The sequence below is a fragment of the Anopheles nili genome, chromosome 2 (assembly GCF_943737925.1).
Source record: "Anopheles nili chromosome 2, idAnoNiliSN_F5_01, whole genome shotgun sequence".
Classification (NCBI taxonomy): domain Eukaryota; kingdom Metazoa; phylum Arthropoda; class Insecta; order Diptera; family Culicidae; genus Anopheles; species Anopheles nili.
Window position 1 is genome coordinate 39,683,686 of NC_071291.1, and position 71,259 is coordinate 39,754,944.

General features: G+C 47.0%; 5 protein-coding genes across 5 annotated transcripts; 1 reads left to right on the forward strand and 4 right to left on the reverse strand.

Annotated features, from left to right (window-relative positions):
• Positions 1-8,425: 8,425 nt before the first annotated feature.
• LOC128720706 (uncharacterized) lies at positions 8,426-12,385 on the reverse strand. The gene is made up of 3 exons (XM_053814398.1): positions 12,270-12,385; positions 8,760-8,889; positions 8,426-8,679 (listed from the first exon to the last, which is right to left on the reverse strand). Exons 2-3 carry the CDS (start codon positions 8,886-8,888, stop codon positions 8,596-8,598), a joined length of 213 nt encoding a protein of 70 aa, XP_053670373.1. The 5' UTR covers position 8,889; positions 12,270-12,385; the 3' UTR covers positions 8,426-8,595.
• A 4,763-nt stretch (positions 12,386-17,148) lies between these two features.
• Positions 17,149-17,882, reverse strand: LOC128721261 (uncharacterized). The gene is made up of 3 exons (XM_053814996.1): positions 17,750-17,882; positions 17,420-17,666; positions 17,149-17,356 (listed from the first exon to the last, which is right to left on the reverse strand). Exons 1-3 carry the CDS (start codon positions 17,880-17,882, stop codon positions 17,149-17,151), a joined length of 588 nt encoding a protein of 195 aa, XP_053670971.1.
• A 586-nt stretch (positions 17,883-18,468) lies between these two features.
• LOC128722011 (transcription initiation factor TFIID subunit 1) lies at positions 18,469-25,824 on the forward strand. Its single transcript, XM_053815821.1, has 4 exons — positions 18,469-21,528; positions 21,603-22,512; positions 22,618-23,991; positions 25,168-25,824. The coding sequence occupies exons 1-4, from the start codon at positions 18,469-18,471 to the stop codon at positions 25,725-25,727; spliced, it is 5,904 nt and encodes a 1,967-aa protein (XP_053671796.1). The 3' UTR covers positions 25,728-25,824.
• LOC128722828 (probable peptidyl-tRNA hydrolase 2) lies at positions 25,819-26,545 on the reverse strand. Its single transcript, XM_053816513.1, has 2 exons — positions 26,384-26,545; positions 25,819-26,313 (listed from the first exon to the last, which is right to left on the reverse strand). Exons 1-2 carry the CDS (start codon positions 26,543-26,545, stop codon positions 25,942-25,944), a joined length of 534 nt encoding a protein of 177 aa, XP_053672488.1. The 3' UTR covers positions 25,819-25,941.
• A 10,813-nt stretch (positions 26,546-37,358) lies between these two features.
• On the reverse strand, positions 37,359-54,915 carry LOC128730768 (protein kinase shaggy-like). Its single transcript, XM_053823847.1, has 9 exons — positions 53,730-54,915; positions 46,745-46,935; positions 44,693-44,776; positions 43,360-43,413; positions 41,851-41,961; positions 41,455-41,692; positions 41,111-41,304; positions 38,133-38,319; positions 37,359-38,051 (listed from the first exon to the last, which is right to left on the reverse strand). The coding sequence occupies exons 1-9, from the start codon at positions 54,913-54,915 to the stop codon at positions 37,708-37,710; spliced, it is 2,589 nt and encodes an 862-aa protein (XP_053679822.1). The 3' UTR covers positions 37,359-37,707.
• Between the last annotated feature and the right edge of the window lie 16,344 nt (positions 54,916-71,259).

Consider the following 71,259-nt stretch of genomic DNA (forward strand, 5'->3'; position numbering starts at 1 on the left):
TATCAAATTGCAATTGGGAGTATGAACCTGGGGTGGCCAAAATCTGACTAATGGCCGCATTTCTGGGCGGTGTTTAATGCTCCCGGTTTATTTTGGCATTAAATTACTTCACTTTTGCTAGGTTAAACTCCATTTTTGTTAGGTATAGCATCGCTACCTTCCATGCATTATCCTCTCACGCCAAAGTCCGGCGAAAGCACAGACCCCCGTTGGCGTCGGTTTTGCCCAATGCAGTTAAAAATCGATACCGATATCGCATCTACCGGAACCGACCCCCGAATACCGGATCCCAACCCGGATGCTCACCGGATGCCGCATTCGCTTTCGCACTTCCGGCACGGCAAGCGAGCACCTGACGCGGTGCGCGCGTGGGCGAGGAATTAAAATTTAACGACTTCGCTTCACGTGTATTCGATGCAAAAATCATCGATGGGCCTGAGCTGGGGCACGTGTTTGCGACGGTGCACGCCAACTTTTTACTCCATCGGTGCGGAGTCGGATTTTTTTTGTATCGAACCGTTGTCAACCACCGAACAAATCCGCCACCGGAAGCGGACGATCGATGTTGGGCGAAAGAATCGGGAAAAATTTACATTTCACCCCTTGTAGCGAATTTCCTAGCACCCTAGGAGACCCTAGGTCCGAACGCATTCGCTCATTTCACGTGGCCCGTACACAAATCAAACTCCTCACTCGAGGTCCTCGCACGGGCACGCGGGTCAGATAGGGTCCAAAAACACGCCCGCCGGGTAATCAAGTGATAACAGGGAAATAAAATAATTGGATAAATCAATTATTGATAATTTCATGAAATCACATTTCATAAAACCCACTGTACCCCAGCCTCGGCTCTCCGGTCCCGGCCATTTCGAATCTCGTGGCCATTTTGCCGGCATCCATTAGGGAACCGCTGGCGTTTTCGCCTCGCCAGGCTCGTTATGCCGCGTCGCCGTTGCACTGATTACTACGGTGGATAATGAACGCGCTGGGACGCGTGTTGATCGTGCGACCGTGTTTGATCCTGTTCGAACACAGGCAGCGAAGCCCGCTTTTCCGCTTTTCCACCTCGGGCCTTAGCCGGAATCGCAGAACTCACGGGAATCCGATAATGAGCACCATCCGCCCGGCGATGCCAGCATTCGACGGTGCCTTTTCGGGGTGTTTTAAGCTTCTTTTGCATCACCCCAACCGGCGGTGCCAATCGTTGGTGCCTGTCCCAACGAAGACATCCACCTACCCCTACCGTCCCTTACGGTCGCTCCTTTCCTCCTTCCCCCTGGGGAACGACAAATTGATGCACTCTGTTCAAATCCCCCATCAAGCGGCGCGCAAACATTGCGTTGCATTAATGATTAATGGATCGAACGGAATCAATAATGCAACTCCACCACGCACACACACTCTCTCTCTCTCTCTCTCTTTGTCCGTCATTGATGGCCACTTTCCTGAACGGAAGTGGGTGGAAAGGGAGAAGTCACATGGCCATGGTGCAGGTGTGTGTGTGTGTGCCACATTTGGTTCTCGCACAATGCCAATGAGGGGCCACCTTTGAAATCCCAAAAGGAACGCACGGTTCGGATTCGGTGCGTCCGCAAAAACAATGCACGGCTTAATCATGTGCGCATTTGCACTTATTCTTTTTTGGTTTGGTGTATGCCACCCACCCACCACCCCATACGGCACGATGGCACGAGCCGTAAATCGATGCGGTTGCTGGAATTTAATTTCATCGATAGATGTGTAGCTTTCTACGCGAACACAGCACATGTTTACTAGGAACAATGATGCACCGTTTTTCTACTGTATTGCTATCCCTTTGAACGTGTATGGCGCGAAATGCCTATTTCTGGTAACCCGGTCAGTGTGAAAACAGGTGTTACGTTAAATTGCATCACAACCGCCGTATTGTCTGGGATGTTTGCACTTTTTGCAGCGAGATTGCTTTACGGTAAAGTTCGTGCGAGATTGAAAGTGATATTTATTGCATGTTAAACAACTTAACATACCATTTTAAAACATGTATTGCTAGCATTTGACGCCTCATCATTCGCGGTGTACACGGTTCGAATTTTCCCACCCTTTATGGTTCATTCTCAGTAAGGTTTCTCTTGGCTTTTTACCGTTTGGTGGTTGAACACGTTGAAAACGTTTATCCATTCGCTCATTCTTAGTAGTAGGATCTGTATTTTATTATTGGTTTGTTACATTAATTGTGAAGATTGCATTGATTCTGGTTCATATAATATCGCAACCTTAACACAATAGGAATGACATGTTTTGTACAATGATAAACTATTGTTGTGAAGCTTTTGTTTGATTAAAACAGGCTAATGATTCAAAAAGACTAGCAAGGAAAAGGTATGCAGCTAAAAACTAATGCTAAGATACTTCATATTTGAATTCAGGGCAACATCGAAATCGTAATAATTTGTGTTTTTCAACCACGTCCATCCAATGAGCACAGCAAACGGTGAAGAAAAATGGCTCTGATTTCGTTCACCTACACCGAAGGTCCTTGTATCGAAACAAAGCTGTTCGCTCTCTCTCTCTCTCTCTCTCTCTCTCTCTCTCTCTCTCTCTCTCTCTCTCTCTCTCTCTCTTTCTCTCTTTCTCTCTCTCTCTCTCTCTCTCTCTCTCTCTGCGATCTATTAGAAGTCCCTATCCCGACCGTTGTGTTGAGTACGACCACAAGAAAAGTGCCTGCTCACATTCGCCGCTCACAAATCCTTTCGATCCGTCCGAAATCCCACGGCTTGATCAAGTCCTGATCTTCTCACCGCGTGGGACCCAACTGACAGTGCGACATCGAATCCTAACATACGCTCGCTGGTCACATGGTACCCGGTCTTGTTGCCATTCCAGCTGGCAGCACAACCAGCTAATGCCGTCCGGCTAATGCGTATGGTTTAGCGCGTCACCCAAGACGGGCTGTGCAAATGTAGAACGATTCACAGGCGTATCATTCTCCGTCACCAGGCCAGGCACCAGGACAGCAGTGGTTCCATCGCCTTCCAGCGCATCACCAGCGAATCCTCGTCGAAGGAGCTGCCAATGCCGTGTGGCATCAGCCACATCCTGCCCGAGAGAAGCCAACGGTCCAACGGTTTGGTGGAAATTTCGTGCTCACCCAGCCGTGCCAGTGTTTGGCCGCGGCAGGCAAACTGATGTAGCATTTCAGCACCGAAAATCGCGTCATTGTATCTCATCCCCTGGATGGGCTGCACTGGCAGACCGCTAATTTCATGTGCTGCGGTGTATGTGTGGGTGTGTATGTTGGCGTTTTCCCAGCAGCCAATTAGTGACGGGCAGCCAGTGAAAGGGCGCCCAATATGGGAGACAAAAATCAACACATGTACATTGCCACGTTCCCGTGCATCACTGACACAGGCTGCCCATTCCGGGAAGCGAGTGAATAGAACCCGGAACACTGCTCGTGGCTCGACCCACACAAGCCCGTAGGCGTTGCATGTAAGGCACAAAATTATCTGACTTTTCCAACCAGTGCACCCGCGGTTTAGCGTCGTTTCGTTCAACCGTAATTTCGCGCACATTCGTGAAGACTATGTATGGAGAACCTTTTTTTTTTTGCTCTCAAGTGGAAAACCGAGATGGACAATCCCGCTTTCGGTGGTGGTATTGTGTTATTCAAACTAAAAATTATAACATTAAAATGGAGCTGAAAATCTAACAAGGTACGATTCCCAAAAACCGAGTCCAAATGTCAGTGGTTTTTTTTTTAATGTTCCACGGGTCATGAGCAATGTATTTTACTCTGCGGTAGAAACAGGGAAACTCTCTTGTGCAAAAGTAGAAGGTGCATCAAACACTGCCATATGAAGCTTTGCTATCATTTTTACATTCATCACAACTTAGTGCATGAACTACGTTCTCGTTCAACGCGGTTCAATCCAACGTATATGCAGTTCTGTCGTTGAAAGCTTGCATATTATGCACATTTATTAAATGAAGTAAGTACTGAAGGCTTGAAATTGCGTCTATTTGACTTCTTACTCCCATAACAGTTCTCGCTCTTTTAGGCCATCGAATTTGTAGTGATTAACGAAACGACTCGCTGCCCTTATAATTGAGCTTCTGCACAAGCGGCGGTAATGGGTACGCTCCGAAAAGCGGTTCCACAGAAAGTGCATTGTCTCAAACCAGGCCGGGGGTTTTGCACCGCCCTCATCAAGCCACCTTACAGGTGGAATTTAGTATACACGGAATTCTCCTTCCCCGGTAAACCTTCTACCTTTACCGAGCCCTCCCCGAGAGCCGTCGTTTTCGCACCGCCAGAGACGTAGCAACGCTCGTGAAATGTATTTAATGTAAAAGTCAAAACCCGAGCCGCTGACGGCACAGGCCACAGACCCACAGGTACCTAACGGTGAGCAGCGGATACCAAATCTCCTTAGCGTTTTTTCCCACGGGACGCGACGGAATGTCTCCCTTCCCTACGGAGCCACGTGAGAACTGTCGCAGGTTTCCGCCTCGGTTGACGTAGCCTCAAAAGCAAACCCGAACAAAAGTCCCTCCGAGCGTCGGTCTGTGAAATGATCGCGCGCTCTTTGAAGGCTCCAACCGTCCTTACCAACAATGACACAAACACCTTCCAGGGAGAGAGGTGTTTTTTTCTTTTTTTCAAAAAAAGCTCCAACCTATCTCGGAAGAAGTAGAGGGCGAAAACAAAGCCAACGCATTACAAACCTCTGTTCTGATTTTGTGCCACCGACAAAGCTCGATGCTCGCTGAGACAATGTTGTCGAATTGCGGCGTGAACTTCTGTCGGTGTCACGAACCACCGAGACGAACACGGGCGGTTTCTTTACTTGTTTGGGTAATGGCAGGTGTGTGGTTGGATTCGCAAAGCGCTACAAAGTGGTAGCTATCGAGCTGCCACTCTCAAGCGGGTTTGTTTCATTGGTAATTTTAGCATAAAAAAAAACTACAATTAATAGTTTGCTGTACAGCTTAGATCTGTGGTGAGATACAAATCCATCATGGGGTCAGGTTTTATTTGTATTTCTAAACGAGGCTTCTTTCAAAATAGCTAGCTTCGAATACAAACTTTGTTGTGGTCCGTTTAAAATGATTATATTTATTTTATTTCTAATAACTAATTGTGCGTTATCTCCGTTTCATGTGTTGGACAGTCTTACTTAAAGTAACAATTTTAAGCTAGCTTTTCTTGTAATAATATGTGATAACAAGTTAAATTGTGTAACTCAATGATCGTCTACTTGTGCTTACAACATTTGTTTGGTTACAATGGCTGAGACACTTGGGTATTAAATATTGCACCCGTTCACATGCACACCTAATGAAGTCATTTAAAATTCCAAGAAAATAGGATCAAAATCTCAGGCATGGCTCATAATCCCAATCACCTAACCGGTGAAAACCCCCCTCCACACACACACAAAAACCCTCAAAGACGATCCAACTTCAAGAGCCACCCACTGGCCCGGAAGCGATACTAACTTGCGATACGAGAGAAATTATTCGCGTGGAAAGCGCTGGGTAGAGAAAAGCAAACTAAAAATGGAAATACACGAAAGGAGAGACAAAACAAAAAAACAAGCTCATCCTTCGCGCCACCATCGAACATCAGAGCTTTGCTCTAACACAGGCAGGGGACAACTATTCAGTGAACGAAAAAAAAAAGGAGAAAAAAAAACTCGAACTCGAAAAATCGAACCGCTCGAAGGCACCCGCTTTCACCAGGGTTCAATGAAAATATGGCCGCCCGGAGCCCATACATGTATAATGTTATCAGATTCCCATTTCCTTCCAAATCCTTGACATCACGTCACCCGGAACGAGGGTGACCCCATGCCGTTCCCCACACGCGCGCACACGGAAATGCACAGCTTAACATTTTTGTATTTGATTTTACAACCTGAACGTCCGTGCCACGTTTCCATGCGGATTTTCGTTGTATTGTTTTTTAGTTTGTTTGTTTCGTTCTTCCCATTTCTCGATATGTGGTCGAAGAGAAACGAAAGAAGGCTTTGTTTTTGGCGGGACATGTGGCTGTGTGTCAGCGTGTGTGAATCCTTGTGAGTATCCCAGCATGTGGGGGCTCTTTTTTTTTTCAACGGCAGTACCAAATTACAAATCAACCATGGCGAAAGGGAATAAAAAAAAACATCCACCAACCCGCCGGCTCGAACGAGTGGTGGCATTTGGTCTGCTTCACCGGAAGTGCCAGTACATGGGTGTGCGTGTGTGTGTGTGTTTGTGTACGGAAGCAAATATTTATAAGCCCGTAAGCCCTGTGGGAGATTTTTCGGAGATATCGCGCGGCATGCACTAAAAGTGAAAACGAAACGAATTCCAACGCCATCCGATGCCAGGCGGACTGCGTGCCTGGCTGCAATCTGTTGCATTACATCGCCGGTTCGATACGATCCGGTGCTTCGTTTTTTGTTTTTTCTTTATCCCAGATGCCCGGATGCTCGACTCCGGCTGACAAGGCTAGCGGGTTTGTGCAGGGTAATGCAATTTTTATGCCCTCAGCTACATGTGACGGGTTGCCGTGTCGCTGGCGCCCGGTTCCGTGGTGCCCGTTCATTTTTATTTGCTGTCAAACATTTCCATAAGACCCCTTATCTGTGGCAGCGCCGTGAGTGAGCCAGATGGAGCCGCCCCGATACGCTCCATCGATATGCACTTTATTATGGTGGATTTCCTGGCTTTGGCTGGCTCTTTCGATGCCGGCGCCGTCGAGAACGATGGGCGATGGGGCTGAGGGAAAGTTTTAAGTAAGCCGACTCCACCGTTCGATTACCTTGCCGCACGATGGCGGTGGTGGAGTAAACTTTCGCAATAAAACTGCACTTGAACAATGCTCTTTTCGGACGGTGCGGTAACTTGGCCGGCATCGGGCAACGCTGGTTTTCCGGTGGCTAGGTGCTAGGGGAAGCAATAGACAGCAACTCAGCCGTTGCATGATACCACGCCATGTGTTGCTGCATTCGCATGGTGCAGCTCACTCGTTGCTGGATCATACCGTTCGTAAAATAACGAAAGATTTATTTCGAAATGCAAAATGCATCGGAAAAACGATAGACCATGCAATACGCCTGAATGTAGGCTATGCATTGCTTTTACAACCTCACTGCTAGAGGGCGCTACAAAGCATGTAATTTTCCACCTTATTTTACTACGCCTTTACGAATACCGGCATTATTAGTTCGTTTTAGTCTCATTTCCTAAATAGCAAGAGCTTTCTCTTTGCATTTAAAGTACGCTCGTGAAAACGTGTGAAGTAGAAAATGATACGCTCATATATGGATGAACGCAATGCGCTTCGAAACGCAAGCGTTTAATTTGATGCAGCACAACCCCTTTCCCGGGGGGTGAATTTAATATATTCATAAAATTTTCTTCCACACCCCCTCGAGCTCGACTCTTCTAGTTTCCTCCCAGTCCACCGCCCCTATGATCCACCCGGGATGGAGCAGTGCATCCTCAAAAGGATGTGCCTTACAGGTCAGCCAGCCGGCCGATAGTTTGTCACACTACCGGTGATGAATTTTAATTATTTCTCTTGAATAATGGCATTTCCATTCCGAGCATCCATGACCGAACGCTGACGGTGCTTTCTCTCTCGCCCGTTCAGGTTCTCTTAAATCAAAGAAAGAGACGGATTGCCAGCATACCGACACCCGTCGCGCTGCACGACGGATTCAATTAACTAGATGCAACAACCACACCCTACCAGAACGTCCGCCCGATGGAGTTGAAGCCACTGGGCTGGGAGTTAAAATAAAAATCGCTACCAGCCGGGACGGGGGAACGGAGTACGTAAAACGAAAAGTTTTGTTATCAAAACTTGCTCATTGACGATTGTTTCGATTTAGTTATTATGCAACGATGCAACTCCGGCTAAATGGATTCCGTTGGCTTTTTGAGGTCAGCGAGTTTCGGAAACGATAAACTTGCCCATCGCCATCGATGGCGCCGACAAAATGGAGGAAAATCCCTCCCGGACGGTCAGTCTCTGCCACTGGGCTGGCGCGGCTTAAACCAAGTTCGGTGACAGTGATTTGATATCTCTCTCGGTCGCCTCGAATGGTCCACCCGGATGGATGGACTAACTTTAACAGCGAGCATACGCGGAGAAAGGGGCACTAGCTTTACCATGAAACATGCTTTTTCCATATCATCCCCCTCCCAGGCGGCAACGGTTGGCCTCATCACATTCCATGCTGGCAATGGTTGAAATTATTTGATTTACTAAACAAGCGACACTCGGTACAGCGTGCGCGTTATGTTGACCAATCGATCTGCTGCATCGGATGTTACTGGCACTGGTTTGTGGGTGGTTTAGAAATCATTTGCCCGTTGGCATATTTAATTAAGTTAATTCGGGCTGGCACAGTTCAAACGATGCACATTTCCACGAATAAAAGCACACCCCAGCTACTAGTGAACACAATGATATTTATTGCTCATCGGCGCATAGAACGTACACTTACACACAATTAATGTTAATTAATGCTCTCATCGTCGCTGATCGAAAACCGGGCATCCGGACTCGCCGGATCGCCGCTTCCTTTTTCCTTCTCTAGCAACAACCTGTGGAACCCATGCTTAGGACAAACTATTTCCTTCCATCATGTTCTTGGCGCAGTAGTGCGTGAATTGCGCTCCTTTCAGTAGTAAATCTGACACGCTCTGTACGAGCGCAAGGGTGGGCAAAAAAAGGGGTTAATAAAGAGGAAAATGGCACCGAAAGATCGCGTATTCGTACTTACCGATAAGTTTGGTACACACACCGTCAGCGGGTAGAACACGACATACCACCAGGCGCAGAAGAAGGACACGAAAAAGGCGACAAAGACCAGGACGAGCAGCCAGATAATTGACCAGAGCATATTCGCCATCCTGTGGGAGAGAGAAAAACCATCGAGCGATATGTTTCGTGTTTAGAAAGAAATATATGTACATGAATTTTACAGATAGTTGCTTGTTTTCATAAATTTCTATAACAAATCCCACCAACAATCGCTGGCTCGGTTTACGAGCGAACACTTCAAAAGGGCCTCCCGGCGCAACGGTCGTGAATTATCGCTAGCCAGCATAAAAGGTGGAAGGAGGCAGAAAACAAAAGCTCCAAACAAAACGCCAACGTAAACCATTTGGCGGATTTATAAATACTCCCTGCCAGAGCGCATCCAACGGATAAGAACCGCCGTACGCGGTCTCTGGGCCTCGCCGTAAAAGTTTAAATCACACAAAACCATACGCGCGTATTTGTGTGCTGGAACCTCGCTCGGGTGGCATTTTGGGGCGTCGATGAATTAATTTAATCGCCTTCCTCCCAAAAAGAAAAAAAAAGAAAACCAGCTATTTTTGTCATGTCAAAAGCGGATTAGAACATCCTCGCGTACGCGTCTTGGCGTTTGATGCCAAGGTAGAGTGGAAAAGAGAGACAGAGAGAGGCGTAATGGAAGATGGTGTGTGAGAGAGAGAGAGAAAAACGAGAGAAAAACGTTAAAAACCACCCAATGTACGAATGGGTTGGGGAACTATTTTAAACAACAGCTTCAATTTGAAACACACCCGTCATCGCTCGTGGAACCCCACACACACACACACACACACACACAAGCGAGCACTACAACGCGATCCATTCACAATCGTGCATCTTGATGCTGGTTTTCCGGCGCTTTTCTTCTTCCCACACGATGCGATAGGAATCGGACGCACTCGGTGTGGGGTGCGTCACGTTCAATCACGTACCAAACGGCAAGCTACGGTATGCAAGCCAGCATAAATGCATTATGTTTATGCATTCCAGCCGTTGGTCACTCCGCAACCCGTTTTTTCACCTCACCGGTTCAACGGGGAACCCCTAACGAGTAACGGAAGCACGGGAGTGACCAGTCGATCGCTTCCGGACTGACGATCGAACCCGTTTGGTCGGAAAATCCGGCGTGATCGTCGTCGCCTAGCCCCAAGCCCCTAGCCAAAACGTTGGTTCAATAAATTTTGGCATAAAATTCCACCGACCAGCGAAGGGTTGCGCAAGGTGCGTTCTTTCATTTTCCCGCTCTCGGGGTGCGGTGAAGCGTTTGATCAAAACAAAAACATCCACGCGCGATCGTCCAAGCCCCACCCTTAGCTAAATCTTTACCCTCTCACAAGGGCAGTGCCTTTTCCATCACTGACACTCCGCCCGCGCACCTTCGGGTGGGCTGGGAGGAGAGTTTTTCGTTGTCGTTTTACTTGAGTTATTCAGCGTCGGTGCGTTAGCTTGGAAAGGGGCGAAAAAAGGGCTGGGAAAAACAACCACCCCAAGTGCTACGCACACACGCGCGATCGTGAAGGAGGTTACATGAATGGAAGCGAAAGAGAGAGAGAGAGAGCACGTGCGAGAGAAAAACAAGTGCCCCACGCCTCGTGGCAATAACCACGCTCGAGTGGCTTCCTTTTTATTCTTGGGTCATGTTTTTTTTTTGGTTTTCTTAAATCACCCCTACGCGCGATCGAAGGCGGCCAGTCCCACAAGAACAAAAACTCAAACCGGGTGGGCCATATCCTTTCACACCTCCACTCAAACACACACACACATACTCACGATCGTGGGGAACCGATCGCCCACGCTTACGCGCCAAAAACGAACCGATCGTGTAGGGTTTCGCGTAACGCGTTCGCTTAAGCGCAAGTGAACACGCGCGTGGGCCAATTCGCGCCCTCCCAAATGTTAACGCTGGCGGTTGGGAATGCATGATCGATTGCAAGTGCAGCGTGAGGTTTACAAATGGTGTGCCGCGGAACGAGTGTCGAATGCATTTTGTGTGCTCGCTCGCTCGACAAAGTAATCGATGCTGCACGCCAAACGCGACGATCGCGAGCTTGACGAGCTGAACAAACGGTTTGCACCTTTAACCCCCCTTGATGCACACACACACACACACTAGTCAGTTTGTCCCAGGGTGCCACAAATGCATGTGGCCCCTAAAAAACGGCAAGGCGTGTCATCATCATCATCATCATCATCGATGCCGTCATCGTGCGATTCCTGCTTGTTTACTATCTCGGCATGGTTCTGGCGTAATCTGTGCTGTTTCGATTCGATCGTGCCCATCGTTTAGTCGTTTTTTTTTAACACAGTTTTTGGTTAATTTGTGGAGTGCTTAGGAACCGGCTCGACCATACGTGCCACCATTTCCTCGAACACCCAAAGGAAAAACACCTCCAACATCCGCGATCTGCCCATGTGGATTTACTTCCATCAACAGCTCGCTCCACGGCCGTTATGGTGCCTGTGGTCGATTTTGGGGAGCCCATTTTAAACATCTTCCCCACAAATCCCACAAACTGGTTTGCATGCAGACAGCCGTGTGTGTGTGTGTGTGTTTGCGGGTATTATGCTGAGAAAGATGTTGTTGCGCTCATGCTTCGCCTCCTACTGCGCGCGATCGGTCGGTGAAGAAGCCAAAACAAACGCCAGCCAACTGCCACGATCGTGTGGTAAACAACGGCCAGCCGTGACCGAGGGGTTCGGTTTCAGAGCAAACAAACAAAAAAACATCAACTCTCCGCGCGAGCGCTAACTTTTCTAACCCCAAACCCACCTCATCTAGGGGACTATTTTTTTCCACATGATGTCACCAGCGAAACATGCCGCCACTAAACAAGAATCGCTATTAACATGACATCACAACCAGCGACCAGCGTGTGGAGGTGGCCTAGGATGGTGGCGAGCGAGAGCGAGACGGGCGAGCTAATAAATATGAACCCACGAACCGGTTGGGTGGCGCGGTTTCCGTGGGGATGGAATTTTAACCGGACAGGGAGGAAAAACGATGGAGGGGGGGACGGGGGGGGGTCGGAACAAACTCCCACCCTTAAGTGGGTTGCTTCACGGCGATCGCGAGTTATCAAAATGACGAAATGTTGGCGGGTTGATAAGTTCAGCCTGCTTGGATTTGTTCAAATCCCAAAACGGACGGTTGCGCTGTTTCACAGCACGCTTTTCGCCGAACCCGCACGCGTGTGTAAATCCATCACTGTCGCCGGTGGGACGGTGAATTTTTTTTATCTATGCCCCATCGTCTAGTAGGCTGTGCTGATACGGAACGTCGCCTTGCCACGAGAGACAGCGAAGAAAGGCCCTTCTCGACGCGACCAAGCCAAGGGCCCTACGTACATGTTAGGGCACCCTTAACGTGCACCTGAGGGAAACCCACTTCTAAACTTTCACCACACGGTTCTCTCCCACCGGTTGGCCGTTGCCCGCCGATTTGGGAGAAAGTTACCTTGAACTCGAGTTTTGACGCTGGCTGGCTAAGAGATGTGGTAACGATTTGCCGTTGTAAACGAAAGAGAGCTAGCTCGACTCACGCAACCGAACCGTCTGAATCGCCGATCAAATGCACACTGATCGTGAGATGCGCGCGCGACTGTCCCGTTAGTGGATGGGCGCGCGTGTTCGGTGGGCGTGTGATGCCACCAACACTGGCACAGAGTGCGCTTGGTACGAGCGTGCATCGGAACCGGTCTCGGCGTGGTGCGTAAACACGCGCAGTTCCACACACGATGTAGGTTACGCTAAAAACCACTCTTTTCGGCTTACGCGCGCGTGTTCTAAACGCCACGAGATTGCGGCGTGTTTGTACGTTTTCCACCACCAAGGTAATGCACACTGCCAGCGGGATGGCGTCCGTTGCCGAAAATGAATTCAGGGAAAAAGGATTTCCCGGATTTCCTGCTCACATTCCTCGAGGGACGGTGTAAAGTAATGGTTTGCTCACAATCCACCCTACTGTCGTTCAATGTACGGTGCGTTACTAATTGTCTATCTGTTCACATTAATAAATGGATAGCTATATCTTTTACGCGTAATAAATGCCCCTAAACTATAACTATCCGATCAGCAACAAGCAGATTCTTCCACGTGCGAAGTTTCCTCGTGATTATGGAATCCGGCTGGACTTTTGTCTTACTCTTGACCGAAGCCAAACGGGCCCTTGGTTTTGGTTTGAAGGGTAGCCAGATTTTTCATGATCAACCATGCCTTCAAGCACTGTTTTGTGTGCTTTGTTCGTCTGTTAGTCCAATCTGTGTCGGAGGTCTGGACACTCACAACGAAAATGGATGAAAAATTGGAATCCTATCTTTGAGAAACTCTTACATCCGATTATCTGTGCACATTTAGAACTAGACTCTCTTGAAAACATGAGAAAACTATCACAGAGAATGTTTATGCTTAAATAATCGAGGAAACCTCATCTACTGTCGATCGCTAATATTTATATACCGAGTAGAGCGCTTAGACACAGGTAATTGAAATTTTTTCTTCGTTTATGATACAGTGCAATTTTTTTCTTCGTTTTCTTTCAATTTTTATACTTTTTTGTTTGATTCTTATGCTAAATTTCCTTAACTGCAGATATAGCAGCTCCTAGCGTGTAAAATAAAATAATCGAAAATAAATTCTGTATTACCTGCTCAATAAGGATCGTGATAAGGAATTTCGGGTATTTGCTTTGTATGTAGGCCAGCTAAGCCAGCTCTACAATAGATAAATAAAAAACATAATTATACAAATAAAAAAAATCTCCATAAAAGCGTTGATTGTTCGGGTGCAGACGGTCCCGCATAGCGTGAGCATACCACAGCCTGAAGAATACCACAGACAGAATTGAATTCTGCTCTCAACCTACCTATAGCGACAGCTGAACATATAAACATTTATATTTCCGGTACTAACATACACCGCTAAGTCATGGACTTTATTCAAAATTGATGAGCCCCGCTTATTCGCGATCGAAAGAAGGCCGCTTAGAAGGATTTCTGAGAAATTTGTGGATTTATGGCCCCGCATATGTGGAAGGATAGTGGAGGCGCCGATACATCGACGAGCTCAACAAACTGTATGAATGGCTCCGGACGATTCAGCCCGTCAGGTTCTTATAGGCTGTCCACAAGTAAAGAGAAGGGGTGCAGGGTTAAAATTTCTGTTTCGCGTCATAGTTAATCTTAGCGAATTGGTGAACAGTTTCCAAAATATCTAGCTTTTAATATTAATATTTGTCAACTGCAAGTAAAAGTGTTAGACTATTATTTTTCACTAGCCATTCACTTTTTACAGCCTAAGAAAAAAAGAGGATTTTTTAAAGATTTGCATCCTTGGAAGCAAAAATAAAACAAAATTAAAAACTTATACGTTTGATTTGGTTTAAGGTATTCATCGACGTTGTATAATATCAATGCTTTTTTTATACAACCTATGAGCATGACGTAGTTCTCATTCTCCAGCACAAAATTACAAATCTTATAAATAAAAATGAATGTTTGTTTATATATATATATATATATATATATATATATATATATATATATATATATATATATATATATATATATATATATATATATATATATATATATATATAAATGCTTCGCAAATATTGTAATCTATACCTTCAATTTGATGATGAATCCAACGAGCTACGAGTACTGTCGTTATCAGATAACCTTTACTACGAGTTTCCTTTGAACGAAACTGCCAATGCTGAATCACGGGAACAGATTTGGTCTACCTTAGGCGCATCAAGCTTACATCTGGACACGTGGGAAAATCTGTTATAAATCTCAACTCAATCAGTGGCTAAAAGGCTGGAATATTCGCTTGATTTTTTAATAAACTCTTTTATTTTATACTAGCTAATAAACCCGATTTCATTCGGGTCGACGTATTTTAAGGAAAAATAAAGGGGCATTTACGTGTGTTTGTGTAATTTAATTTTTGATGTGTATATTATTTTTTTCTTATTTAGTTGCATTCATTCTATAAATGTTATTCCTAGCTTCGGGTTTAAAGGTTTTCTATTTCAATCAATTCATCTCTCTCTGTTCCTCTTAACATAACCCTTCCAATCCGGTGTACCTGCCTTTTTCAAAATATCATTCACTCCTTTATAACAAATCGAGCCCTTTAACCATCTTAGCTATCAAGAAAAGGATTTTTTTATAAAATCCTTTCTTCTCTAGTTGTTTCACAACTGCCCTTTCGCTTCATAATCTTTGTTTCGTTTGATCAAGCCGTTCTTTCCCACAAATTTTCTGCTTAATATTTCGCAATTTGCATGTCATAAAATTAGTAAAACCTATTTTTTATGCCTAGTGTTTTCCACTTTAATTCTTTCGAAAATACTTTTTTATCCAGTATCATTTGTCTTGGAACCGTCACATAAGTTTATTTACATAGCAAAGAGGAAATGTAACATGTTGTTCCATCCTGAGCATGTATAACGTTCAAAATCTTTCTACTTTTCTAACTCTTATTCTTATTTCGTCACTGAAGCTACCTAGAAACAGTTTTCCATTTTCCTTTATATTTCATCTGTATTGCTGTTCTCCATTCCACGTTCGTAATCATTACGCTCTGAAGTCGATATTTAAATTTATTACACCAACTACATTTCCAACGCTACTCAACACAATTGAAAATTGAATCTACTGAATAAGGGCATAGCGCTATGTGTTGCAAAATATTTTACACTTTTAAATTTTAACATGCATGAGAAGAAAATGAGTTGATTTTCTAAGCCCAGCTTAGTGTCTAAATAAATGTTTGAAGAGAGAAAAGTTGCAGGAAACTGAAATGTTTGTTGACGACTTTACATTGTTGTGAATTTCTTTTATGCTGAAAACGGCAATTCCTTTCCCGACCATCATGTAAAAGTCACTCGTAAAAAAGAATAATCAAAAAACATTTGTATCGCATAGCAGAATATTATATTTTGCTACTTGTTGCATAGACTGTGTTAAGGCGTACATGAAAAGTTGTTGTTAAATTAGACGATATTTGTTACTTTGGCCATTTTTTTTTTCAATATTACGAACAGGTATTGTATGCCCTACCACCAATCTGACTACAAACCAGAAGAGCTGCAACGTCCCATTCTAAATTTCTAGTAAATATGGACATTTTTAGGAATTTGCCTCAATTTCATTTACATCAGGCATGATTACTATGTTTGACCATATTTTCCAATACTCTAATAGAAAAAGCTCGTATGGGAGCTCTTGTTTTCAAAATTTTGTGTAAAAATAATCATCCTCACTTAAAATCATCCGGACCGAGCTTTATTGTAATGACCAAATTATTTTTTTTGGTAATACAGACAGGACCTCCCTTTGTTTCCTACTGGCGTAAATGAATCTTCGTCGCGTTAAGAATACGAAGAAGCATTTCTAGCGTGTTGGAATTGGAATTGCACCAAATTTCAGCTAAATCGGGCATCACCTATAATTTTAAGCGGATAATATTCATTTTTTGGAGGGGGGGTTGTATGGGAGCCCCTCTTTCTTGTTCATTGAGAAGGTTGAAATTTTACCCCTTTTAGTTTTTAGTAATTAAACATCTATGCTCTTAATTTCAGCCAAATCGGGTATCATTTAGGTATCATTATCAGCTTTAGTGACGAAATAAGAATAAGAGTTAGAACAGTAGAAAGATTTTGAACGTCATACATGCTCGAGATGGAACAACATGTTACATTACCTCATTGCTATGTAAATAAACTTATGTGACGGTTCCAAGACAAATGATACTGGATAAAAAAGTATTTTCGAAAGAATTAAAGTGGAAAACACTAGGCATAAAAAATAGGTTTTACTAATTTTATGACGTGCAAATTGCGAAAGATTAAGCAGAAAATTTGTGGGTAAGAACGGCTTGATCAAACGAAACAAAGATTATGAAGCGAAAGGGCAGTTGTGAAACAACTAGAGAAGAAAGGATTTTATAAAAAAATCCTTTTCTTGATAGCTAAGATGGTTAAAGGGCTCGATTTGTTATAAAGGAGTGAATGATATTTTGAAAAAGGCAGGTACACCGGATTGGAAGGGATATGTTAAGAGGAACAGAGAGAGATGAATTGATTGAAATAGAAAACCTTTAAACCCGAAGCTAGGAATAACATTTATAGAATGAATGCAACTAAATAAGAAAAAAATAATATACACATCAAAAATTAAATTACACAAACACACGTAAATGCCCCTTTATTTTTCCTTAAAATACGTCGACCCGAATGAAATCGGGTTTATTAGCTAGTATAAAATAAAAGAGTTTATTAAAAAATCAAGCGAATATTCCAGCCTTTTAGCCACTGATTGAGTTGAGATTTATAACAGATTTTCCCACGTGTCCAGATGTAAGCTTGATGCGCCTAAGGTAGACCAAATCTGTTCCCGTGATTCAGCATTGGCAGTTTCGTTCAAAGGAAACTCGTAGTAAAGGTTATCTGATAACGACAGTACTCGTAGCTCGTTGGATTCATCATCAAATTGAAGGTATAGATTACAATATTTGCGAAGCATTTTTTTTAGAAATCTGCGAAGATAGTCAACCGTTGTATTATTTAACATAAACAAATATCTATTTTTGAACACTCACTGCTCATCAGTCTCCTCAGCTGTGCTAGCGTTTGCTTCCGTACTGCTACTCGAGTTTTCTGACACGGTTTCGTTGGTCAAGGGCTTTGCATCAAATGGAGCCTGCTCAAGCTTAAGCAAGTTACATTTTTTCTCAACAGTTTCAAGCATCTCAAGCACTTCCTCTCGTTGATGATTCAAATCTTCAATGTCCTCGGACCACAACGAGTAAGTTTCTTTATCCTTCATCAGGCGAGTAAGACATTCATCTAAAATTGCAGTGAGAAAACCAAAGCATCGTTATTTAGGCTTCGTTTGTTTGGAACCAAACCGTCTCTTGTTTCGAACAAACCTCGTTGTGTAATTATCCGCTCAAAGCAAGAAACAATTTCTTTCTCTTGTGTAGCACACTCAATACCATTTGCGGTGTATTTTAATAGCTTTCGGCTAAATTCTGCAAACGATAACTTTTTGTTTTGATTCATTTTAACAATTCTGAAGAGTCCGACGACTGTTTTGTTGCCGTTGACCAGTTGACGGTACAAGCTAGTTTTCAAAACATATTTAAATATGACACTTTGACCGTCAGTTGCGACTTGCGTAGAGCTTTGTTTGAAAAGATTGTGTTCATCACCAGTAGTCTCTTTTAGATATACTTGTTTTTTATTATTTAATTTAGATTTTTTTCAAGTGTTTTCAAATTTTCTTCTTCATATTACACATTTCGATGCATATATTTTACGAATGGTTCCTTTCCTGTCACATAAAATGACAAGTTTACGCTTTGACCCACCTTTATGTCATTGCATCGATTGTAAATGATTATATTTTCGGCAGTGGATTAAGAAAACATAACACCGTACGGTGGGGCTGATGCAAACAGAATAATATTAGCTTTCAGGCGGCATAGTGTAAGTAATTTAACAGAAAGCGCTAGTTATATCGCTAACTCTGAAATATAACTTCGATCGTTCCGTTGAAGATCTCTCTTCGTACACGCCTAGAGGCTGTGTTGGCACGCCGGCTGTATAAGCGATGGCATAGTCCCACAAACCGCACCGGATAGCAATCATGAGCAACAATAGCAACAGTGACAACGAGAATGAAGGAGGGCTTAATTTGGCCGGCTTCCTGTTCGGAAACGTCGACGAACACGGGCGTCTCGATGGAGACTTTCTGGACGAGGAAGCTAAGCAACAGCTTTCATCGCTATCCCGTATGGGCCTATCGTCATTCCTGGCCGACGTGCTGCAAGATGATGACGCTGAAAAGCCACCTCGTTCGGACAGCGACAGTGATGATTCTTCATCGAGCGATGATGACCGGCGACGGCGTCGCTATGATGACGATAGCGATGGAGCGAACTACAAAGTCAAGGCCGACTGTGCGGTGGATTATTCCGACATACAGGAGTTGGCAGAGGAATTGGCCGTACCGTCGCCACCGAGTGAAGTAAAGTCCAAGGATAACGAAAACGGAGAGCAGAAAGACATTAAGCAGGAAGACGACATGGACGATATCGAGGCGGTAATACCGTGCACTCGCGTCGAAGCGCGAACTGCGACCGATGGCTCGACCACCGTGAAAGAGGAAGCCGGTTCTGGCGGTGGTGGAGTTAACGATAAGGAGCTGATGCCTCCCCCCACGGCTCCGGTCAGTGCGGATGGTGTGACAGTCTCAGCTACCAGCGGCACTACCACCACCACTGATGACGCCTCGAAGGATAAACCGAAAAAGCTCGAAACTCCCCTGGCCGCGATGCTGCCCTCCAAGTACCAGAACGTGGACGTGCGCGAATTTTTCCCCGACTTCCGTCCGGACAAGGTGTTGCGCTTTTCACGGCTTTTCGGTCCGGGCAAGATCTCCAGCCTGCCACAGATCTGGCGTAGCGTGCGAAGACGCCGCAACAAGAAACCACCGTCGGCACGTAAACCACGTGATGGCTCGGACTCTACGTCGGATTCGGACGAACCGCGGCGCAGGCAGTACTTCATCCCGACGTACGCTCCGATGCCACCGAAAGAGCAATGGGCGGATGATGATGAGGTACGCTTCACCAGCCGCGAGCTGGACGAGGAGAAGGAGGTAAAGGACAAGGACGCGGACAGCAAGGGAGATTCGAAACCGAAAGTGGCCGATTGGCGGTTCGGTCCGGCCCAAAAGTGGTACGACATGCTGGACGTGCCGGACACGGGAGAGGACTTCAACTATGGCTTCAAACAGGCCGACCCGGCCAAGCTGGAAGCGTTACCCGTGGTAGGTTCCACCGCTGACAAAGCGATTCCCGACGACGCGTTCCTGATGGTGTCCCAGTTGCACTGGGAAGACGACGTGGTGTGGGACGGGAACGACATCAAGCACAAGGTGCTGCAGAAGCTCAACTCAAAGGTGAACGCAGCCGGTTGGCTGCCGTCGAGCGGTTCACGGACGGCGGGAGCATTCAGCCAACCCGGCAAGACTCTGCCCGCCTCGACGGCCATCACCGGCACGAAATCGTCCACGAGCAAGATGAGCAAGACGCAGATGATTATCAATGCGGCACAGAAAGCGCAGGAAGAAACGGAGGACGCCTGGTACAGCATCTTTCCGGTGGAGAATGACGAGCTGGTGTACAACAAGTGGGAGGACGACGTAATCTGGGACGCGGAAGCCGTCACGAAGTTCCCGAAACCGAAAGTCCTGACGCTGGACGCGAACGACGAGAACATCATCCTATGCATCCCCGACGATATCGATCCGTCAAAGATCGTGCGCAACACGGGACCACAGCCGAAGGTGAAGATCCCGCACCCACACGTGAAGAAATCCAAGATTCTGCTCGGCAAAGCGGGTGTAATCAATGTGCTGGCGGAAGACACGCCACCGCCTCCGCCTAAAAGCCCGGACCGCGATCCGTACAACATCTCGAACGACGTGTTCTACATGGCCAAGTCGACTGAGGCCACGCTCAAAATCAAAGTGGGCGGTGGCAATCTGTTGCAGCACTCGACACCAACTGTGGAGCTGCGTGCGCCGTTTGTGCCCACACATATGGGCCCGATGAAGCTACGCATGTTCCACCGGCCAGCAATGAAGAAGTACTCGCACGGAGCACTCGCAGTGGCCAATCCGCAAGCGGTGCTGCCGCTGCAAAAACACATCAAAAAGAAGGCCAAGCAGCGCGAGCTGGAACGTATCGCGTCCGGTGGTGGGGACGTGTTCTTTATGCGCACCCCGGAGGATCTGACCGGACGAGATGGTGAGCTGATTTTGATCGAGTTTTGCGAGGAACATCCGCCCCTGATGAACCAGGTGGGGATGGCGTCGAAGATCAAGAATTTCTACAAACGCAAGATCGGTAAGGATTCGGGTCCGCCCGAGTTTCGCTTCGGAGAGACGCATTACGCGCACACGTCACCGTTCCTTGGCATCCTGCACCACGGCCAGTGTATCCAGGCGATCGAGAACAACATGTACCGGGCGCCGATCTATCCGCACTCGATCGGTGACTCCGAGTTCCTCGTGATCCGCACGCGTAACAGCTACTTTGTGCGTGAGGTGGACGCGTTGTTCACCGCCGGGCAGGAGTGTCCGCTGTACGAGGTGCCCGGACCGAACTCGAAGCGTGCGAACAACTTTGTGCGTGACTTCCTGCAGGTGTTCATTTACCGGCTGTTCTGGAAGAGTCGGGACAACCCGCGCAAGATCCGTATGGACGACATCAAGAAAGCGTTCCCGGCGCACTCGGAGAGCAGCATCCGGAAGCGGTTGAAGCTGTGCGCGGATTTCAAGCGTACTGGCATGGATTCGAACTTTTGGGTCATCAAGCCGGAGTTCCGGTTGCCCTCGGAGGAGGAGATCCGCGCGATGGTTTCGCCGGAGCAGTGTTGCGCATACTTCAGCATGATCGCGGCCGAACAGCGGCTGAAGGATGCCGGGTACGGGGAGAAATTTATCTTCGCCCAGCAGGAAGACGACGACGAGGAGATGCAGCTCAAGATGGACGACGAGGTGAAGGTGGCGCCGTGGAACACAACCCGTGCCTACATCCAGGCGATGCGTGGCAAGTGCATCCTGCAGCTAAATGGACCGGCCGATCCGACCGGTTGCGGGGAGGGCTTTTCCTACGTCCGCATGCCCAACAAACCGACGGTGAGGGCGGCGACAGCTTAAACTGGTTGTTCCTTTCAATTGCTAACTCGTGTGATTTCGTTCGGTCTTTGTAGCAACAAAATAAGGAGGAAACGGAAAGCCAACCGAAGCGTACCGTCACCGGTACGGATGCGGATCTGCGGCGATTGTCGCTGAACAACGCCAAAGCGCTGCTGCGCAAGTTCCAGGTGCCGGAGGAGGAAATCAAGAAGCTTTCCCGCTGGGAGGTGATCGACGTCGTGCGGACACTCTCGACGGAGAAAGCCAAAGCCGGCGAGGAGGGCATGGACAAGTTCTCGCGTGGTAACCGTTTCTCGATCGCGGAACACCAGGAGCGCTACAAGGAAGAGTGCCAGCGCATCTTCGACCTGCAGAATCGTGTACTGGCCTCGTCCGAAGTGCTATCGACGGATGAAGGCGAATCGACGGCGTCCGAGGAGTCCGATCTGGAGGAGTTGGGCAAGAACCTGGAGAACATGCTGGCGAACAAGAAGACGTCCACGCAACTGTCACTGGAGCGCGAGGAGCAAGAGCGGCAGGAGCTGTTGCGCAAGATCATGGAAGAGCGCGGTGGCACCGATCAGAACAAGAAGAAAAAGGACGACGACGGGTTGAAGGACGAGCAGCAAACGAGCATGGCGAAGATATTGAAGATCACGCGCACATTCAAGAACGCGGAGGGTCGCGAGTACACGCGGGTTGAGCTGGTACGGCGCAGTCCAGTGATTGACGCGTACGTGAAAATCCGCACCACGAAGGACGAAGCGTTCATACGGCAGTTTGCGACGCTTGACGAGGCGCAGAAGGAGGAGATGAAGCGTGAGAAGCGCCGCATCCAGGAGCAGCTGCGGCGTATCAAGCGCAATCAGCAGAAGATTGGCATGCTGCAGAACCAAAACCAACTGCACAGCTCCGTCGGCACACCGATCAGTCTCGGCGACCGGGAACCGTCCACACCGAAGCCGTTCTCGAGCCGCTCGTTGGGTGATGGAGGGCCGGGAGGTCGCCATTCGGACGCGTCGATGGGCGGTAGTGGGTTGGGTAGTTTGGCGTCGGGTTTGGGATCGGCTGGTGGTGGATCGTTGGGAGCACACGGCAAGGAACACAGCCCATCGTCGTCGGCGTCACGCCGGAAGGCAAAAATGAAGCCGGATCTAAAGCTGAAATGTGGCGCGTGTGGTCAGGTCGGGCACATGCGTACCAACAAGGCCTGTCCGCAGTATTCGGGGTTGCTGACGACACCCTCGTTGAACGTGGCGATGACCGAGGAACAAGAGGAAGAGATCGAGAAGGAGCTGAACGCGGATGACGAGGGCGATCTGGTGAATGTGGACGGTACCAAGGTGAAGCTGAGCAGCAAGCTACTGAAACGCCACGAGGACGTAAAACGCCGCACGCTGTTGTTGAAGGTGCCAAAAGAGGCCGTGGGTCGGAAGCGACGTCGCGTTGGAGGTGACTCACACTGTGACTACCTGCAGCGGCACAACAAGACAACAAACCGGCAGCGTACGGATCCGGTCGTCGTGTTTTCGTCCGTGCTGGAGCAGATCCTGAACGAGCTGCGTGACATGCCGGATGTGCAGCCGTTCATGTTTCCGGTGAACGCGAAGCAGGTGGTCGATTACCATCGGATCGTGCAGCGGCCGATGGATCTGCAGACGATTCGAGACAACATCCGGCAGAAGAAGTACCAAACGCGCGAAGAGTTCCTCGTCGACATCAACCAGATCGTGGAGAACTCGTCGATGTACAATGGCGCGAAAAGCTCGCTCACGGTCGCGGCCCAGCGGATGTTGCAAAAGTGCAAGGAGCGAGTGCAGGAACGTGAGGATCGTCTAACGCGGCTCGAGAAGAGCATCAACCCGCTGCTGGACGATGACGATCAGGTCGCACTGTCGTACATCCTGGGCGAGTACGTGAACGGACCGCTTAAGGCGATGCCCGAAAGCTGGCCGTTCCTGAAGCCGGTCAACAAGCGGCTTGTGAAGGACTACTACACCATCATCCGGCGCCCGATGGATCTGGAGAAGGTGTCGAAGAAGGTGGCCTCGCACAAGTACCACTCGCGCGCTGACTTCCTGGCCGATCTGCAGCTGATCGCGGACAACAGCGAACAGTACAACGGACCCGAAGCGAACTTCACGAAGCAAGCGCGCCAGATGGTGGAAGGGACCCGGCAGGCGCTCGATTCGATGGACCACAACGTGGTGCAGCTGGAGAAGAACATTGCGCTGGTGCAGGAACGCGCCCGCAACGAGGACGACGACATGGACTGGGAGGATGACGATGCGGACCTAAAGGGTGGACCGGGTGGTTCGCGGGATACCACACCGGATCTGGACGATGGTGGTGCGAACGACGATAGCAACCCGGAACGGCCACCTTCGTCCACTGACGTGACGCTTTCGCGATCGGAATCGAAGCGTATCCGTAGTCGCTCACGGAAACCGCACAAGGACGACGGTAAGTACGCGAGGGGCTTGTTGCCATGCGTTTTTGTGTGCCTTTTTTTTGTGCTTCCGTGTCCGGTAACACCGTCACTAATCCGTCACCGTGTGGGCGTATGCTACCTAACATGTCTTTTGTCCATCATTGTGGGAGGGATGGATCTGTGTGTTTGTGTGCGTGTGTTGTATGAAAGGAACGCACTAAAACGGCTCGATCGCGATGAACGTCGTCTAACAGCGGGGCATGTTGCGTTTACGGGGGATGAATTCATGGGGAAAATCGTCGATCCATCCAGCATCATCCGTCATGCTCGTTTCTGTGTGCGTACCTCGTCGGCGTTAACCTCATGTGACTAATAGCATCCAAAGAAGCCACCAGGACGGTGTTTCTGCTGTGTGGAGAAAAGCCAATTCGCTGACAAAAAAAAATCACATGACTTTTTGATTTCTGATCCCCACCCCGCGGGGTAGACTTTGCGCCGAGTGGCCGACCATACGGGATGATGCCGTACTCCGAGCTGACCATGCCGTTCCCGATAGTGCGACCCAATGCGTTGGCTCGCACGGGCCCGCCAGGATCTCAGGGAACGCTGGGTGGTTCTGCCCCTGCGTGGTCCGCTACCGGATTCGTGGCCAACGCACCACCACCGAGTGCGATCGCACGGAGTAGCATCAGTACGGGTGCGAGTCACTCGCACATACCGGATCCGAATGTGGCCGCATCCGCTTACGAGATGAACTGGATGAATCTGGGTCCGGCCGGAGGAGAATACGATGGTGCGGCGGGTCCTTCCAGCAGTCGGTATGGCTACGGGTACGGTGATGGTGGTGGCATCAATCCTGCAACAGCAACATTCATCGATGGCCCGTTGCCGTCTGGTGATGACGGGGGACGGAATGCGCCGTATGAGGCTCAACCCGTGGGTGTCCAACGACGACGTGGTAAGTTTTTGGTACAGGTGCTGGAGGCAAGCCCAGCAAGGACGACGGAAACGATGTCCATCACCTGTTTCGTCGCCGAGGAAGATTGTTGTTTGAAAAACCCATGCGAGATGTTACATCGGAAATTGGCACACGCACATTGGAAGCACATAAAGGACTTTCGGACTAGGCGTGACATATGCGGATACGATTCAACCAGACTGTAACCTAATGAACTGTCTTTTCTTTTCCCCTTCGTCGGCAAAAACAGACCACCATTACTCGTCGGACGATGAAGAGTTCGAGGAAGTGGGTACGAGCGACAATGAGGGCGTCTCCGTGACGCTGGAGCAATCGAACACGACTTCAAGCATGATGCCACCGCACAGCGAGGACGATAGCCAGCAAGCGGCCGAAGCGATGGTGCAACTCAGCAGCACGCAGTACTACAACGCCACGCAGGACGACGGATCGATGGAGATCGATCCGAACTATGATCCGAGCGATTTCCTTGGCATGTCCAACCGCCAACCGGGACCAGATGTCGGTCGGAATGATATCATCAATCCGGAGGCGGGTTATGCGTTGGATCAGCTAAATCCCGCCACGGGTAGGCACGAGGGCACGATGGAAGTTGGACAGCAGCCCGAGAGCAATGTACAGCCGGTGGAAGCGGAACAACCGCCGAACATCCTGCCGACGCTGCAGTCCCTTCACTCTGATCTGGCCATCTCGGACAGCGACGATGAGAAGAGCAATCTGCGCATGGACGAGGTGCGCGATGAGAATGAGAACGACGACAACGACGAGGGCGGAGATCTGTGGTTCTAAAGTCTTGTCCGGGAACGATTGCTGGAAAAAGCGCGAAAGTGTGCCGAGGCTAGCACAGAGAAGTTTTAAAGTAATTGTAACGTAAGTAAATCAGGGAACTTTACTGAATCGCGTCATGAAATAGTACATAGGGAAAGAAACCTCCGATCGGTTTGATTACGCGGGGTTTAGGAGGCGCGACGTGTTCCTTTCCGTTGGGTGAATTCACTCCAATCTACAGCAGCTTCAGATGTCCCGTCACAGCATCGACGGCAGCTATAGGTGCCGGTCCGATCGCTAGCACAGTCTTGGTGTTGGGTTCAATCTGCGTTCGACCAGCGTCCCGTATCACGCAGCAGTTGAGATTGTTCGTTTTCGCGATGCGATACACCTCCATCATTGCCTGTTCGCTCTCGACCTTGAGGGCGATTTTGGCTTGGCCGCTGTGTTGCCACTTTTTAACCGCGGCCGGTGTTTTGGCCAAGCCGGTTTCAAACGCACCGACGGCAGCGTGTCCACACTGGGCCGCGATTTTGCCTTTACCCATCTTTAGGTCGTTTCGCACGACCAACACCATCTTGTACTCGCCACCCATATCGGCATACACCTGTGGAAAAGATGGAAAAACACGTATGAGAAGTTTCTGGTGCTCGGTGATTAGTATTTCCGGTGGTTACCCTTTCCGTGTTTGCATCTGATGCATTCTGTTGGCCGGAAGCTTTGGTTGACGCAGAGGTTGCACGCTTATCGCCCAATCGGGGTATTTTCGCGAACGTGTAACCCACAGCGAACGATACGATCGACGTGAAAATACTAACGATCCAACCGTTAGTGATCATCCTGATCGGTAGCGAAATGCCGGCTTCTCTGATGCAACTCTTCGTAGCCTTCGAGGAGCACTGTATAGGACACGAAAAGCGGATAAAGTGGAAGAAATTATGTGCGACTGAACTATGGTTCTGGTGAAAACAGCAACCGTGGCGGGATATTTACATTTTAATACGCTTCTAAGTTAAAAATGGTAAGAATTTGTTCACTGGCATGTGAGAACTATCACACGCGCCGGCTCGTATTCGCTGCATCAAACGTCAAATGTGACATGAGACAATAATACGATTTTGTTTTGATTTACTTTTTGAACGTTTGCACTGTCAAATCGTAAAACGTTAGCCAAATTTGAAAGAATAAATATATATATTTTCTTTTTTGTGCGTGTTACAACCTCCTAGTTTCCTTGGGCGGCCCAGGTTAAACCGGAACTATTCGTAGTTGAGCGGTACCATCTGCAAAACAGTTATCATTGTCGTGTTCGTGGACTCATGGACGCCATCAGTTAGGGCCTACTTCACTTTCTTTGATCATGTAGACGGCCTTAAATGACTTCACGGGCTGGGAATTTCTTTCACTTTCTCTGATCTACCTTTCTTACAAATACTCTATCAGATCGTCCTCTTTTTTCAAACTTCTAACACAATACATTATATTTTATCCTTTCAATACACTTAACCACTACGTATACTTTTCTATTTTACCACACTCATCTTTCTATCACATTTTACTAAAATGCTAAATAATTAACCGCAATATCGCATCAACGATGAGATTTTATTTCATATCTTTTTTCCCTTCGTCGTTCCTCATCCATTGTTTATTTACATGGCGTCTTTCAACCAATCCATGTGTAGCCAATCTTTGCTCCTACTTTTCACCTAACTTTTGTCATGTAAAATGTAAAGCCTACTATTTGAACTGCTTACTATATTTCCTATCAACATTAAAGCCCCATAAATTTCCATAATATGTATGTTTCTTATCCATCAAAGAAACCATAGCCATGCGATATTATTAAATTTTTATACAATTATAATTGATCGCATGCTTTTGAATTCTATGTTCAGCGAAATCCGGCCGTTTTACGATTGCTCGCCGCCATTTGTCTGTTGTCTTTCCCGGTGTTGTTTATTTTTTCTTTTTGCACAGCAGGCAATATAAATGTTCGAATATGCCTGGTAACCACCAAGGCCGATCGGCTTAACGGTACCGTGAGTGGAGTCCTCGAATGTGGCATCGATGAGAGAGCGATATAACCCCATCTCATGGAACCTCTTTGGTGCATGATCTCCTGGTAGTATCGTTACCCGCTGCGGTCACAAAACCTACACGATTGCGGTGCCTCCTCGGAAGGAATTTGCGTAATTCGTCCGGACCGAAGCCGGCATGGGCACATTCGGCCGTTGATGTTAACATTTTATCGGATTTTTTTAATTTAAAAGGCATTTAAACCACAAAGCTAGCACGTGGACGCGCACAGCACACGATGAGGTATTTGTATTGATTGTTTTGGTCTTGCAGGGGGGCTGGTATGTGGATGATAAACAATGCGGCAAGCACGTGGACGCAATAAAGCGATGCCATCAGTACGTAGATGTTAGAACGAAACGAGAAGAAATGTGCTTTCTCTCGTTCTGAGCGAGCGGCAACGTGATTGGACTAATCAATCATCAGCAAGCACTATGGACCAAGGCGCAGTAAACATACACCGTGTTTAATCATTCACTCTAATTTTATCTGATTTCGAGGAAAAAATAAACTGAATGCTATGAGAAATGTTGATTTATGCCTCAGAAATCTATCGCAACCTGCCTGCCATTGGTTTTGTGCTTAAATTCTATCATTTATATGTAACTTACTATTTCGCACTCAATTTCCGATCTCATGACCATTGGATATCACGATCCCATAGTGCGGCCAGAACAACAAGCGATCAGCGGCGAAAGAGATGGGCTGCGGATGATCACGTGCCAAAACGAGCGACCATATGGATTGATAACGCGTGTGAGAAAGCGATCAGATTTTGCAACCATGCGTGAGAGCGAGATCACTGGCTGTTGTGATACTGGCGACGCGGATACCAGCTGGTAGCAGCCTCCTTGAGGCATGTTCTCCTGTGAGCAAAGCACGGTTTTCGTTAGCAAAACGGACCTCGAAAAATGCCTTTTCGCGCAGCGTCGCCGCCACAGGGTGTTTCATATTCTTTCTGGTAGCAGCCTCCTTGAGGCATGTTCTCCTATTATCAAAACTGGTGGTTTCGTTAGCAAAATCGAACCTCGAAAAATGTCTTTTCGCGCAGCGTCGTCGCCACAGGGTGTTTCTTTTTCTTTCTTCGGTGAATTTGGTTCCCTGTGCCGGGGGTGGAAAATTCGTTCGTCGTTTAGGCGGAAAAGTGTCCTATCGGAGCGGTTTTTCGGAGGAATTTCTCATTACGACTCATACAGCAGCAGTTGCAGCGAAAAATCAAACAATAAAGCCGCGAAAATTGGAGTATTTAATAAGCAAAAAAGAAATAAAACGCCATAGACAGCAAGGAGGGTTGTGGTTGAAATTTTTCATTTACAGTTTCGTTATAACATTTATTGCAATTATCTGTTACTCTCATGCCCATGCTTTTACATCCCATTCTTGTCTCATCCGTCCCTCCCACTGCTCCCGCCCGTCCTGCCGCTGCTTCCCTTCCTTCACTCGATTAACAGCGAGAAGGACCCTCCTCGGTTCGATTGATCTCTCTCACCGTTGCTTCTATCACCCGAACTACTACTGCTACTACACAGGCTGGGCCACCGGGTTTCCTTTTTTTTTTTCTTGCTTGCGAAACCCTCCCACCACCTTTTCTTGGCTTTTCTCCTTTGGGTGGTGAAATCGACCCCCATCCGACGTCGTTTGCATTTCCCGCCTTTTTCCTACCGTGCGTTTGTGTGTGTTTGAGAATGAAAGAGGATTTTCCATGCTTAGTTTCTGGATGCTACCGGTCGCAGCGGGTGGTGGGGCGGGCGGGAAGGGTGGCAGCCGATCGATCGTCCTGTTGCCATCCCGGCACTCTCTCTCTCCCCTCCGGGCGCCTCTGCCAAACCACCGTTGGACCGTTACACATCTTTACTATAAGCTATAACAAACATACAGGTTTTTTTTTACAAAACTGATTCGCTTCCCGCTTTAGAAGAGCATTCCTGTTTTACGTCTTATTCTTCTTCTTCGTTCACAAGCCTACTCCCCTCTCTCCCCCCCCTCCCCTGCCCCACCAGCAGCTGCAGCACGTGGGAGTGTCGCTGATCCTTGAAACATTCAACATCCTTTCGTTTGCGCAATTGCCGATGATCGCACGCCTTCTACTTTCCGGCCTTTTTTTTTCTTCTCTCCGTTGCGAGCATCCCTGTTTCTGTGTATGTGCCTGTGTGTGTGTGTTTGAGTGTGCAAGGATTGCCGCCCCTTGCACTTGCACCTCCACTATCCCCATGTTGCTGCGCGTCCCGCCAAAGTGCCGTCCAGCTTAACATTCTCGGTTGGTTTTTAGTTTTCGTTTCTAACGTTTTAATCCAAGTAGAGGTCACAAGAGCTAAAGAAGGTAAAAAACTGAACCCGACTCCAGAGGAACCACGGAGCAGGATACGAAACGAGATCGATACGTTTGTAATATATTTTGCTTCTTTCCTGCCGCGATCGTTCGGTACCTTTGCCGGTAAGGGACACATACAAGCAAAAAAAAAAAAAAACAAGGACACATCGAGGAACGACGGGACGAGAAAAATTACGCCACCATAGTGTAGCGCCACCACGCGGGTGGTTCCCCATTCGCTTCGTGTTTCGGCTTTCGACAAGTGGGGCTCGTTTGGTGGCTAGTTTAGTAAAATGGCAAACGCACAACAAAAAACCATACCGAAACCGGGGATTTAATGTAATGTTACGAGCTACGGTTTTCAACATCACTTTCTCTCTATCTTTCGCCGTGTTTTACACCATTTTTGTTTTCTCCTGCTGCATATATCTGCGCACAGTTTCTGCTGGTCCTTAATTTTTTTTTGTTTTCATTTATAATTATTTTATCTGCTTGTGTTTTGTTGTTGCTTCTGTTTTTTTTTGCCTTCCCTCTCTAGCGGAAGTGCACCCCCGGACTGTCCACGGAAGAGGAAACGGAAAAAAGCGAAAAGCGCACGGAAGCAGGCACGCCAGCCAAGAAACCAAAAAATAACCGATCCGGCACCAACCAGCAGCGCGCGCAGAGAGGGTGGTTGCGATTTTTCCTTTTACTTTCCTACGGGAGTGAGAAAAACAACAACGCCTGCATCGCGCAAACAACTCGGTGTTAAGACGACGGTACATTCTAGTGATAAAATTGCAATAGATCTTCGCACACACGCACCACCCGGAACTCGGATTAAACTACAAACCGGGAAATGCATGCGCGCGCCCAATAACACGGGAAGAAACACAAAACTATATTGCAAACGCTTTCGCCTAATTCGCGGTTGCGCGCTTTCGTCGTCATTTTTTTTTGTCAGTTTTCATCTTTCTTCCTGCTGTCGCGAAACATTTTCATTTAACTATTGATTTTTGAACTGCAGTTTCCATTGTATGTGTGTTTGTTTGTGTGAAATAGAAAGAGAGAGAGAGAGAGTAGTGTGTATTTTGTTAATAACGCTTGCTTGTATGCATACTCATGCGTAAGGAAGGAAGGGCTATTTTGCTCCTAGATCGCTCTGGAAGCGATCTGCTCCGGTTGCTAGGATCGACACGATCGATGTGTGTGTGTGTGTGTGTCCCTGTTGCAGTAAACGCCGCGCAATTAATTCATCCTAGCATGCCGCTTTTAACGGCTTTCAACGCCTGCTCCGTTCTATATGTAGCTTGTGTTTTGGAAGTGTTTGCAATTTGCTGCCCGTGGCTGCTGCTGATTGTGTAATATAATTTGTTGTTCCTCCTCCCTTTGCCTAGTTTATATACGAGAGCTGACTGCGTGCTTTTTTTTTAGTTTCCCGACCAAAAGTATGCTCAAAATCAAACCGACAGCAAAACGGCACCTTCAACGACGCTTGCGAATGAAGGTTGTGCAGAAAACATGCAGCCATTCCGGTTAATTTTTGTGTGTGTTGCTTTTTTTTGTTGTGTTGTTGTCTTCTTTTAGTTTTGTTCTAATTTCGAATTATGCTACCCTTCCGCGCATTCCGACACACAAGTGCATGCGTTAGCGTTTTTGCTTTTGCTATATAGAGTTACTTTTTTTTTGCATCATTTGAGATATCTTATGCCACAACACGATTTGGTGGGTGGCGCGCCCCAACAATCGGTTGCTATTTGTTGTAATGTGTAAGTGATCGTTCTTTTATTCGTTTGCTCCGCTGCTCCTCGAGACTCCCGGTTACGCGCCCTTGGCCCACAGTAAACCTTAACGTATGCTCGGAACGCAAACGCGAAGCCTTGTGTTCCAGCAGCCCTTTCGAAAGAGCTACGGAGCTGGGTACGGGTGTGTGATAAGAATGGCCTTCATTTCGGCCAACATTGCTACTGTTTCGATACGCTCCCCCAAAACGCCACCCCCTCACAGCTGTGGTTGTTCTACTGACTCGCCTATAAATTCTGTTCTCGCCAGCTGAGCCAGTTTGAGGACAGATGTGCTGTTTTTTTTTTTTTTATTTTTAACTTCAGTACGAAAACGAGAGATTCGACAAGTAACGCAAATGTACACGAAGAACGCTACATCAACGGATATTTTCTCAACATTTGCTACGCTGCATCCTCCTCCGCCGGTCGCGTCTACCCGATTCTCAGACAAGACAACGCGAACAGAGCACCGGAGGGGTTGAACGAGCGGACAAAGAAAAACGCCGCGTTTGATTTGACTCTTTTTCGCAAGACGCGTGCTTCACGCAAAAAGGCTAAACTGCATGAACTGAACTATTCACACGCCAGCCATCCATCTTTATCCCAAACGCGCTGCACACACGAGCTATTTATGGATTTAGTAACGTCCGCGTCTTACCTACATTCGTATTTTGTGTGGTATTGGTATTTTTCGATATTTTTTTTTGTTTGTTCATATTTTCATTTTATTTTTCAACTTTCTTTTTTTTTGTCTAACAATGCACTTTTACTGTTTTTTTTTTGTTTCTGCACATTTTTTTTTCGTGTACTGTTTTGTTCTTTAACGCTTCGCAGCAGAGAAAGGGAGAAATCGTATTACTTTGAAATATTGAATTCTTCTTTTTCTTCTTCCCCCTCGCCTTCTTCGGAATATGCGGTGTGTGTGTGTGTGTGTGTGTGTGTGTGTGTGTGTGCCTGTGTCCAGTGTTGGTTAGAGAACGAGTCTTAAACTGCGTGGGTCATAAATGTATGTAAATATGTATGTACGTGGCTTTGCATCTCGATATTCGTCATTTTCCGCTGGAAAATTTGGTGTTCTCCTTTGCTGGGTAGTGGATGTGTGTCAGGGAACAATTGGGAAATGGCAGGGAACGGGGTTAATATTTGCTTCCTTGCATTTTAACGGCGCTAGCGTATGTGTATCCTGGCCCGTCAGTGGCTCTCTTCGTACCGGTGCACGCCCATGTGTGCCTGAAAATTATGCTACGATTTTCTGTGTTACTTATTTCTGTTTTCCCCGCCTTCATGTTTCGCTTTATAAGTCTTTTTGCTAGAGTTTATTACTATAAATTACGTGTGAGTATAAGTGAAATGCTATAGCTGATGTTTGACCTTTTCTTGTTCGTGTACGCGGATCGTTTCTTTTCTGTTTGTTAGTAGTTAATGTTTCAACATTTTCGCTTCGTCCTGCGATTCTGCCCCTGTGTCCTTTCATTTCGATTCGCTCTTCTCGCGCTCTGCTTCTGCTTCTGGAGTAAGGGTGTTTGTAAATTTGACGGAGTATGAACCAGAAACATGCAAACGATGCAGCAGCACCGCGACTGTGAGCCTCGCAGATCGGCTGATCGGCACGCAAACCGCCAGTTGACGAGCTAGCTCAGACTCAGCTTCGAGAACAAACGAAACAAATCCCTCAACATGGCGCTTGGGAAACCGGGGGAATAAAGGGGAAAACGGTGAACCCCTGCACCGGGGACTTTTCTTCGAGGTTTGATCCCTCTTCTGGTCTCGACGACACGATCCAAAGCCTCTCGAAGTTGCCTTGCGTTTCTAACGTGCGTCAGACATTTTGATTAAGCTTTCCCTCGCCTTACATTTATATATCTTTCTTTTATTCCCTCTCTAGCTTTGGTACGAAAAGCGTGCCAGCCCTTGCGCAGGGGATGTTCGTTTTCGCATACGCCTTCCCCTTATTCCTTACCCAACGATTGACAATTGGACCATTGCCGTCACCATGCACGGTTACGCCGGGTGTGGGTCTTTTTACTTTGCAGGCATACAGTGTGTGGGGATTCTACTTGGCTTCTAGTAGAAGAGATAGTTGCATTTAAATTACTTATAGTGTAGTATGTATATATATTTCCTTTCCTTTTCGTTATATATATTTTTTTATATATATATACTACAAAGATATTACTCATTCGCCTTACAGTAATACTTCCCCCTAGCGTGTTACTTTTACTAGTCATCTTCTCTGCTGTTTGTTTTTTTTTGTTATTTTTCTTCCATTTAAAATAATTTATCATTTGATTAAACATATAAGATTACCTTTTTCTATGCCTATCGTTCTTTATGCAGACAGACAGCATCTATTTATATATGTTATTTATATATATTCATATATTTATAGATATATATATATATATAGGCATATATCCTACGGGTTTTTAGGTGATTTTGCCCCATTTACCACTTAAGTGGTTAGCGCCCGTACGGGTGAAAAAAGAGACACTATTCCCTTTCCTTCCCCGACGTAGTTCATACACAGCGCATGCTACTATCATTGTGTTTTCTTCTTGTTCTAATTTCCGCTAGCAGTGAAAACCATCGAAGGTGTGGGAAAGGGTGCATCCTTTGAACAGCGCGAACGTACTGCATTCGATCACACCCGCACATCATCTTTCCCTTGGTTGTGGTGTGGTCGAAACGAACAAGGACACACGCTCTAACTTAACAAAACCAAAAATGTTGAACCATTCTTACAGCTCCTGTCGTGTGGCTTCGATAACTGTTCGCATATACACACACACACACACACACGCGAGTAATGCACAACACTTTCGCTCGCTACTTGTTTCCCCCCGGTGAGGGCGTGAGATCCGCAAGATCGCAGATAGGCGAAGATATGACATAGTACCAACTACATTCGCGTGTGTGAGCGTGTTTGTGATGGTGCTAATGTTTATTTGCTTTATACAATGGTACAACTTTTTTTTTTTCATTGAAAATAAAAATAAGAAAACAACACAATATGCATACCACACGAACCCAAAACACCCTCGTCGGGTGTCCCACGGTGTTCCATATATATTTCAGGGTGCCCGAATATCCTGACGGCATGCGATACCGGCCTCTCACCAGAGGATCGTCATCCGCTAGACTACATCCAAACGAAATATCTCGAGTACAGGGGTGGGGAGATTTGTTATAATCATGTTCTTGTTTGTTCTAGTTTTTTTTTCTTTTACCGCTACAAGAGCAAACTCAGTCATCCTATCCCACCCACCTACTGCAGTAAAATATGCAAACACTCGTAGCTGGAGCTCGATCTAAAACGACACACACGCACCCCCAAGAACACCACCCGCAATGTGAAGTGTGGATATGCTTTAAACCTAGAGTCCACTTGGTGACAACACCCGAACTAACGTTTAACGTTTGCACCGTTCGCTGTACGGAAGGAGAACCTGCCGCCATCGTGGGGTTGCGAGTGTCCGGATTGTACCGCTTGCTTTCTTTACCATCATTCGGAAGGGGTATGATGAAAGAAGACATAGCAAAAAAAAAAAACAAACAAACAAAGAAAACACCAACTAAACAAACGAACAAACAAAGTAAAACAAACATCCCAACTCACCACGGCCCAACTTGCCCGCCAACCGCCCTTTATCGCATATAGCAGATTAGTGTAGGTGGTCTTGGTTCTTTGTATGATTTTTAGCTATATTTCCTTTTTTTCCTATTGGCTTATTATCAGCGTGGTTTCAACGTCTTGGCTGCTTAAACTACGTGTTCTACTAGACTCTACGTAATGATCGTGGCACTTGGCCCACCTTGTCGGTAACAAAAAACGATTGTTCCTGGGCGTTGGTGTCTGCAACAACACGTCATTTTTTTGTTGTTGTTTGGTCGCCCTGCAGCCAATGAGTGGAGCTTTTGCGTGCCGTTTAACGAAATGCAATACTTCGTCAAACGGCGCAAGATAGCTCTACTTCTTAGCACTATGGAGGCTAGCATCAATCAGCATCCCGTGTCGCACCCAGACAAGCCCTCGTTTTTCGTTTAAACATTAACATAATTCATCTACATGATCATCCACCATCGTATCTTTGTGTTGTGTGTATGTTTGAGAGAGAGAGTGGGATTTACGTGAATTTCAGGCGCCTTTAATGTACGCTGACGAAACAACAACAGTTCGCGAAAGGACGTGGGCGATGGCGAGTTGGTGGTGGTGATTGAGAAACGTTCCAAAAACACGTTCCATTGAAAAGATATCGATAGACTGCTTCGGCAGGATCGAATGTCTAATCTCCTTTTAAATCCGCTGGTTTTGATGGGCGAAACGTCACCGTCGTCGTTCCGGGCCAGATGACACATTGCACTACATATGTTCAGATTCACACACCGTTTGATTAAAGACAAGTGCAATTGAGAGAGGAACTAACGTCACGGATTCGGGCTGGCTGTGGTATTCAAACCTGCCTCACCTTCGGGTCACTCTTCTACCCAGCGCCCATTAACGGCTAATCTCTACGCGCTATAATTTCATCACCTACGTAATGTTACTTCACTTCTCAGCTTAGCATGTTTGGGTGCATGATCGCGGTTCCTGAAGCGACAGACGGCGTCGTGTGTGTGTCGCATACGAGTCTAGTATTCTTTTTTTGTTTTAATTTGATCTTTCTCTCGTCTTCTATTTTACAATTGTATTCCCCAAAAAATCCACCCAAAGTTCTTTTAGAACTTTGGAAAAGTGGTCGCAAAAAATGAAGAAAAAAAAAACAGTAACAATGCTCCGCCATCGACTCTCGACCCATCGTCACACGTCGGTTCTGTGATTATCAATTTTTTTTCATTTATTTCGTGCATGTGTGCGCTATGTGTGATGTGTTGCGTTTTGCTTCGAAAGACACGAGCAATTTTTGATTGGGTTAGCCGTGTTCTTGCGCAATACATGTACGCGGCTGTACTCATACACATTTTGGAGGTCTTGTTGGTGGGTAACACATACCCACACACACACACACACACACATGCGCGCATTTTTTGCTTGGGCAACATATGTTCGCTCAGTTGAACAAGGAGCAGGAAATCTCCAGCAATTGTACGCATTGATCCGAACGGGTACGTACGTACGTGATACAAAACAATAAAACAAATCTATGAACGAGCTCTCAACGGAGCGGGTCACGCTCATCCACATCCCTCCGAGGATCAGAATGAGCTTTCAAACGCGTCACGCGACTTTCAGTGCATTTGCATGCATGGGTTTCCATTTGCATCATCCGGCTAGCTTACTAACGATCCGTTAAATAATAGTTAAAATTACTTTTTTTCTAATATTAAACACCTCTACACATTCTGTTCGCGGCACACCGGGGTGCTGCTATTGCCCTAACTGTGTCCCTCCTCCTCTTGCTCCTGTTCTTGGTACATCGCATGCTACTGTTTCGACGTTCGCGTGAGTCCTTTCTTAATGACTCACCCCAACCCCAACTAGACACGTTTACACGCTTGATCGTGCAACCCTGTACTTGATCATCTATCGTGCCCTCCTTCTAGTTAGCACGATGATCGTGAGAGTGGTTGCTTTTTTTTGTTTTTTTTTTCTTTCTCTAGTTTGCTGATGCAACTTATGTATTGGATAAATTTTACCATCGCTTTACAACGATTTTGTAAGCCCCTCGCGCCCGTATGCCAGAAAAGTGCGTACAGGAGCTATACACACACACACGCGCGCGCGCGCGTGCGCAGGGGCATGCATTGTCCTGTTCTCCTGCACCGGTACCTAGCCACATCATCATGTCCACCGAATTGTTGCCGCCCGTTGTTCCTGCTGCTGCCGTTTGTCGTGGATGCACGATTAAAGCTAACCCATCGAAGAGGTGGCGGCCGAGGGCTGGCACGCACCGGCATCGCCCCCGGTTGCCGTCGTCATGTCATCCGAACCGACACCACCGCCACCGGCTCCACCGGCCGCACCGCTGCACGACTGCTGCGCCAAGTTACTCGGATCGGTGTTGCTGCTGCTGCCGGCACCGGTACCACTGCCGCTGCCGCCGACTCCGCCACTTCCGGACGAGCTGCCAGCACCGCCGTTGCCACCGCTGCCGCCCTCCATCGAACCGCTCGTCGATTGGCCAGCTTTGGCAGCCCCTTCGTTCTGGTTTCTCGGCCGCAGGATCAAGTTCAGGCTCGGCTGAATGGCAAGCTCTGGGGTGGTGGGAAATAGTAACGGTGCAAGATTAGTATTAATCTACTGGTGGCACTGTGGCACGGATGCCGGTACCATACCTTGCTCGGTGAAGTTGAACAACGGTGGAAACTCGCGCCCGTTCGGTAGGAACTTGCTGCCTTCTCGCAGCTCGTTGAAGAAAGGATGGGCGCAGGCCTGCATCGGCGTGATTCTCGTGCCAGGTGTGTACTCCAGCAGCCGGGACACCAGTGCGATCGCATCCGGTGGGGTGCGTGTCCGGAACACCTTTTGGGGGCGGGATCGGACAAACGGAAAAAACGGAATATTAGTCATTATGCATGAGTGCGCGGTGGGAAGGGTTGGCTTGTAAGACGCCGCGGTCTCGTCAGCGGTCCCATACCGAACAGGAGTTGGAGAAAAGAAAAAAAAAAGAAGAAAAGAAAACACGATCACAATAGGCCAAACCAAGGGTGAGTAAGGATCAGAGAGCTCACGGTTGGTGACGGATTAGCAAGGAAACGAAAAAAAACTCAAACAGAATCGGAGAACGAAGGAGAAATTTGACGGCACTCTAGGGAAAGTGATAGAGTGGAGAAGGAACCGGAAGGAAACACGTCAGCGTTAAACACGGGAAAACACACGTTAGAGGGGCACGCGGTGTTGGCGAACGATCAAACGAAGTCTCACACACGCGCGTGTGATTAGGAACGTGGTAGCAAGCCAACCGAGTGCTAGGGCCAATCCAAGTATCCAGCAACGAGCATGAGCAACGCCACGGAAAAACAAGAAACTACGCGAACAGTGTTGGATGCCCAAGCCATATGTTGATAAGGACGTCGCAAATGGGAATAGGCAATTCTTGAACAGGATATCACTTAGGAAGCGCGTTTCGCGAAGCAACTTCACGCAGGCACTTAGACTCGATTCGACTCACAGTTCAGTTTAAAACGCGGAGCGACGCTTGCGATAGAACGGCCGAGCGCGCATTGGACGAAACAATATAAGCACAACAACAATATTTAATGTGTGATGGGTGAACAACATGACACTACTCACTAATGAGCGTCTCTATGCGTTAGTGTTGTGAAATGTGAAGGCAAATATTGAATTCTGGTGTAGTATATCAAAGAGGCAGAAGCATCGCTTCGGCACAGATAAACACCCCTTTCGATTAGTGCCTTAGATAAGTACCTAAGCTAGGTAAGTACCTTCGCAGCTCTCAGCGCGTTTCCAGCGCGACAGACAAGTAGCGCTCGATCATGCAAATGAAGGAAGGAGCAAAAGAAATATGTAGAAAACCAACAAACGAAAATAAAAAAAATCATGTGTGCAAAAACCTATTGCTGCAAAGTTTTTACTTTCCGTCGCGGTGAAGAGACGAATCTTGTCACAAACAAGCGCTGAGTTATCACACTTATCACATAACGAAAGCGAAAGAAGAAGGTACACTTCTCCGGTTACAGATGCACCGCAAAAGCATACGCTTTTCGAAAACGGAATACGGCCAAATGAATTAAAATTAAATTGACAAAAAAAAACATGATCAAGGCTCTCACACAGTGTCAGATATCACCGAACACGGCGTTAAATAGCATGTGCATGTGTTGTATTTGTGTATGTGTGGTTGTGTGCATGTGTCAGCAATCGCCACCAACGAATATGATGAATAGGACGAAAAAGGACTTTCATGCTGCTACATACTCGTAAGTTTTGGTACACTGAGACGGAAATAGTTTATACAACACAAACGATAACATTGAATCCGTTGCTTAAGACACATTGAGGACATTGGGAAACAATACATCAAATAATATAGCGTTACACAGACAAACGAGTATAAATCCGCGTGTCGCCGTGGCGTATGGAGTGGTACGAAAATTCAATCTGTCCGCAATGTGATGTAAATTTGGCATGAAAGTGCGCGCTCAGTCGATTATGTTTTTGTCTACTACTTAATTTCCGACTAACATGGATGGTTTGTTGAAACGACTCGGCTCGAGAAAGAGCAACGACGAAAGAAACACAGAGAGATAGAGAAATGTCCTCAAAGGGTGTCCTTTGCGCAAAAACTATGAGAAAATCAAGCTAATCAAATCGGAACGTTTGCTTATTTGCATCTGTGAAGGGTACATTCATCACACCAGCTATGGCCGGCGACCCACGTTTTGGTGGTTGCATATTGCGTGGTTTTGTATAGTGCTGTAGTATGTTGGTAGTGGCCGATCTGAGCGTAAGTATGACAGAATACGGTAGGCTAGCGGTAAGTTCGTTTTCGTTTTCTTATGGCTCAACAATCTCCCAAATTCTTACTCTAATACGTTGGTGGTCGGTCGCGGCGGTAGGGAAAGACATTCGCTCTAGCATTAACTGAAATGAGTCGAAGCGAATCGTACGGAAAATGATTTCTGTTTCCGGCAACGGTTTGGATGTTGGCAAAGTTTTTGGGCGGTGGAAGCGCACTTGGGTATGGGGGATGCGTTTCGCTTTGCCTGATACAAAAGCTCTCACGTTCACATGCCGCCGCGTTCGTTGAGGGCGCGAAGTGCGATGGAACGAGGAAAGAAAGAAGGTGACATATGTATAACGTGCACAACCTTCATGAAGGGCGCCGTACTAGCGATTGTTTAGGGCATTAAGATTGTGGCGTGGTTTGAGAAGAGTGAACAATGTGCATCACACAACCCCAACAAACGACCGGAAGACCTTTTCGTTGGCGATGTGTTGTTGTGGTGATTAGAAGATGATGTGAAATTGTTAGGATGTGCAGGCGAAAGGCGAAAGGAAGGCAGGAGCCTGAATAAGGAATGCTCCCGTAATCGCCTCCATCGTATCGTATCTCGAGACACGTGGAAAGGAACCGTCTCATTGGACGGTGGTGGAACAACAGCAGGAGCGAGCTTTTCGCGGCTGGTTTGTTAGCAGCGCTGCAGAGAAACGACTCCTTTGGCTTGGTGGGTGCACTTGGGTTTATGGGTGGTGGGTGGAGGCATCGTGTGTGAGTGTGCGACCGTGGAAGCCTCGCTATTATGCTTCCCACCGTCGGAAGTTGGCATCGTCGTCGTCGTCGCCGTCGTACCTTTTGCCATGGATGACTTTTGATCTGCGGGAATTTGAACTCCGTATAGTTGGGATTCATCTCTTTGATCTGTTCCCGGGTTGGCGTGCCGAGGACCTTGATGATTTCCACCAGCTGATCGACTCCGGAGTCGCCCGGGAAAATGGGCTGACCAAGCAACAGTTCCGCTAGTACGCATCCCGCACTCCACACGTCTACCGAGCCGCGTGTTGATTAAGGTTCACGTGGGCATCACGCGCATACATGAAAGGAGATGTCGAAAGTTAGCAAGGCTCGTTCGCATCGAGGATAACGTACTGATAATGGCACACTAGTGCCTGGAGTGCCCTGCGGCACATGCTTACCGATCTTTGTGGTGTAATTGATGGCGCCGAATATCAGCTCCGGTGCCCGGTAATATCTGGAGCAGATGTACGACACGTTTGGCTCCCCGTCCAGCAGCTGCTTGGCGCTGCCAAAGTCGCACAGCTTCAGCACGGCCGTCTCCGGGTTGAGCAGCAGGTTTTGTGGTTTGATGTCACGGTGGCAGATGCCAAGCGAGTGGATGTAAGCAAGACTTCTGAATAATTGATACATGTAAATCTGTGCCACCGCACGAACGCATGGTACCGGATGGAAGCCGCAGGAAACCAAGCAGCACAAACACCCGCCATAGGGAAGAAAAACGAGAGGAAAAGCAAACAAATGCAGTGAGGTCAGTGACTCGGATCTGGGTGTCAGCCGCAACAGTCGGTACTCACTCGGATGTAGTTGATAGGTATCGTTAACTTGTTTTTAGCATAGTGACGGGCGACTTTATAAACCGTTTCTGGGATATATTCGAGCACTAAGTTCAGATAAACTTCGTCTTTCTGTAAATGGAAGAGAAAACGGAAGACACATTATTCGATTGCTGAGCTACCGCAGCCGTAACGACGGAACGGCAACACGTCGGGCCCCATCCGCCCGCGAGGGAGAAGTAAAAAAGAAACTTATTCGTTCGTTAGTAGCGCTCAAATTCAAAGAACATACATCACACACTCTACTACGGCTGCATTGTTACAGGACTAGCAAGCGTTTATGATGAGCGTGAATAAGAGCACCATCGTTGCCGAATCAGGCAGTCGATGAGGGATGAACTGCGGTATGCTGAATAATGCTCGCTGCTGCAGCTCATTTTGTGCTCCTCCGCCAAGGATGCGAGCGAGCCAGCAAGAATCTGTCACCGGTTAATCCGATCCGGCTATATTCCACCACATTTGCGCGGCAGACCCTCGGGCAACAGGTGTTTGAATGTGACTCGTGTTACATTTTGTCGTCTCCGCCCGTTTGTGAGCTCCATCATGGAAGCTCTGCTTCGACGGTTGCAGCAAACAGATGCCTGCAATATCGTTTCGATAATGAATGATACGCGTATGCAAGGGATCCTTTCGGAAGAGGAAATAGAAGAAATCATTTGAACGTGTGCATTTGAATTGCATATCGTAGGCTTTCATGTACACGCACTTTTCGAAGTGAATTAAGCGTTTGAATCAAGGCTCGAGAGAAAGAGCATAATGAACACCAGGGAACGATGGGTGATAGTCATGACAGTATGTGCACTTTTTCAGTATCACAAGGACTAACAGAAGACGATGCGATTGACCCATCGTCCTGCAGGAGAAACCCAACCGATAATCAAAAGATGATGGACAGTGCCACAAGCGAATCATGTCTATTGGGACAAAAGGATAAACGCACTACCAGCTAATGAGGAATAAGAAACAGCAACAAAAGCAAACAAAACACACACGCACACAAATTTCGAATGAACTGCCGAAAGGATGATGTACAGGAACTAATTAGTGTCAACACATTTCAACTCGGGATAGCTAGAGAGCGCGCCTGTGCGAGCGGTCAGGAAGGAACTCCAAGATGACACGAAGAATGGGTGAGGATGGCGTAGTGTCCTGACTGGAAGGAGTATTTTGCCGCACACGCGGGACGCATAAGCATTACGGTGGAAGAAAGGCATTTTGCTGGCTCTTTTTGGGTTGTACGTTAATATGCTTGGGTGAGGAGATAAAAACCAATCCGAAACGTGAACATGGGTGGAGGAGAGAGCATAACAATTTCTCATATCGTATCTTAAGTGCACACAGCAGCTTCGTAGCATTTTGCTGCATTTCGTAGCAGATTCTCGCAGCTCCCGCCGGTGGACCAAGGCCACCGGAAGGAAGGGGATCGCGTACACAACATTCGCGCTTCGTTCACTCGTTTTGTCTCTCTACCTGCGTCTGCAAGGCACCGGCGAACAGTCCCATGTCCAAAGGAAAATCATCACGCTGCAGGAGTGTGTTTTTGCGAAGTGGTGTATATGTGTACGATAGCACGAGGAGAAGGAGGAGAAGGAGGAGGAGGAGGTGGAAAAGGACGAACGATGGGGTCCGGATGGTGGATTGAATTTTGCAAAAAATTCAACCAAAATGTGGAATGAATTGGGAGAGTGGGTGATGGAGTTCAAGTGATTTTCGATTGGAGTGCATTTTTGTATGAAAACAAAACCAGTGTGGCGATGCAAATATGGGGCGGGTGGATGGATTTGTGTTAGAAAAAGTCAAAATGAAAAAGAAAAGAAAGATACAATTAATACGAAAACAGAACATTGTCGACGGCCCAGTATACTGCACACTCTAATTTGGTTCAAACGCGATCACTATGTAACGAGAACTTTAACGAACTAAACAAAACGCGGTGATCCAAATAAAAAATTAACACAACGGACGACATCAGTGGGGGAGCACACGAACGTATGAAAGGATGCAGCATGAATGCAAAACCGGCAAACGGAGGACACCGAAGAAAAACATAGCTTTATCCCGACGTTTGCCCAGCAACATGTAAATTGCTATTGTGCAGAATGTAACGCTCACGAACCCGAAGAACATAGGTGCCTCGCATGTTCGTTGTGTTGACGAACGATTGTCGTCTTCGCAACTTCACCAGAGCGAGCCTAAAATGGGACAAGTAGTAATAGGTACGACAAAAGAAATCCGCAACTAGGTCGAGACTGACGGCTGCTGAGAAAGAGAGAACAGTTCGGAGGAAGGGCACCGAATGGAAATCTTTCACCAAACCAACACGAGCCTACGCCACCATACACCGGAAACTCGATGCGGCCGGTTGTAAAGAAATGTGAGACAGGTGCAACACTTCTCACCGACGCAATCGGAATATCTAGACAAAAACAGCACCGTTCCGGTGACTTATTCGCCACCATATCGGGAAGCATAATGGATGCGAATGGGGCAGAAGGACGACAGGGGGGGTGGGGGCGAATGTCCTCTGAGGTGGGTCGCTTCTTTGCGCAGTTTCCCAGGAACACGACAAGTTCACGTGTCTGGAGACGTTCGTTTCGGCGGTAGAAGTGGGCTATACATACAACGAAGAAAAAAAAAATCCCCCGACTAGCCTGCTGTTGTCCCTAGTGGTGGTTCGACATTTGCCGGATGTGGAAAGGTGATAAATACTGCTAATGTTGCGTCGCCTGTCGCTAGGTATCACCCCGATTACGTGCAGGAGTATCCTTTTCTCCGGCTCGCTTCAGTGCCGCTCTGAACCTACCTTTTCGCCACTGGAGTAGAAGAAGTACTTTAGCTTAACGATGTTACAATGTTCTAGTCGTCGCATGATCTGTAGTTCACGGTTCTGAAATGGAAAAAGCAAAAAAAGAGAGAGAGAGCAAACATTAGCGAATCGCGTTCGAAGGGCATTCCCTGGCATGGTTCCGGAGCAACAAATGTTCCACGTGTGAAAGGGCACGGCAAAGCGTAGGAGTACGTTGGGAAAGGAAAACTGATCGCCGCCTGGCGAAGGACTTGGGCCGGCGTTAAGGCAACAAATAAATGGTGAATAATTAATTCGTGCCCACCATCCCACCCCGCGATAGGATGGCAGGTGGTTTGCGTGCGGGTGGCTTTCATTTCTGTGAAATTAATCGATAATCCTTATTTGTTTCGTTCGCGGCACAGGCATACAGGCGGCGGTTTCTCGCTCTGCGCTGCCATGATGGATATCCGCTGCCAGGGCATGATGAACGAATGTGGCTCGGGTGATGGAATCGAAGCCATTTCTTTCTTGTTCCGAGCACCACAGTACGGGGGTTCGATCGCGCGAGCGGTAAAAGTTCGTTATCGTCAAGGCGAGAAAGTAATAAAAAGCTCACTTCTTGGGGCTGGGAAAACCTTGACATAGCCCCGCCGGGGGTCGCAGTTACTCCGGCGCGCACATTCGACCCTAAATCGATAGAAGTCAAGGTGCGGAGAGAAGTAAATGAGCACTCAAATGCGACTCTACCCCGGCCTGGTGACGTTTGTACGGGTTTTAATACAGCGTTGTCGCCGTGGCGCATCCCTCCCACCGATGAGGCGGTTCTTCTTCACGATTTATGCATGGGAAAGTGCGGAATAAATTAACAGCTAAACACGCACGCTTTACCTTTACCTCGATACGACCATCGGCCCGGCTAACTGGACCGAGAACTAGCCCGGTGTCTGAAGGGTACACAGGACACACTGGGTGGTGATGTTCATACTGGGCTTTAAAAATATATATATTCAAATCAATTCACTGTCGCAGGGGCGAATTTTCGATCCACACCGGTGCGGAAGCGCAACGAAACGACGCACTTAAGCCGACAAAAGAAGGAACAAAAAGCCGCTTCAAGCTCGATCCGGATCCGGCTGCTTCTCCTTCATGGGCGTGCGTCACGTGAGCCAAGCCCCGAACGAAGTGGCGGAACCGTGAATCAGCTCCATTTGTGCGCATTAGCATATTGATTCATCGTACACACATGAACACACAAAAAAGGAGCATGATGCCGCGCTAATACCATCTGTCAATAGACTGGCCGCGGTTGAGGAACGTCCTCTTCTGCGCAGGTTCCAAATCTCATCCGCACACTGGATCTTATAACCACTTTTGTGACTCCTTTGGGCAAGTTTTTTTTATCAGTTTGTCTTTTCGCGCAGTTGGGTGACGCGAGCTAATTCACATGCAGTTGTTAAGTTGTCTTGCGTGTCTGCAGCCGTATGCGGTACACAGAAATAATACAACACACGTCCGTTGGCTGTAACATCCTGTGGAGGTTTCTTTATTAACGCCCGCGCTGCTCACACACAAAGACAGAGCAGAGGACTCTTGCAGGACCTGGTTTGTGTTCGAGCAACGATAGAAGGACTCGGTACGACGCCATTCGAGAGAGCTAACGCCTATAGAGACGTGCGCATAGCAGCACCCAACACAGGTGAACAGGTGCTTCTACTTTTACGGCACAATAATTTACCATCGCGAAACAATGGGTGCGCCCCCAAGCCGCCCTTGGTGTGATATTGAATGTTCAGATTATTTATTTTTTGTCCGTTGCTCGCACACACCTTCGCTCTCCCCAGAGCTTGCGTCTTGAACCCGACCCGAGCAGGTTAATTGAATTCATGTCGCTTCCACCGCGCGCGCGCATCTGTCGTAACCGTTGCTAATAGCACCCTAATGGTTGCCATATTAGCATCGAGCTCCTTCCCATCGTCGTCGTCCTTAACGTCAATCGCACTAGGAAGGGTGAGGCGAGGGAGAGAGAGAGAGAGAGAGAAAGGGAGAGGTGAACCACCCACTACTCACCTTAAATCGTTTGTCCTGTAACACCTTCTTGATGGCGACTAGCTCGCCCGTATCACAGAGTTTCGCCTGGAAGACGACACCAAAACTTCCATTGCCAATTATCTTAGTATCTGTGTATGATACTTCCTGCGGTCTGTCTGGGCCTTGTCCGGGTGTTGCTACAACCGTCGTCACTTTGGAGCCGTCCTTACCTGGCGGTGGAGAGAGAAAAGAGTGATGCAAAATATGATTAGAAACATGATTAGGGCCAGTCAAGGTTAGTGTGCCTGAGAGCACGGCGAAGGATCAATGGGTGGTTGGTTGTAATGTCAAGGATCCGCCACAACCAGCCGGCAGTGGATGAGAGCCGTTTTCTCTTCTCGTGATCACGGCCTAATTAGCGGGAGGTGCTAATAAATGGAACGGAAGATGCGAGAACAAGGCTCAAGTATTCTGCCCTTGGTGGCGACAACCGTCAAAGACAGGCTCTAAAGTAGTGCTGGTGATGAGCTCAAGGAGTTTCTCCCTTCGTATCCTGACCAGCGCACCTTGCAACAGGAGACGTTAGAGTATGCGCTTTTTTACATCAAGAATAAACGGTAACAGAATTTCCACTGTGTTTTTTTTTTACCATCCCACCGAACACACCGCTTTTCCGGGTTGCCGAGCGCCCCCGAGAGACTCGGAAACGGAATATCGATCTGGTGATTTACACACGCGCTTGTGTGCTTCTTTCTGTAGGTGGCTCAAGAACGGGAATCATAATTCCTCCCCGACCAGCAGGACCATGATTTCTATTTTTGGAAGTTTATAGACCTACCACCCGCCGACCAGCTCACCATAATCGTTTTGCCGGGCATCTTGTGAAGGTTAGACATAATTCTAAGCTTTTAGCAGCTTTGCTAGAGACGGTTCACGGCACCCGTGGCTCGTTTGCATGAATTTTATGCTCGACGTTCGATGGTAACGCACGAGCGGTACTTTTTACTATTTGCTTAATTATTTATTGCGTTTATTCCCCCCCACCAGCGTTCGCAAGAATTTGCCACCGGCAATAACCACACTAAACCGCAGCGCGCAAATAATTCGAACCCGGTCAGTCGGCGTTTTATCTGACTTATTTAACAGCCCCGCTGGGGGATAATTTATTTCCTTTCCTTCTCATTTGAAGGAGAGAGAGAAGAAAAAAACCGATCGATAGGAGAATCATATTTTCATGGTCTGCGTCGGGTGACGTAGAGAAGCTTCGCGTCCCTTAGTCTCGTATCCTGCCAGTTAGGACGATGCGATTAGCCGTGTACACGCGCGAAAGGACGAGGAAGGGCTTGCATAATTTAATCGCCTGGCCAGGATCGCTCCAGGGTTGCTCCGCTGTTCGTGACAGTAGCCACTCGGGCAACGGTCTCGCAACGTGGATACCATTTTAGCCCCCACACCCATGCTCATTGTGTCATTTAGAATTTCCGCCACGGAAAGGTGATAGCAACCGAATGCCAGCAACAATTATCGTCGGCCAGGCTGAGGTCCGGGAAATGTGGGGCTGTGTGCGCGAACCTAACGTGCCGTAAGTGGGACCGAAAGTTCCGGGAAGTGAACCAACCGAGGTTGGAAAGGTATTTACAGCCTCAAAAAAAAAAAAAAAAACGTCGGGTGCATGTGAGCGAAGGCGCAAGGGTAGTATTTCAAAACGCATCAATTACTGTACTGTCAGTGATGATGTGAATAAAACCGGTTACCGCTGAGTTCCTTCCGGTTGGTTGTGCTGTAACAACAACGCAAACGTGGAATTGCACCGCGACGTGCATTGGTTGTTCGTCCGTCGGTTACCAGGCGGTTGCAACTGGAACGAGGTCAATCGAATTTGTATCGATCGGATTTGGGAAAGCCACCCACAATGTCGCATTGGATGTTTGGTGAGGTATTTAAAATTTAAGGACTGATTGAAAAATAGCCGAGACCCACAGACCCTGACCCTTGGCTAGTTCGCTTTTATGCTGCGATATAATACAGCACATAGTCACAGTGTGACGCATTGACTGCAGGACTCGTGGGCGTTTGGCGCGCTATTTTTGGCCTCGTGCCACTCGCTGGAACGAGTTATCAATCGAGCATTATGCACGACTTCGAACCAATCAAAGCGTGTCATATTAGCATGGCGTATTCCGGTCGATTCTCGGTTGGTTCTAATTAGCGAACGCGAATGTATGCCGCTTACGGCCTCTGGGGGAGCGTGATTAAACGGCATCGTCAGGACACTGCAATCGTTCGTTCGCGCACATGCCCAGCAACGCACAGAATAGTACACGATCGGGTGGTTCAGCTGATACCGAGATGGCACTCTGTCACGGATGGAAGAAGAGAGCGCGTGTAGACAAATATTGTTGAGCGGTCTTTGCTCATTTTCCGACCGTTGATAAGGATGCGCCCCCGGGGTTATGAGACGTCCGAAGATAACCTAGTTTCTGTCGGTACTTTGATCCATACAGAGTGCCTGTATTGGGTATTGAATTGGAGATTACGGTTTGTTTTTTGGACGCAGATTGGAGATTGATCGAAAAAAGGGCCTCCCCCAAAAACGTACACGAACTGTTCCGCATTATGCAATCTCTCACAGCACCTGTGACAATGCAATCACAGGTAGGATCGCATCAACTACCACAATAAGCTGATAAGATACATCGGAACGAGTGTTTCGTTATTGAGGCTAATGTTCCAGCTAATGACGATTGGGCACCATCACCCGGCGCGAATTCGACTGAATTGGGACAGTAGTCAGTGGTTCCTGCGGTCCAACAATTGTGTTTGATAAATCTATCCCTCGAGCATTCCCTGAAGCTGACGTAGAATGCTATCCACGCGATAGGCCTACGCGAGCGAAACTTGGGCAGTGAGGAGCTTTTATTCCTGGAATTGGACCGCAAAGGCGCAGTACTCATAAATAAATTAGTAGGACGTTACTGAAACAAAGAAGAAAAAAAAAACAGCTCTTCACTGGAATAAACTCATCACTCCAACACGCGCTAGTTGATGGCGTGTGGCAAACGTTATGGAGCAGTTTTATGCAGTGAGCATTAACGACGTTGGGCAGCTGAGTTGTTTGGTGCGCCCTTCCCGGCACCGGTCAATTATCCTTCAAACGTTGTTCAACCAACCGAAGCACAGTCGACCGTGGAAGATGCTCACAGTGCACAAACAAGCTCACGCGACCAAAGGTTATCAAAGCTCACGCGCGCCAACAGAGGTTATCGGTGGCTCGAATGGTAACGCGTCTTTTCGAAAAATATTGTTGCAATAAATGCCCCAGAACATCAACCGTCTCGGGATGCATGACGGGCACATACACATTTACCAGCATAGTGTTTTGCAGCATTCAAGGAAGGTTTGGCTTTTCTAGAACAACAAACATAAACGCTCGCACGATTGGTTTAGGTTAGCTCGCAAGCATGATTAGCAGTTCTGAGACATAAGCTTAATTTGAAACGGCCCCAAAAGCTCCCCAATCGCCCGATGGAAAACAGATACTGCCAAACCCAACCATGACTCGACACTCTAAACCCCGCACGACGAAAAGGAAACCTGCCCTCAAGCTGGGCGTCTCTCAGGTGGCATGATATGTCATATCTACTTTCACATTTACGTTCATTTTCGGTTACCAACCAAACACGCATCGGAGCTTACCGGCGCGGTAGATTGACGATAACAATCGTAGACCACATCCTTTGGCGAGCCTCCGAACGGTGAGCTGATAGCTGGGTGGGGAGTAAATGTGGCTACCGTTGCGAGCCGTATCGCAGAAATGTTATTTATTGTTTTATTTAGTCTCCGATCGATAAGGTGCATTTCATTTTATCAACACAACAAAAGGCCCACCAAAGGGACACACCATTACTGTTGCCAACGGGTTCGAAGGTGAACCCGGTTCGGCGTTCAGCGCGGTTTCTAAAGAAAGTGCAGAAGGTGCGGTTTTTTTTTATTAGTGCACTGCCTTCGTACAGTTCCAAACAAGATGATTTTGAGCTTTGTTTTTTTTTTTAATTTTATTCCTACACCACCGTGAGGCGCCAGTCGCCGTGGATTAGAAATAGAAAGGACTAGGCTAGACTGACGGTGACTCCTCGAGCCACGATGGTGACATGAATTTCACCAATTAGCTATAATTTATAACGCTGGTTGCTCTCCTGTCCGCGAAAGCTTTATGAAAGCGTTCTAGTATCGTTTGGGACGCAATTCAACAACCCAAACGCCATTCAAACCCAAGCTTAATCAGCGATAACTTCCGCCAGCAACACCTCTAAAAAGCCAAAGCAAGGTGGGTAAATCGTATAAAAATACAAACACCCCCGGTTTCGATGGTAACAAATTGAGGAAAATTGTGGCCAACCGTTAAAATGTGTGACCGTAATTTTAACCGTAGGAAAGATCGCATTCTTTAAAGCAGCTTGTTTTTAAAAGCATTCCAACTCCGTACGTAAGGTTCATTGATTGTGTGCTGCCGAAGGGCTAGGGCAAGCATGTACTATCTCCTTCTGACGCACCAAGACGACATCGAAATAGCCGCTTATTTGCTTGTTTGTCTTCCAGCAAGCTCCCACCACCCTAGAACGTTCGTCGTAATCATCTCCGCACGCTCGACCGCGTCCTAAACTCGGACTCGCGCGACTACGCAGTCAAAATGGTGACTATCAACACGCTCCACCGCGTGTCAGAGATGGGTTGAGAGCAGAGCGACTCCGTCACCTGTCGGAGGGCAGATTATTTCGACGCAAAACAGCCATTTGGAAGTGGGGGAAGAGCAAAAACAACCCCAACAACACCCCCAAAGTACCACCCCACGAATGTCTCATCCCTCGCTAGGGGGTGGGTTTTTTTTCCAAAGAGGCGAACGGGACACGTCAAAATGAAATTTAGACCAGACGCGGCAGTGGTTTCGTAGTAAACAAATCAACCCCGTTGATCCAGTCAATCAGCCGCGCTAAATCTGCCTCTAACCCGTTTTGTTTGACCTTTTCCGATTGCCGGAAGCAGCTCCGGTGTGAGCTGAAGTAGCAAACACGGTTCCAGGAAATAAGAACGGCGGTTGATTTTAAACCAAATACGCACTCACACTCGATTCCCTCCTCTTGTGCGGAAGTCCGCATTAGTACGTAGGAAGAGGTCGTCGTCGTGAACGAGAATAAGTCTGGTAGAGCTAGCGGGTAGCCTAATGATGGAAGTAGTTCGCATATGTGTTAAACGGCTGCAGTAATTCAGTGTTCCGTGGTGGCGCTTGAACGAGTTTTGCCGCAGCACCACCAGCACGCACCAGTCCAGTTCGCTTTCAAGGCTCTCTCGTCCCTTTTTAAGAGCACCTTGTACTGTGTAATGACCGCCCGAACGGTGCTAATTCCAAAGGTTTAGCACCACGAATGTCTTAAAATAAATCAGAGCTCGATTTGCACGCGTTTTCGAATCGCGCCAGCGAGAGCGAGCGTGGATGGAAAACCAAATAGCATTATCTGCGGAGACACGATAAGTGTCAGATAACTAGAGTAACATCCGCATCGTCGACTCATTCCACGCATCAGCGCTTTTTGCCGATAAAAAGCTCGTGCTGCCGTTTTGCTGGGCGGCGGCGGCGAACCGATAGGGAGAGGGATTTTCATTTCATTTGCTTGCAAATTAGCGTCACCAAGGTGTACGCGGCATCGGTAGACGGACGGAGAAGTTTTTTCGATATCATAAATCCCACGTTAGTTAAACAAACGGCTCATCGTGTCGCAGCATTTGAGTAGGTTGTCTCCAGCAGGACCAAATAAATATACCCGTGTCAGTCAACCCTCTTTGCACTGAACGCTATGAACCTGTGAAAATTCATCTCGTTTTAGGAGAACGGAAAACAAGATTTTAACAGGTAATTTAATTTTAAATCTAATCCTAATTACCCTGATCTATTATGGCAGGCGCCATAAATAAAACCCATTCAGATGTCAAAAGTTATACACTGTTATTTTAAGTTTAGTTTGTGCGCACTTAAACCTCAGAGTTCAGCTTGTTAGTTTACAACCAACGTAACCATCGAGCGCCCTTCTTCCTGAACGGTTTATTTGCACATTAATCAGTTTGCGTACTGCATGACGTCAATCGATGACAAGTGGGAGGGTGGTATCATTCTGAGGGGTTGACTTTCGAAAGACCTCAACACGAGCGCACGAGGAGACACCGTCGGGTGCACCCCATCTCGCTTTTAGTGAGCTCCAGGCAAACGGTTGTTACGATGTGCCTCTGCAAACCGACCCGGCACTTTGTGTGCAAACTTTTAACGACACTTCGCGATGCGGAATGATCAGAAAATCCCTTTTTAAAACCCTCGTAATTGGTCTATTTTTAAGACACTAGCGAGCGAGAGATAGGGCATTTTGTGCCGTACAAAGTGCAATAAATTTAAAGCCAAATGGACGAATGCAGGAAATGTAAACCGATGAAGTAAAAATGTGTAAGCCATTTCCGCCAGCTGTACTCTGATGTAAAACACCATGCACAAGTTCATCCTTTCGGGATTACTTGTTACTTTTTTGCATCATCCTAGTCCAAGTCCAAGGATGCTAACGATTTAGCTATATTTACAGTAAACCCCACGGGGGTCTATCTAGCGAGGTGAACGGTAATAAATTAAACCGAAGATTTACTGGGTGTTTGTTGCAAACAGAAGTAACGTGCAAAACAACATCCTATCCTTGACATGACTTTTGTGCCGTTCGCAACTGAGTTCGCTTGCGCGACGATAAGGACGAGACGCTAATTGCTTCCTGATAATGGCCACGGCGGGAAACTAAATCTCTCGGCACCGTGTGTCAAGGCACCTGTGAACTGTGCTTATCTTTCAGCGCGTCAGGACGTTCCGGGAACGTTCGGTTTAACTAGACACGGACTCAATCTATTTCACCTCGTCGGGTTCGTTGCTAGTCTCGCAGTTTTCTTTCTTTTTTTTCCTTCATTTCATACCGTCATCCTCTCGGTCAACACTTACACATCTCCTTGAGCTTCCTGGACAGCCTGCTAAAGCTGAAGCACGAACACTGCACCACCGGTTCACCATCAAGCGATCCACCATACTTGGCCGCTCGTTCGAGCTTTTTCTGTTGCTTTCGCTGTCGCTTTTCCTCGGCCAGCTGCCGTTGGATCGCGTACTTTTCACGAATCTTCGGACTACCATTTTCGTCGATGTAGTACAACGTTTGCTCCAACCCATCGTACTTGTTGATCAGCTTAGGATCGATGGCAAACACCTGCAGCACGTTCGGATCAACGGTTGTGAGGTTGATCGGCTTCACTACCGGATTGCTCACAACAGGCGCAACAGCTGACGAATCAACACCTTCACCAGACACATCCTCACCACCAGTAGGTGCCGCGAGATGCTCCACAATCGGAGCCATCACCACCGTACCACCCGTATCACTCGGTCTCACCGGATCGGACGACCGATCAACGACGTTTTCGTCCTCGTCGTCGTCAGCCTCACCAAACCCATCCGTATCCGTGCTATCACAGGCGGTCACTACCTTCGGGAGCGCTTTCGATCGCGGACTGTTCACATCCGGCAGGCTCTGACAGGTACGGTCACTCAGCAGCCACAGTTCTGGTTTCTTCTTGCCCAACCGCAGCCTAATGCCACCGTCATCCTCTTCGTCGGCATCATCTTCGCCGGCGGGCTTATCTACACCGTTATCGGTGCCGTGTGTGGTCGGAGGATTTTCCTCCTGCACCGTGACCTTGTGCTCTAGACGTCCTCCTCCGGTGGCAGCACCGACAGATAGCCCTCCTGTTGGGTCCCGCCCAAGCCGGGGTGTTGGTTCTTTAGTGCGAACACCCGAGCTTCCGCACCCGTTGGACAGAAGCCGGGTCATGCCGGTGACACTGCCCGTCGCACTACCACCCGACGGCTCGCGGTCGATGTCCTGCATCGAAAGGAACACGCCCGAATCGGACGCGGCCATTTTAGCGTCCGCGAATGAGGGTAACGTTTGGTTGTGGCGCTGCTCATCGTTTTCGCACTCGCTGTTGTGCTTGAGGTTTTCCATACGTCGCCGGAAAACGCCGGGCAGGGAAATGATCGGTACACCGGTGGCCATCGCGGATGGACCAGCCGTCTGAGGTGGTCCTCCGGTTGTACCGTCGCTGTTGTCTGCTGTCGCTGTCGCTATCGTTGCCATCTAACACGCGCGTATCACAGGACACGTGGAAATTATGGCAAAGGGCTTTCACGGTGCGCGTGGGGAATCACACGTTCTACTGGTTGTGTTCACTTCGATTGTACGACGTTTACTGACCGCAGATTAGACACTCAATGCACTCTATTCTCGCTGTGGTACGAAAAACGGAAAAACACACACACACACACACACACTCGTGAGACATTCGCGGTATAAAGTGTGCTACCTTCCTTATGGCGTGGGGATTTCGAACGAACCACTCACAATCTGGCGATGGACGGCAATAGGAAAGGACGACGGTGACGAAGACGTGCCTCTTTTCTGAAGTGAGCGTCAAACAGTGGAAACTGACGGAATGGCTTAGAATCTTAGTCTTACATCCTGCGCGAGCATAATGAAAAAAAAACCCACATTGACCTCGCAAAAGTACCACCAAGGACTGACTGGTGGCGAGACACCCACATCCCACAAAACCAGGGAAACCCCAAACACGCAAAAACCGCAAACGTCGGCAACGGTGGTGGCTTTTTGTGCAATGCGGTGTGTAGCTAAAACGCAAGGTCCAGGGTTAAAACGCCGGCGAACCGACCCCAAAAAGGCAGGCACCGACGCACAACTGGCTACAACGCAAAAATTCCCCACCCCGATCGAGGGCTTTTCCCAACCCATCCACTCGACAAACAACCCACCCCTTCTTCTTCGGGTGCACTGGAACTGAAGAACAACCCACGAAGCAACGCCACAACGAGTACGGCTTGGTCTATGCTCTCTCGCGAGATGCCACCGTGAAAGTTGCCTCCCAAAGGGGCAGGCAAAAGGATCGCGAAATTGCGTCTTAAATCAATCTGCGGCGCCATTAACACACACGCACAGGTGGGTCCAAAAGGGTGTTGTTGCCCCCTGATGGGGGCTGATGGGGTTGAGGGCCATGATCGGGGTTTTGCGCTTGAAACGGTCTCTCTCTCTCTCTCTCTCTCTCTCTCTCTTGCACGATCGATCACTCTCAGGTTAAGAGATTTGGAAGCTGCAGTGGATGGGTTCGTGTATGCACAAAAAATGGCGCCCGCGGGCTTATCTCACACACACACACCCTTACGGACATGTTAGCTCGCTTACTGATGACGTCTGTGTGCTTGTCTGTTCGTTCGCATTCCACTTTCCTTGAGTCTTCGTCTCTCCCTGGCAGTTCTGGCGTTTTGTTTTACTTGTTTACGAACAGAAAAACCACAACAAATGAACGAAAGCGAAGGGAGAGAAATCTCTCTTGGTATAGGGCACCAAAAACAATCTTCTGAGGGTTGATATTGCAAATTTCCTGTTGTGTTCCCTTTATTTTGAGGAACAGTTTTCCTATGCAAAAATTCACTTTATATACTGCTCCGAGTATTCAGACCAAAAAACAAGAATAAAATGTCCTGATCAGCAACATCGCATGCCGTGCCGTGTTACTTGGAATGTGAAGTCCTGTGCAATTTTGCCAGAGGCTCATCGCTTTTAAGCCAACTGATAATTTCAAACACAGATGGTTATTTCACACATCAAAAACGATGAATGAAATAACATCCCAAGGTGTTCGCCGATCGTACGAAGAAACACGCCACCGCCACCGCATTCCGCTGCGATGAGTTGTACTTCTTATGTAAAAACCTGACATCCGACGGTACCAGTTCTTCAGAGCACTCGTTGCTGTGGTGCTAACTTGCAGCAAAAGCAACCTAAAGGCATCGGCGACGCTTGACTGGCTACCGGCATCCCATATTGCCGGTTGCTTATTATTCCTACCGGCCAGTTTTATCAACAACCGGTTATCCATTCGAGCGATCCACACACTTATTCTATGCGATCAATCTTTCCGGTTGCTGTGTGGCAGCAGCATCATGTCTGCACATGTGTGGGGACAGACTTCAAACATGTTCATCACGTATGCATAGCAGATTTTCCCCCATGCAAAACGTTCCTTTTCCTGGGCTCGCGTTCTACAAATACCTCTCTCTCTCACACACTCAAGTAACGGAATGTTGCCATTCGTCATAGAGGGCACGAGATTTCGAACCAACGCAGATTAGATAGAAGGCAAAGCGACGCATAATGCAGGAAGGGCCAAAGATTATGCTGCTCTATGAAACGCGTTATAGCTAGAGCTGAATGAATAACACCACCGACGCGGTTTGTCGGTGATAAGGAGGTTCAATATCCTCCGAAAGAGGTACCGAAGTTATGTGTGTGGTCATGCGATTTTGCTGCGTCGATAACAAAATGGTAAATAGTACACACCGCCACAGGCCCATGGGTCTAATGACGAAACTTCACCGCACGATTGCATCAGCCAAATTCCTTGCAAGGCAACAACCAAACAACAACAAAAAAACACATGCAAGCAATGTACGAACGCCGAAAATATATCCATCAAATCGTGACTGTCCAACATCGAGCCCCTCAAAAAGGGAAGGAGAATCTATCGCACACGATGGAAACGACCGTTCGAAGTCAAGGTTACCACCCCATCGTCATATCTACACCCATCGGTTCTTTTGTTTTCCACTTCTCGGTTCAAAAAAAAAAAAAAAAAAGAAAACTAAAGCAACAACGAAGGCAATCGAGTGGGATTAAGAAATAAGAAGTACAAAAAAACACATCGTGTACTTTCAAAAGCACCCCAGTTGAAATTGCGTTCGGTAATTGAAAAATTAATGAAATGGTTTATAAATGGCATGATGATATCCTTTCTCCCTGGGCAAAAAAAACCCGGTCCCGAGCTTTGCGGCGTTGCTGTAAAACGGATTGCCAATATATATATACAGCGCGACCCGGGCTCTCGTCGTTCGGTTCCGCCCCGAGTTTTCCAGATGAATGAGTTTTTCTTCAATCGAGCCGTTCTTTCCGCCCAACTGGCCCCCGTGGGGGGCAAGCACTCTCTGCGGCCCGAGGGCAAATGGGCGCTTCACCCAACAGTGGATGCACTTTAATTTCGATTTGGAACGGCATACACATGTCACCCTCTCGCCTGCCGGTACGCGGTTACGAAGCGAAAGAATAAAAGCAATACTAGCGCGTCCGGTGGTGGGCCAGGAAAACCATAGGGGTTGGTGTGTATTTTACCACCACTTTTGGTAGTCCGGCGCTTATAGCGAAGGAGTATCGCGCGGTGAAGCGATGAGGATGATGAAATCGGTATCGTCGTGCAGTCCAGAAGCTCAACGCTGCGCCGTAAACGAGCGGTAGGCGAGAGTATAAATATTTATCGTACAGGTAATGGGCAAAGGTAATACACCCATTTCCAAGCTCATAAGCAACGTTGATTGCATTTTGTTTTAATAATGCTTCAACGTTGCGCTTTCAAGCACGAACAAGGATTTGTTACTGTATCATTCCGCTGAACGAAATGCAGTCATTTCGCAGAAACAAACAAGCATAGATGGATTTGTTCGTTTTTCTAAATTTAAAAATCAATGCAACTAATATCATTGTTTGTTCACCAAATGATGCTCGCATATGAAAGATATTCCCTCTTGTTGATGCTGATGGCGAGGTTTGCCTCACCTAATGTGCCCTCGTTTTTGACATTTTTTTTTAAACTACGGCACCAAAACATCCCTGCGATCGGAGGAGTTTTGCCAAAAGCAAGCTTACGCGCGTGCGTTAAATGCATTCTCCGCCATCGGCTCAAGGCGTTTGGCACGATGCGTCGCAGTGCGGTCAACGAACGGTGATCTGCAACCTCCTGCAGCATACAGATGAATGAGAGCAAATAAATGCCGTCTCGTCTCTCTGGTGTCACTCCACCCACTGGCAGCATAAGTAAGGTTTGGACATTTAAACAACGATCGTCTCCGCGATCAAAGACTGCAGCTGATCAAACAACATTTCTAGACCAGCTGAAATCGCAATAGCGATGAAAGAAAAACAGGAAACCCAGCAAATATGGAAGATTCAGCTGGGCTGCAGTTGGTGAAAAACAGTTCGACACCGAAAAATGTGCTACCCCCAGAAAAGCATCAGCATTAAGGCGTGAAGCGACCTGCTTTTCTAGACGATCCTTGCTCGCGATACGTAACTGGTGAATTACAAAAGTGTAAGCTAAATACGCATACACACCCACGGCATATGAGGCACATACAAGATCGAGAGAAAATGTTCGCGCATAAAACCGAGCATCGCCACGACGGAGATCTGCTGTGCAGCATAACTCCGTGTTGCCTTTGCTGTGGTGCAAGTTTTATGCGCACTCTCTCTCTCTCTCTCGCTCTTTCACGCAAGCAGCATCGTAAAAAAACAACATATTTTCGCGGCTCGTAAGTCTATTTTTAGCATTACGTTCAAACAAGACGCGAATGATTTATTTTAAACTCTCTTTTTCCCTCTCTCTCTCTCTCTCTTTCTCTCGCCATGTACCTTCCTCTGTTCCATCGGCAGAAATGTCGGACTTTCCTTTGCGCATCGTTCTTCATCTCGAAGAGCGTGATTGAGAAAAAGCGGCTTCGCGTGAAGAGAAACCGCGAAAAGTTATGCTCTCAGCAGACACGCCCAAGAGAAGGTACCTCGAATGCCCAATGCCAGTGTAACACCCTGAGCCATCATTCTTGCGATCTTTCCGATGGAAAAAGAAAGTATGCGTTCGAATAGTGCATGTTTGTATACCTCCTTTCAGCTGCTAAGCCAAAGTTGAGTCAAGTTGGACAGTTTGATAAGTTGTACGATTACGCGCGATCAATACGCGAAGCTGTGCTATCGTGCAGACGTTTGACAAGCATAAATATGGGCTTTTTTCACTGTGAATAAATTCAATAAAAGCTTTCAAAGCGAACCTCAGCACATTACCCGCTTCTGCGGAATATACCATAAGCGCGAGAATGGGGGAGGATTTAAAAATTGAATTAGGGGGCGAGTAATATCGCAAAGTGACGCTTTCAGCGACGTGTCGGTGCGAGTCAACTGATTTGTGGTGAAGCCAACAAAAAAATATATAAATAAAAAAAAATAAGTGTGCAGAATGACTCTCTGGAAAACATTAGTGTTGGCTTTTTGCTTGTCTTCCCACACACGCCCAATCGCGGATTTGGATACCGTGAAATTATGATGAGTCAACCGAACGTTGTAGCAGCACTTCGTGAAGATAATATCGAGCGCGTATCTTATTCGAGATGACCTGCAAGAGAGCAGCTGGTGACACGGCAAGCCGACGGAATTCCGCGAAGCGTCATCGCCGTCATAAGATGAAAGCGCGATGAAACTCCGACCGAGTTGGTCCACAAAAAAAAACGGGAAAAATGTGATAGCGTAGGATGACATCCATGCGGATGGCCAATAAGCATTACTCACGCCGTTACGTCAGAGTTCGTGGTCGGCGGCGGCGTCCGTGTTTTGAAGTCGAAATTCGATTTGAACATAATGGCGGTGATAATTTTGAAGAAATGTTCACATCGACCAACTAACACCGACACAACCTACGTCACGTAGCAAAAGGCAAAATCAACCACAAAATCGGTTGAAATTTTCAGCGATCGACAAGTTCAACAACCCAACTGCGACGGGGAAAATGACAGAAAAAATAATAATTTTCCGAAAAAAAACTCATTTTTTTTGCCACACGTAACAATTTGAATTGTTATAAGAGGAAAGCGAAATCAAAGAACATCAAGAGCGGAAAGCGAAATGTTACATTGAATGGAAAAAAACACACACTCAACTCAATTGTCGATGATCAATGGCTTCCGTTGGCATTCCATGAACTGGCATTCATTTCTATGATCTTTCCACGTGTTTATTGTCACGTTTATTGATAAGAGGAAATATTATCACCGAGGCAATTAAAAAGAGGCCTTAGAATATTGTACAAAGCACCACTTTCCCGGCGATAATATATTTCGCGGACGGCGCGTTTACTGTATCTTCTGCAAATTAGAGCAGCACTTAAATAGTACTGTTTGGTCGATGATATAATATATCAGCCTTAGTACTTCCGCGATGGATGAACTCAGTGTTGCACTCTTCATTATTTTATAAACACTTAAAGGGGATGTTATTAAAGCCTCAATATAAATGTCCGCTGAAATATTTCTCGTCCTTGTGCACAAATCGCGAAAATACCAACAATTCGCAAGGTCTATTTTCAAGTGAAATATAAAAAAAAAACATTTTTTCCTCTTTCAAAGTCCAAAACCCGTACTTTTAGTTGCTATTTGTATATTGATGCAAAATATTATTGTCAATAGATTGATTGGTATCTTTCTAAGAAGTACGTGGAACTCTCGGTTCGTCTAGCATAGCGCCAATTGCGCTGATTGCTATTCCGTTTTTTCTTAAGAATTGGAAATTGAATCCATACATTTTTCTACCATGTTCAGTTAACGTCTGGAAAGGCATATGACTGATGCTAGAAACAATTGCTAAGGACCGTTTAAGATGCCAACAAAACAGACCGAATATCCTACAGCAGCTATGTACTTAAAAGCATTTGCACAGTACGCGATTGGCCGCCGTTTTTAGGATGTTTCAGATGTGATGTTTGATTATTAAATCGTTTTCGATCCCTACAAAAAAACCGCGTAATAAAAACCTGCCCCTTCGGGAAGAAAATTTGCACAGCCGTCACCACAATCCCTCGAAACGCACACACGCTAACTGATAGCGGGCTTATCATTGGATTTGGCAAAACGAAACACGCTACACACATCGATCGAGCAGAGGAGGGAGTGGTTCGTTCGAAACTCCGATAACATTTCCCCGTCAACGTCATGCCAGGTTTCTTCGCGGCGTCGCTTTTCGGCGTTCCCAAGGACGCCACGGATTTCACTTCCAGAAGGCGCCTCCAAACACATACACACGGCACGGTGAAAGTGAACCCAACGCGTGCAACGAGACGGCTCTTCTCACTTGCAGTTCTCTACGGTCTTTCTTATGGCACGCGATGGCCGGGGGGCCAAAAAAGGAACTCCCTCGAGGATAGTGTTGCGGATCCTGTTTTTGACCCGTGGATGACCAAACGCACGCACGCACACACACACACGCTCTTGTTGGAGAGGAATAACTTGTTGAAAACCGCCACGCATTAACACACATACAACCACATACAGGCACACAGGGGGTAATCTGAGACGCACGCACATTCAAACACACCGAGAGGGTGGCCGATCATTAGTGCGTTTTCGGTGTTTCTTTTCTTACTTTCCGGCAGTAGGGTGGGTAATGTTTTGTGATGGGAGGGGGTGGTGAGAGGAGAGTAGGAAATGGGGGTGTTCTCAGCGTGGAATGTGCCCACCTGGACGGATTAGAATGTTGAGTCGCCCACAAGGGTGCGAAAAATACCAAGTGTGGTGATGTAGAATCGAACCGATTAAATAATGCTTTCAATTAGATTTAACCATCGCGTCACGCGTGCCGACACACACACACACACACACACACACACACACACACACACACACTCTAACGCGACACTTGAGTCCCTCCCGGTGATCGATCCCCCCAGCGCGATCGCCTTTCTTTGGGGCTCTCGTGACAACCACTTGCATTACAAAAGAGGAGCGCGCGTACGCAATTCGCTCTACCGTGAGAAAGAGAAAAAGAGAAAGATAGTTTGAGAGAGCGAGAGAGAGAGAGATAGAGAATATGGGAAAGGATGAGGCATCGAGCGACCGATCTGGCACAATGAACCGCGTTGGGGCCGGAAAGTTGATGGCCAGTCTGTCGCTCGCGGGTTTATAAATGTTTATTTTTACTTGTTTTTTTCGGGCCAATTTCCACACCCGAATGAAAAACGGGGGCAGGAGGGAGTGTCGCAAGCTGCGTGTAGAGAAAATGTCAACCCCAAAAGTTAGCTCGATAACGAGAGGAAGGGTGTGGGGGAGGGAAGGAGAAGACAGGGGTGGTAATGGGCCAGGCGATGGTCCGGAAAGGAAGATAACACACACGCGCATTCGTTCAAACGCGTCCCGCACGAGACTTGTGGCGCCGAAGGCAGCGATTTTTTTCCTTTTCGTTTTATAGATCTTTCTGGAAACACGAGAACCGGATGGGGATTTGTTTTGGTTTTGTAGACGATCGCGGCGCTCCGCACAACACGCGCTCCGTCTCACCGACTTTCTCTCCATCGGAAGCGGTGTTAAAAGAGAAGGAAAATTGTAACATGGAACCACTAACACGCGCCTAACACGGGGAAAACACATTTCCACCCAAATTTTCACCAACCACCGGATACCGACCGGTGCGGATATTTCTATTGGCAATTTTTTTTTTTTCATCCACAGGCACACGCACACACCCAATGCCGCGAGAACTCGTGAGAGAGCGCACGAGACTTAAGCCGGGGCGCGAATGGATAACGCACACACACGCACGCGACGATGGAGCCACCGCACCATGGGCGGGGTGATGGTGTGTTGGAGATCAGCGCGGCACACCACCGTGACCGGTGACGTTGACGATTTTTCCTTCTGCATGTTCGCCGAGTCACTGCCGTTGGGTACACACGCACTCGCGCTTTCCCGTTTCACTGAAGCGCCCAGCAAAAAGGAAGCAACCCACTGTCGACCCACGGCAAGAGGCACACACGCGGTGAAAATGCAAGTAGGCGACGTCGACGACGACAACCGCCGACATGGCAAAAATGTAATGAAACACAAAAAAAAAGACAACACACCACGCGGTGTGCTGATGAAGGCGCGCAGTAGGCGGCGACACATTCTAAAGAGTGCAGCGTATTTTTACATGACGTGCACGCACGCAGTGGTTTCCAAATTGGCCAGAAAATAACGCACACACGCACACATACGTACAACAGCAGTAGCCGGGGGAGCAGTGCAGATAACTAACAAAAAAAAAACGGGCTGAACTCTTGCTAAGTCGCGCGATTGTGTCACACTTGGTTTCCTCCGGGCGGTTCTGGCTTCCTTTGACGGAGAGTCGGAAACCGCGCGCGCGAAACACTTCCAAACGTACGCGTGTCTTCGATGATACTGAGAAAAGCCGCCACCGCCGCCGGGAGCACACATTCTCGATATTGGGGCCGCCCGCGCGTATTATGCCTTTGGCGCTCGCGCTCAGCTTCACTCGCGGGCTCTCTCGTACGCTCACTGGCGGTAATCGAAGCACAGGAAAGAAAAAAACGCACTAAGCACAGCCATCCCTAGATATTGTGAGCGATATTCTGCTCCATCAAACCAGAAGGGAGAATGAGAGCAAAGCAAAGAGTAAAAAAAGAGAGCAAGCAAGAGAGAAGCAGTCCCCATCGGATGGAGAACACATCATGGGGACTTGCAGTGAGCTATGCGAGAGAGCGACCGAGCGAGAGAGCCAGCCTGTCACTGTGGAGCATCCATGGATGGAGCATCGTCCCAGCGCTGTAGGCTTGCTTGGTGGACTCTCGCACAATCACTCAATTAAAAGCAGCGCGCTATGGATCCCTAAGGATCGAAGCTTCAGCAACTTTGGGGCAGACAATCGAACACGGGATTGTTTCGTAAGCACCGATAATCGGCTCTTGGGTTTGACATGGCGAATGGGACACACGAAAGAGCATGAAAGCAAATTGCGGTGAATGGAGCAATTTCGCGATATATTCGCGAGAGCCGGTTCGATAATGTGCAACCGGAAAGGGGACCCCATACATACGTACGTAGCGAGAGGATCTTTTTGGGGCAACTGTGTCGGAAAAACAGATCGTGCGTTCTTAATTCGTTTTTAATATTAATCCTACACTAGGTGAAGTCCCGCTTCGTTTTCGGATATTGAACTCTTCTTCAATAACTCTTCCCACGCTTACGTAGACACGTCGCCCACTGACCTACATTGGCGTACTATTTGTCCGGGACCAGGCACTGGCCACTATAGTAGGCAGTGCACGGCCACTGCCGCGGTGACCTTGGTAAGGATTTACTTTCAGCAGGACTATGCTGCAGTAGTACTGCACCGCGATGCACGGCGCACATCCCACAACCCGTCAGACGGAAGTTAATTGCGACTGTGGACCGGTGGTACGGAATACGAAGTTCTTAACATTCTCCGGCGAGTAACCGTCTCATGCGTCTAGTAGAACAATGCAGAAAATGAAACCTTGCGTTACAAGGTTCGTGGATCATTTAGCCTTTGCGAATCCGGTGCAATTGAGCATAAAAATCATCGAACCGGGTACTGGCAACGTGGCCAACATTGAACCAAACGGTGCTGCTACGGAAAATAAGTGCATGTACGTTGCACACAAATAAAACTAAAATGCAGTATGACCCCCGGTAGGTAGCTTGTTACGGTGGCATTGTGACAGCGTAAATATGCAAACAGGAAATACCTTACAAGGATGCGATAAAAACGTGAACACATAAACAGCCCTTTCACGGGTAAACAAACTGATGAGAAGAAGCTGATGTGTAGAAAAACGCTATCGGACGATATATTTTCTGGGAAAATATACACAAATCTGTACCATTCATGTGCGTTGAAATGCAATAGTTATCTAATCCACAACATCCCACTGGCCATGGCATGCGTAAAAAGAAAGTATTTACACCACAATTCACATTGCTTTGGTACACCCCTAACTGCATAGAATGTGCACGTTTCCGCTCCCAACACGCGTGTTATGCTCCCGGGGGTGCATCGATGCAGTCAGCCACAGAAAGTGATTTCGCAACGTACAGCCACATGCGCAAGAGGAACTATAGTGATGCGTCAACGCTTTGAGACACGCTATAAAAAACTGGATTGTTTGGCTATGGGTGAAAATTTTCTATTATTTTCCCGTATCAGGTTACGCTCGTGATTGCGCTTCCAACGGATCCATGCAGCGATACCGTTAAAACGTTACTGGAGAAAGTATAAACCCACGTTACATCGGTTGGTTTTGAGGTGCGCATATTTCATATCTCTTTAAATGTTAGGCAATTAAAGAAGATATGCTGTATACGATAAACGCTGAATAACAGCCTAACCACTAAATTAATTGAGATTCTTCATACCATAAAGCCTCATTTGATTCAGGTATTTATAAAAAGAAGTTAGAAATAAGCTCCAGGATATATAAAAGTTATTATTTCACATTTTAAACTATTTGTCAAATACATACTGTACCCATGGTTGCATTGCTTCTGTCTGATGAAATGATTACAATTACTTACCTAAAAAGAGAGAAAAATTACACATTATTAGCACACTGAATATATAAAGTCATTCAATGAATCATAATTACAACAAAATCGAAGAATTAAGTCTTTTTTTAAATGACACAGAAAAAATGAAAGCTCTAGTTTTTTCCCATTAGGTTGTGTCAGAAAAGCTAGTGATCGGACTATCAGCTTTAACAAGTTTTTTAAAATTATATTTTTTGTCCACTTCCTTCTGAGAAAATAACCTACGACGTACTAGACGCCTCAATTTAGCATAGTTTCTTCAACTAAAGGTCATCGATTAAATAGCTAAAAAAAATTGTCCATCGTATAGAAAAACCCCTACAGTTCCACCGCCCACAGAAGTGACTTTTCATTCACGTTCAGGCTGCAGTGACCTTGTAAGGATATTTGCCTTAAAATGCAAAAATACAAAAAAAAACACTTGCACAATCCGTCCTGCAGCATACGATAAACCCGCATTATATACGCGACGGGAGAATGAGATGCAACTCGAGAAAAACCCCGATTGTGTTCCGTAAAAAGGGCTGCCATAATGTGGCATCGTGTTCCCTAGCAGTCTCATGAAATTATCTGCTTTTGCATTAGCTTACTCTTGCTGATACCTCCTAGCCATCTTTAAGCCCTCTGTCCTTGTGCTTCTTTTTCCACTGGTACTACTCTCAAACAACTAACTATCCCATCACCCTGAATCGAAAAATGCCGGCACACGATGGCTCCCCATTCTCAGCGTATTTGGGATTCCTTATGCATCCCCATTCGGCTAGGCGGCACTAGCTGGTTCGTCCACTAGATGGCGCACTGTGTACGTGCCAACAGGGGCACATCCGCCATTACGCGCATTGTCAGCAGATTCGCCTGCCAGTGCAAGGGCCAACACTTCACCTCTCATAAGCGTGGGTGGTGAAGCCTTCGGCTACGTTATCGTATGCGCTTCCTTGATTTTCTTTCACTCGCGACCTTTCTTGAAACCAAACACCGTCTCCTTAGCACGAAGAGGGAGGAATGGGCTGACTGGTCGGTGGCTCATTAGGACATAGTCGCTAGAGAGCAGGATGTGTGTGAGTGAGAAAGACCAGTGTCTTCTCGGTCCGAATTGTACAGCATATAAAAGCAAATGATAAGTTTTTGTTCTTCTTATGAACGACTACTAGAATCATCTTAGGGCAGGAGCTCCACACTCGATCAAGGACAATTCTATATTCTAGCTAAGGTCACGAATAACCACACAAAACTTCCAACAAAATCATCGCCGCAGGACGGATGGCTTGAAGGAGCTTGAAGAAAAAGTATGAACGACTTAAACGGTATATTGCGACTGTTGCGCTCATACCCTCCAAGCCGGGTTTGGTTAGAAAAGGGCTCTCATTGGCCCCAAAATAAAGGCTCGAACTTTTTCAATTAATCGACATGAAAAGGATGGGGTGCTGTACAAGAATAGCACCAAGTGAAAAGTGTTTTCGTGACAAAAGCACCTTTGGAGGGTGAGCCGCAAATGATATAATGAAATGAAGCTGCCCATATTAGAAGAAATAAAAAGCGGGACACATTATGTATCTTCAGATACTACTGACAAATTGGGGTTGTTCGTAAAACGTAACAAAACTGTATATATACATAACATATGCTGATGCTTAAAGAAATGATAAAATACGCAAAAATAGATACACACATTGGGAGACGAACAACAGACGTATTTCCAAATAACGAGAAGATGCAAAGCACTGTCTCACGACGCAGCTGAACATACACGTATACAAATTACAAAAAAAACTGGATGATAACAACTGAAGCAAACAATTAACAGCCACACTCGCTATTAACTGTGTCGCGAAATACAGTAGAAGTTTGCGTTAAAGGAGGTATCAAGGAAATACACACATACGCAACGGTGTATGGCGTTAATTTGGAACAAAACTGAGCTGTCTTTAAAATAGCCCCAGACACCACATGCTCGTAATCTTCTTTATTATTTTGGAAATGTATCACAGAATATAAACCTTCTTTGTGCGCTGACGATGGTGATAGAGTATTTCTGTCAAATGATCATATCGCGTCGGTTTCACACTGGACAGTGGCAATTGATTTCGCAAATCGAAGATGCAGCCAGGGATAATTTTCACATGACTATTTTAATTTCAAGCCCATCGAAACTAACCCGAGCCGGTTATGGGCGGTTGGATGATCCAGTTGGAATCCCGAAATAGTGCGTACACGTCAAAGACATAGTCGAACGAACCGTGGGTGTCAGTGCACGCGTACCAAGCCACCCTCAGTTCGACCTCCAGTAGAAGAAACCTCCAGAATGATTTACGTCGTTGACCGACATAACATAGAGAATGATTGACAAGATGAGGCTATTGGAACATTTTTGTCTTTGCATATAGACGGTGTTCGCGCGCAGAACTTCGAAGATGCTGATAAGCCAGGCAGGGGTGAACACTTGCAAAATGGTTACGCTGCTTTGAACAAAGCTTCACAAATATTTACTTCGTACTTATGACAAAAAGAACGTAATGTTTGATTAATTAAGGTAAGTTTTCATTGATTGTAAAAAATTACTTATGCTCGATTCGAGCAGTTTCAAAGTGGCGACTCGATCCACCGCGCCCTGAAGTATGCAATCTTGATGCACCATCATCAACTGCTTTTCGGATTGGTATCTTACTCATGAACACAACATTAGAGGTAGCACGAAAAGTACCTTTGGTATCACATTACGTGTTACTCAACGGACTAAGGTGTAAATCACGAAAAAAAAATATTTTAAATTTGTTGAATATCGTATCTAAGATTATATTATCAAATTAATTTACAAATCATATCATCTTCATTGTCTTAGTTTAAGCTCTAAGCTTTATTAATGTCTGAGCCATACAGATAAGTATAGTGCGCTCTTTTCTACGTTAAACCAAATTCGCTATGTCATGTTTAGCGTTTGCCTTCAAGAGCATCTCGTGGAAACACAAGATTATGCGTGAACTTGGTAACCTTTTGCAGCATAAATTTACCACAGTTGAGGTTCAAACGTACGCTACATAAAACGATCCTCAGTCAAATAGTCAAAATAAAAGGTATGTAGAGTACGGAGCAAAAGCAAACGCTTGCGTTATCGTACACTACTTCATTGTAATCGAAACAGGAGTCCGTCTAATATGGGGAAGAAAACATAATTTTGATTAGATTATGTGTTTCAATCTGACGACCCGAGTGAAGCAAAGCACAGCAATGGAAAAATAAAGTAGTTCGCGAAGCAACTAATAATAAAATACGTTTAAATAATATTTTTCTCTGTGGCTGAATAGAAAAAGACAAAGCCATTGAATGAGCTGAGTGACGAGCATCCAAAATCTTCATCATTATGGCTATGATTAGTATTCGCGTATTGCGAAGTTAACTAGACTAGTTATATTTCAATTATAATTGGGAAATTCGAACAACAGTTAGTATCATCACAAACAGTAAATAGCAATGGTCATTGCGAATGTGTTAAATGTATACAAGAGACGTTAGAGACTCAACGTTTAAAACGTTCGTCTTACATGGGGATATCCGGTGAATGAAGAAACCGTAGCTTATATGCTCAATCTGCTCTGCACCTAGACGTACTCGTTGTCGTGCCGGTTGAGCATTTCCCGGATCACACGTACCGGCTAAACAGGGATTATTGGGAGAACGAATAAAAGGGTTTTTTCAGCAAGCTATTTGCCTAGAGAAAATCGGAAAAGGATAATGTCATGGTTGAGTCTGCTTCATTGAAAGACTCAGAAAACAAAGCAGCGGGATCGCAGAGGAAGGTAGATTGTACAGCATGAAACCAGGACGACGAATGCAGAATTAAAAACAATCTGAATTTATTGGATAGTTTGAAACTTATTGTTTTTTAATTTTTTGTTTTAAAATATTATTACTTATGGGAGAAAAAATGTTAAGAGATTTAATTTTAACTATCACGCATGAAAATCATCCATTTACCGCGCGTTCATGCAGCATGCTTTGTTAATTAGTTTTATTCGGAAGCACCTTGCCCTTGAAAAACGAATTTCCTTGTACGTTAAAGTCGTAACAGAAGCGTTCAAAAATCACCAATTCAAATAAATTCATAATTTTGAGTCTAAAAATAAAACGTTAGCAAAATGATTGTCTTCAGCAGAAAAGCATAAGCGCATCTGTCGTTTGGCTCCTTGGAATATATCTGTGGCGGTGCTGTCTGCACGCAGCGTCCTTGCCGGTGAGGGCCAAATTTTATATGCCTCCCACTCATTTCACCAGAGAGCCTCCCGTTCCCGAGAGGACTATTTTCCATATTCAATTGCTTCAACGAAAACGATAGTTATGCAACAACACAACACCCGGGTTTAGGCACGACTGATACGTCCCGCGAAGGTTGTGGCCTTGAGCGAATGTTTTTTTGCACTTATTCCCAGTATTATCGCCACATTTTCGTATGCTCCACCCCGGGGGATGTAAGATCCAAGGTGATAAAAGAATGGTTCTCGTGAATGAATAAAGGCCAAAAGTCCTTCTCAAGAAAACGCAAGAGGTGATAGTAGTGTTCGTTTGGATTGTGCCATCCTGCTCATTCATCCTGCCAATCTGGGCACTGACGCGAGGCCTAGGACTAGCGAATATTAGCGAAGCGTGATCGATAAAAATGCCCTTGAAAACGAATCATCCAAGTGCGCGATAACACATTATCCTAAGAGGGAGCCGCAGCATCGTTTGAACATTACTCGCTGAGCCAGCTAGGAGCATCGAGAGGAATATATTTGGGCTCAAGTGTTTCCAGGGTCACGATGGGGAGGCGCGGTCCTTTTCATTCGCCATCGTTATCTATTTTTCATGACACGCGTGGTCCTTTTCCTACAGCGCTCGTGGGAGCATCTTTTAAACATTAGCAGGCGATGCTGTGGTGTCCAGCTGCAGCACACTCTCGGAGTTCGTGCCTTGCCTCATTGGTGAAATTGGGTGTGTGAATATTCCTTGGCTCGCCGTCTTCACCTATCATAGTGCTGCTGTTACCGAATGAATAAATTTACACCGAGTAACGATATAAATAATTCAATTCCGGTACGCCAAGACAGAAGCTCAGCCGATCGATGGGAAGCAGTTTGCCGGTTTGGATTTAAAAAGCGCCACCGTAAGCGGTTTGCATCGACGAAGAAACGGACGATTGTTGGTGGGATGGTCGAGATAACGAAGATTAGTTAAGTAATATATCTCACAC

Coding starts and splice junctions, on each gene's coding strand:
- LOC128720706 (XM_053814398.1), bottom strand. CDS start 8,888: ATGGCGAATATGCTCTGGTCAATTATCTGGCTGCTCGTCCTGGTCTTT. Junction 8,680..8,759: donor TGTGTGTACCAAACTTATCG/GTAAGTACGAAT, acceptor GCGCTCGTACAG/AGCGTGTCAGATTTACTACT.
- LOC128721261 (XM_053814996.1), bottom strand. CDS start 17,882: ATGAATCAAAACAAAAAGTTATCGTTTGCAGAATTTAGCCGAAAGCTA. Junction 17,667..17,749: donor GCGGATAATTACACAACGAG/GTTTGTTCGAAA, acceptor CTGCAATTTTAG/ATGAATGTCTTACTCGCCTG. Junction 17,357..17,419: donor GCTGAGGAGACTGATGAGCA/GTGAGTGTTCAA, acceptor CTATCTTCGCAG/ATTTCTAAAAAAAATGCTTC.
- LOC128722011 (XM_053815821.1), top strand. CDS start 18,469: ATGAGCAACAATAGCAACAGTGACAACGAGAATGAAGGAGGGCTTAAT. Junction 21,529..21,602: donor GCATGCCCAACAAACCGACG/GTGAGGGCGGCG, acceptor CGGTCTTTGTAG/CAACAAAATAAGGAGGAAAC. Junction 22,513..22,617: donor GTTCTCGAGCCGCTCGTTGG/GTGATGGAGGGC, acceptor GATCGTTGGGAG/CACACGGCAAGGAACACAGC.
- LOC128722828 (XM_053816513.1), bottom strand. CDS start 26,545: ATGATCACTAACGGTTGGATCGTTAGTATTTTCACGTCGATCGTATCG. Junction 26,314..26,383: donor CAGATGCAAACACGGAAAGG/GTAACCACCGGA, acceptor TCTTTTCCACAG/GTGTATGCCGATATGGGTGG.
- LOC128730768 (XM_053823847.1), bottom strand. CDS start 54,915: ATGGCAACGATAGCGACAGCGACAGCAGACAACAGCGACGGTACAACC. Junction 46,936..53,729: donor CAGGAAGCTCAAGGAGATGT/GTAAGTGTTGAC, acceptor CTCCACCGCCAG/GTAAGGACGGCTCCAAAGTG. Junction 38,320..41,110: donor AAAGTCATCCATGGCAAAAG/GTACGACGGCGA, acceptor CGCCCCCAAAAG/GTGTTCCGGACACGCACCCC.